General features: G+C 43.7%; 2 protein-coding genes across 2 annotated transcripts in view; both read right to left on the bottom strand.

The window, feature by feature from the left end:
• The window catches only part of LOC125760242 (collagen alpha-1(II) chain-like), a 12,726-nt gene extending 8,927 nt beyond the window's left edge, over positions 1–3,799 (bottom strand). Inside the window, exon 1 of the mRNA XM_049420072.1 lies at positions 3,120–3,799. Coding sequence (XP_049276029.1) covers positions 3,120–3,799 — 680 coding nt within the window. The remainder of the gene's footprint in view (positions 1–3,119) is intronic.
• A 9,971-nt stretch (positions 3,800–13,770) lies between these two features.
• LOC119371857 (calcium/calmodulin-dependent protein kinase type 1-like) lies at positions 13,771–68,912 on the bottom strand. Its single transcript, XM_037642322.2, is given in 11 exon segments — positions 13,771–26,581; positions 29,360–29,447; positions 36,315–36,369; positions 36,372–36,392; positions 39,060–39,172; positions 43,821–43,896; positions 45,479–45,602; positions 47,853–47,991; positions 48,874–48,948; positions 52,459–52,593; positions 68,664–68,912. Coding segments are annotated over 11 exon segments (1,083 nt in total). The 5' UTR covers positions 68,759–68,912; the 3' UTR covers positions 13,771–26,419.
• Positions 68,913–72,089: the final 3,177 nt, after the last annotated feature.

Below are 72,089 nucleotides of genomic sequence, written 5' to 3'. Positions count from 1 at the left end.
GATAACATAAGCAATAATCCTGCAGGACTGGTGTTCATAATTTGTGGCCACGCGTCAATAAAGTGTTTTAACATATTACAACATGGCATGAATAAACATAAGTGCCACTTGTCATTTTGAAGCTATCTTAACTTTCAAAAACATGCACAATAGAAAGAAAACATGTGAAACAATGAAGGTGAGGGGTGAAGGCTGAATTCGGGCCACCATTGCCTCTCTAGAGGAAAAAAAAAAGAAAAGGGTACACACTGAATAGATAGAACAAAGCAAATGCTTCATTAAAACAATTGAAGCACTTATCAATATTCAAAGAACGTCTTGCTAATTCGTCTATAAATCTATGACACCAATTTGACTCAACCTCTAAATTGTGTTAAAGGCCTGACGAAAACAAAAAACAAAATGAATACATCCTGCAACTCGTGTTCCCCACTTCCTATTGGTGGTTCTCAATAAAGCACCATAGCACCATTTAGTTTAATTCATTGATCAGAGATGAATGCATTGCCATGCATGAGCACCAGCAGAATTTATCAACATGTTCAATGTACAAAGCTAAGAGTCAAACTGGCGACCTCTGCATTATGTACCTGATGTGGCTACAAAATTACTAAACATTAGGCAAAGTGGAAGCGCCTGATCCAAAGCCCGACGAAGAAAAGCCACGTATACATCACTTTCGCCTGAGGCCGATGAGCAAGCTAAACTGACCGCGCCGTGCGACTGAGGGAACCGAGCACATGGGTCGCAAAGCGGAACTTTATCCCCTCGCTCTGCCTACTCGTTCGCCCAGTTATAGTACATAGAATAAGTATATTCTAGGCACTATAGCCGAGTGATCGTCACTACGACAGTCGCCACTTGAATCGAAACAGCTAGCGAGCTCAGAACGGACGGCTTCAACTATTCTTCGACGCATTTGTCTGCCGCCTACTTCATTCAGTGCGCACGTAACCCACTGCATTTTTCGCCGTGGCATAGAGCAAAGCAAACAACGGAATATTCTGCGAGTGACCACTAACCGGACAAATAAATGATGTTATTTGTATACATAAACCAAAAACTTACCGTTCTTTTTATATGCCAGTATGCGAAGTCATCAGCTGAGTGCCACGAAGAGCGAAAACAGCGCGCTCAACCTGTCCGCGGAAAAACAACAAAAAAAATCCTCTCTGCACGCGGCCGTTGATGTCAGTTGCCGTAGGACTGCCGCTGATCAGCAAAGGCTGCACTTTTTGTTTCGGTCTCGCTTTCATACGCCGCTTGCCCCTGAGGCACCACAGCGCGAGAATCAATGCGTAAGTAGGATAATCTATGCAAGCAGATATTTAAAACGAGGTATTAGCGAAATTTAATTGGAAGATGCGCTGTGCACGTGTACGCGCGTGCTCTCAGTACGGCGAGCAGTGCAGCCATGGCATGGTAATTCTAGCCAAGCATCTGAGAAATATTTTGAATTCGTGCACGCCACGAAAATAAGAATGGTCTTGCGGGAAATATCCGCAGTTCCAGCGGCTAAAGTTCAGCCGATATGGGCCAAGGTTGCTAAACATTTGACAACATTGCTGCAGCATAAAAATGCAACATTACCTCAACATCGCTTGCGCAACATTGCTGAACGTTGTTGAATGTTGAGCAACATCTGTCAAAATTGTCACAATGTTGCGAAATGTCGCGCAACATTCAACAACATTCGCAAGGTTGCGGCAACATTGCGTCAACAATTCGTGCTACTAGGGGAATTTACACTGCCATACGAAACTCCTGTATACACAGACAGCTCTGAGCAAGTGAAGCTCAACAAATGCTGATGAGTGGTGCGATCTTGTACGCATTCCAAATAAGTACGGAGGCGTCGCGTTACATCCAGCCGCACGCGAATGGCCAATGTGAACCGCGACAGACTTCACGGCCCTGCATTGACCAATCGCGTGTGGCTGGATGTAACGCCACGCCTCCGTGCTTATTTGGAATGCGTACAAGATCGCACCAGAGATATCTTATTTTGACGTTTAAGTCAATTTTTTCATGGCGCACCTACCGACATCAACACTAGCTTGACGTCAGGCTACAGTACTAGTTCTGGCTGGTGACTTCACGCAGCAATCTGTCTACTTATGATGACGTCAGGTACCGTAAATTTCAAAATGGCAGCTGGTGCGTCACCAAAACATTCATAATGGCCGCTTGTGCGTCACCAACGGAGCAACGGTGAGGAGCGGCCGCGGAAACGTCACAATATCTTGCGCGCGCACGTGACGAGAAGCTCATACCTCGTTGTGAGGTCAGGGTACAGTAGCAACCGAAACTAGCTTTTAAAAACATACTGTAATTACTTTTCCGGGGTTCCTTCCCGCTTAGCAGTACATATTCTAGGCCCCTTGAGGGCTGGGCCTAGGGGCGTAGCCAAAAATAATTTTCGGGGGAAGGGGGGGTTCAACCATACTTCATGTATGTTCATGCGTGCGTTTGTATGTGTGCGTGTATATATTCGCAAGCAAAATTGAAAAATTTCGAAGGGGGGTTTGAAACCCCCCAACCCCCCCCCCCCCCCCCCTTGGCTACGCCCCTGGCTGGGCCTTTCATTTGACGCAAGAAAACGACCATAAAAATTTTCGTGTCCGTATCCCTTTAAAATACTTTCTGAAAGTTTGGAAAACCGGAACTATGATTTCTCGACCGGAAGTTCTTGGAAGAGATACAAGAGTGTCACTCATTGATCATGCCACTAATAAACAATGTTAAAATCTGAATCGCCTGGCTCACGCCACATATGTCTGTATAAATGAGCGATAAAAAATCGAAATAGAAAAAGAAACGACTATGATGCATTAAGCTGGGCTAGTTGGTATTGATTGTATGCTTCCATATTGCTAGAGAACACGCACAAAGGACGACATAGAAAGAGGCGGTTGTCCCGTTTCTTTCTACGTCGTCCTTTGCGCGTGTTCGCTAGCAATGTGGAAGCATACAAACGATTATGAGTAGAGGAGAAAACACGCTTCTCATGCCCCCGTCAGCGCTTGGCGGGGCAGTTCAACCATTAAGATCTTCGTTAAAGAAACCCATTTACGTGTTTTCCCACGACCACCACCGCTCGATCATTGTCGCAGACTCACCAGTTCCAGATGTATATGGTAGTCGGTCGCCGCACCGTCGTCAGCTGTCGGTCGGCGGGTAAGACCAATGGCGAGAACGGCCTCCGAATCCGGGGCTTGAAAAGGCCCTCCGAGGACGCGGCGCTTGCCCGACCGAGGACCGAACCGGTAGCGCTGTCCGGTGTGCTCGACTTTTCCGACTTCTTAACGAAAGGTGATCCGTCCCCGCTTCCTTTCTTCGCTTTGCCACCGGACTTGTGCTTCTTTCCTTTGCCTCCGGACTTGCCCTTTTTTCCTTTGCTTCCGTGTTTGCCCTTCTTCCCTTTACTACCAGGCTTGTGCTTCTTCCCTTTACTTCCATGCTTGTGCTTCTTTCCTTTGCTTCCGTGCTTGTGCTTCTTTCCTTTGCTTCCGTGCTTGCCCTTACTACCCTTGCTTCCGGACTTGCCCTTCTTTCCTTTGCTTCCGTGCTTTTTCTTCTTACCTTTGCCGCCGGCCTTGTGCTTGCTTCCTTTGCTTTCGGTCTTGTCTTCCTTGTCCTCAAGCTCGTCCTTTTCTTCGCGTCCAGACCTGTCCTTTTTGCCTTTGCCTGCAGACTTTGACTTCTTACCTCTGCTTCCGGACTTGCCCTTCTTTCCTCTGCTTCCATGCTTGTGCTTTTTCGACTTTCCACCGGACCTGGATTTCTTAGCCTTCGCCATGATGCACACGGGGTGGAAGCTAGTGCCGTCAGCGCTTTTCTCGCAGCTTCTCAGTAAGTGGCGCTTACCCACTGCGGCGATTTGACCCCGAAGCTGCCGCTTAAAGTGAGGTTATATAAATGTAGAAATGATAGCGTATAAGGCAAAGAAAGTGTGCTCTGTAGGCTGTAAGAAAACTCAGTTATTTATGGAAACGCGTCGCTCTTAGGAAAATGGTCTGTATGATAGTGACAACTGTTATAGCGCAAAAGCAGGACAAAGAGAAAAGGTACACGAAGACTAGCGCTCGTTGATGATGATGATGATGATGTGCCTCTACTCATGGCTCATACCCACACTGGGGGATTGGCCAAGAATTGTAGATATGTCTTCGTGTACCTTTCGTCTTTGTCCTGCTTTCGCGCTACAACAATTGTCATGACCTACCAACTAGCCCAAGCCGCCATCCTTCACGGAATGATAGTATTACGACAATCTTAACTGCAGTCAAAAATCCAGTGAGGGATCCGCTACAGTCCTCGAAATTAGCTTGTTATTCCTTGTAACGAAGGAGGATATGCAAACCTTCTGTTAGCGGGCGCCCCATGGAGGAGCCCTCAAGGCAGTTTCAAATGAATATTCATATGCCGAAACAATTGCTGCAACTTCTTCGCAGACACACAGATTTCAAAGAAAGGAACTATTTAATTGACAAAATAAGAGAAAAATAAAGAGTTCGCGACGTGCATGACCACCTCCATCGCGGGCACCATCCCCCACTCTTGTTGCCAGATTGGCGTTCCGATTTCCGCTAACACAATATACCTTAGTACTTATAAACTTCGAAGTGTTTAGGTGTTTAGATGTCAAACCATTCAACTTCAAAGCAAGATATAGGAACTGGGCCAGACGAAAGCTGCGTTAAAGGACCGTGGGTCAATCGGTACCTTTTGGAACGTACGCTGACCGGAACTGTCGTGAAATGTTTCGGTTAAATGCCGTGCAGGCAGACATGGTTCCTGCGGGTCCCTTCGCTACTAAACACGGGCGACAGCTTGGGTTCTCTCATAGCTGTTTTTTTTTCTCGTAGCATAGTGGTAACGCGCGTGTAACTGTTGGCGTTCTGCAAAGTTCTTCACTGGTGGGCACAGCTACCCTGAAGGAGGGGAGAGAAGAACGACGCGAATGAACATCCGCCTACTAGTCCAGTTCATCTCTGTAACATTGCCCTCCGACAAAAGCATTTGTTTTATTGGCTTTCAGTATGCCTCAGCGCAGTGAAAAAGAGTTAACTATGATTACGTGCTATTTTTCTTGATGACAAGGAAAACTTAGTCTATAATTAACATGAACATGAGGCAGCACGTGCTGTTTGTCAGCAGAAGAAGAAGACCAGCAGCTGCCTCGTGCGCTGGCGGTCGTTGTTTGGACCGATTCATGACCGACCGCCCAGAGCAGGTTGCGCCAGTTCACCGAGGAACCCACTAACCAAACCTCGAGTCAGCCATGGGCAAGGCGAAGAAACACAAGCATGGAAGCAAGGCGAAGAAGCACAAGCATGGCAGCAAAGTGAAGAAACACAGGCACGGCAGCAAGGGAAAGAAGGGAAGGAAGGGATCCTCTTCGGAAAAGAGATCATCCTCGGCCTCGTCTACCAAGAGTCACTCGTCGAGCCAGGAACATACCAAGAGCTCCGAGCCGTCGACCACCTCGGGCAGCGCCCGTGGTTCGACCTCCAGCACGACAGAGGGAAGCGCGGCGTCCACGGAGAACTTCAAGCTTGTGAACCGCCCACCGTTTCCGGAGCTCGTCTTGCCCACCGACCTCGAGTCGACACCGCGGCGGCCGTCGATTGTCTACATCTGGGACTGGTGAGCGCCTGCTTCTGTTGTAGGGGCGTTGGTTCTTACGTGAGAGCGCGTGGTGCGCGATATGCGTGTTCCGTTTCACGTATTGGCCTCCAATACGGTCGATAGCCGGTTTACTCGCTTAGATCTTTTACCCCATTTCGGGTGTGTTGCTGCCCATGGGTGACATCCTTACTTTTACGGGTATGAAACTTTTGTTAGACACGACAGTCAGCTGTAACTGCTTATACGATGAGAAAAGTATTCGGTAAAAGCTCTGAAAAAAATACCATTGCCTGGGGTGCACAAAAATATGAAATTTAATTCACAGCAATAGCGGTGAAAATTTATTGGAATGACAGGAAGCTGCAGGCTAGTGGTAGGCATTCATGATAAAAAATGGTAGGCGTGCGAGCACATCCACAAGAGTGAGTGAGTGAGTGAGTGAGTGAGTGAGTGAGTGAGTGAGTGAGTGAGTGAGTGAGTGAGTGAGTGAGTGAGTGAGTGAGTGAGTGAGTGAGTGAGTGAGTGAGTGAGTGAGTGAGTGAATGAGTGAGTGAGTGAGTGAGTGAGTGAGTGAGTGAGTGAGTGAGTGAGTGAGTGAGTGAGTGAGTGAGTGAGTGAGTGAGTGAGTGAGTGAGTGAGTGAGTGAGTGAGTGAGTGAGTGAGTGAGTGAGTGAGTGAGTGAGTGAGTGAGTGAGTGAGTGAGTGAGTGAGTGAGTGAGTGAATAAACATTTATTGGGTCCTGCAAAATGCGATAAAACGCGCACTCGGCTAATCTCACGACGGGACCGATAGGGCTACCCTGCCCGCCTGATCACGGGCGCGCTAGAGCGATGGGATATTGTGTTGTCCAGCTCGGACCGGGCCGCACAAAAGCAGCTGGTGGGTTGGGCTCTAAGAGTCGCTGAAAGCCACGAGCTCCGGCCACCCTATGCGACACCCAGCCGGCCCATCAATAGGCTGTCATTATAGGCTAAAATAAAATGTTTTCACCACCACACCGGACGGCCAGGGTGTGGTCTTCAAAGACGGGACTTCGCAGGAGTGCGTCCCACTCTTCCTTGGTGAACTTCGGGCCCGACGACCGCACTCCCAGAGCATGCGAGACAACGCAGCGGCCTCACCACAGGCCGCGCACAAACAATTCGGGTTATTGTCGGGATATATGACAACACAAACGGTGTTTGTGTTGTCCTGACTTCTCTCTTGTGTCCGTGTTAGCACGCCCACCTTCCTTTATTATTAATTTCACCTTAGTGGAGTGGTTAGCACACAATTCGTTTCGCGCTCTGCAGATATCATGTTCAATTTCAATGACAAGTCGGCAAACAATAAAAAATTATTTGTTACCGCCTACAGTTTGACCTTACCCTCCAAGCTCAAAGGCGTCAGCCATGTGGCAGTCAAGCATCCCTTCTACAATCATAAGGGTGTTGAAATTTTCGGTGCGTATGAAGACACATTATTGCGAGCGGCGCGGAAACGGGCCAGACACAGTGCCTGTGTCGTTTGTACCGCTAGTTTCTCAACCGTTTACGAACTGTTTGTAGTGGTATATGTCCACATACTGACGCCACGTGTAACGTGACGTTTGACAACACTCAATGGTGAAGGGCGATGAAGAGCGCAGGAGCGTAAGCGGAGAACGCGAAAGAAAGAAGGCTATTTTAAAAACATTTGTTCGATAAGACAGTGGCTACTAACACGGTTAGAGGTATCGTCGCAACATAAATTATGGAGATGGAGATTGACTTCATTAAAAACTTATTTCTGCTGCCACGTGATACCTCTTGCATGTCTACAGTGGCGTAGCCAGGGGATGGCGCACCGGGCCCGTGCCTCACATCAGGAACACATCATCTAATACTTACCTAATGATGTTGCGCCTCAGATATGCGTGATATTTACTTTTTGATCGACAACGTTCACAAGTATGAACAGCCGTACCAGTTCAAGATGCCTGGCCCTTGGGCAAGTGGTTCAACTTTGGCCGAGTGGCTGAATCGAGGGACGTGCCGACAAACAGAAAGACAGAAAGACAGACCAAAATTTCTCCGTTTAAGTATCCCAAGAAAGACTATCGTCTTAAAAAAAAAAAAGAAAAATGCAGCCAGCTCCACTCCGTGAAAGCCGTCAAAACAGCAGCAAAGCTATTGCCTCCCTTCGTCAGGCAATTGCATTTGTTCCTTTTTCAGTCTTTCTAAGTATTTCTATGTTTGGGAATGTTTTCTAAGTACTTCTGAGTTGTATCTTTGCTCTTTGTGCACTCTATATGTTATAAGCTATGGGGCGACGATATTAAGCTATATTAAGCTATGGGGCGACGATTCACGACCGCGATGGAACGCTGCCGTAGCGTTCCAGTGCGCCCGTGACACATTCCAGCCGCCCATTCGCACAAAACGCGTATTACTATAACGGCTGCAGTGGAACGCAAGCAGCGTTGCAAGCGCTGCTGCCGTGAATGACGAGCGCGCGTTACGCCAACCAACGGCGAATGGTCAAGGACAGATTCGCTGTTAAAATTTGCAGGGGCAACGTCTGGTTCTTTCCCGCTGGTATCTTCGCCCTGGGATTCATCGTGTTATTCATGGTGTACGCGGATCTGCGCATTAGAAGCGACGAACTCCACGCCCACAACGAGACAGGTGACGCCGCACTCAACGCGACCAGCGTCGCCGCCGATGCCGAAACTACCGCCGGAAGAGACCCAGCTGAAATCACACGACGGAAGACGAACGCCACCAAGCGCAGACGGAGGGCTCACTTGCGCGAGCCGTACGATCCGGCATCCCTTTCGGACGATGAATGGACTACGAGTGCGCGTACCAGTGGAAAGTCGGCGCCTCGCGAGCAGCGGAAGACTTCGGCGGCAGAGGCCACGGAAATCGGGGGCGAAGAGGAAGATACTGCAGACGTTGCTGCCGGTTCCGAAGCCAACACACCGGCTTCGTCTTGGCTAGATGGCCCCACCGTATTGTGGCGAAACGCGAGCCGCGTGAGCTCCCTGCTCGTGGCAACGAAGGTAGTCGATGAAGATCTGCCGAGGAACGGGTCCACTGTCCGGTAACGCTGGCTAGCTCGGAGTCTGCAGGTTTGGGCGGGTTTTAGCTCAATAACTGACAGGACGCAGGTTTGAGGCCATTTCGCAATGCTAATAAAGTGAACGAGAACAATGCTGTTTTTAGAGGCTCTACTACCTTGTCTCCCAAGGTCATTCATCGCGTCGCAATGTCCTTGAGTCCCCGGAACACAGGCGTAGGTGACCGGGGCCGGCACTTCCGCGATTAAAAGCAAGCAAAGAGGTCTTGACTCTAAGCGGCTTCATTCGCTAGGCGGATCGCTTGTTGCTGCGAAGCAGGGTCCTCACTCCGCAGCAGGGCTTCCCAGGCCTCTGTACTGATTTATAGTTGATTTAGCCCCTGGGGAGTTTTCGCACTTCCAGATTATGTGGTCGAGGCTCCCGCTCGCCCCACAGTGCATGCACTTTTCGTTTTGCCTATCTCTCTGAACATGATATGCCCACGCCGGGTTTACAAATTTTCAGCTTGCAGGCGCCGCCATGCGCCTGCCTCCGTATTGTTTAGATTTTCATCCGGTGGTGGCATCAGTCTCCTAAGTAACCGATAATTTTCGACAATCACCGTATAATTTTGCACATTCTCGTCCATATTCTTTCTGGCAGTCGGGCGGCTCCATAGTCACCTGGAAGTAGAAAGCTCGGGCTAACTCGTGGCCGCCTTGTTGCCAGTAACGGACGTGTGTACTGGGGTCCAAATTAGGCTAATTTTTTCTGCTTAGCCGAGTGTGGCAGGCGTGACGTCAAGCCATGTGGTCCGCTGCGTAGAGGCGTCGCATCTGCGCTCGCTCAGAGCCTCGCCGATCAGAGTATCACAGTTTTTTTGTCCGTGTAAAATCTTGCGCTGCAGAACCTACAAACGCTGCTATAATTCTGTGCCCGCACGCTTCGAGTTGTCAATTCACCCTCGCACTGACAAGAGACCCTTTTCCTAATTGTAAAGATGGCTTTTCTGCGATGCAGTTAGCCCAACTAGTCGCGGTTAGTCACTTACACAGCGTGTTTAAGTGTAGTTTGCTTTCGCTATGACGCGGAAAATGTAGTCGGCTCTCTTGATACAAACACTCATAATAGACAAGACCCAGCGCGTGCGACTAGGACTACCTCTCCACTTGAAACATAATAGGTGCCGCCATTAGTTGGGCGAATGTGCAGCGCAGGAAGGCGCACTTGCGGATTAGAAGAGGGTCTATTGCCAGCTTCTTCCCTGGATAGGCGTTGGTCTCGGCTTCGAACCCCATCCCACGATGATTATTTGGACAATTAGGAATCTTTTCCTTCCGATAAATCCGTATGAATTTTCTTGTAGCTTTTGCTACAAACGGGGGTGGATGCCAGTTATCTCTTTCTAAACCTCTACCTCAATCCTGCGGGATTCCCCAGAACTTCTTTGCCATGTTCAGCATATGAAGCTTCATAACAGTATGAACTCGCTAACAGCGACAGCCATAGGCGTGCGTGGGGTTCTCTGTTAGGGGACTGGGGCAAGTTCGACCGCAGCGCCATGTTGGGTAAAATATTGGGTAAAATTAACCGAGCCAAGTTACGGAAAGAACCCGCCTACAGCAGTTATCAACAATACAGAAGAAATTTTAGATGTAGGCTTCCCCTACAATAGCCTGTTATAATGGAGAAGCTTGCTTTAAGGATACACAAGTGAAACGCCAAATCGGTTTAGGCCGATATGTGTTATTGAGATCTCTACTGTAAATATGGCGATCACTGGTTTATAAATATAAAAAAAGAAAGTCAATCAAGCTTAACTTTGAAATTTCGCGTCGAAACATCTGGCACTTGAATGTCACCTTGACGTCCTAGATTTCAGTCTTTTTCGTGTATTTTGGCCACACATTGCACTCAAGAATATTTCCACAAAGTTGTCCTCGTTAGTGTCTGACTTTCTTCAAACACAGTAATTCTTTTTACGGCGGCGGTGCTATACGGCACTTTTCCAGCGGATCGCTGCGTGCGTACAGCAAGCGCGTAGACTAAAAATGTCAGGCGAAGCTTGCACTAATCCGCGCAAGGCTTTCAAAACAGCGATATACTGGACGATTCTGAAGACTAATATGGTTATTTCTAGGTTGTTTCTAAGCACAGCTCTGGGCTGTCCATCGGGCCCGCGACGCGGCGGAGGGGCAAGGCCTCTCTGTCCCGACGTGGGAGCGGCCCGCTGCACGCTAATCGCGCGCACCGAAGGACTAAAATAAAGTTGTTCATCCATCCATCCATCTAGGCCTCAGCTACACGTGATGCGGGTTGTTTTTAGGTTGCTTCTAGATCGTAGCTATGATTTAGCTAGGCGATGCTAGGTTGTTTCTACGTTGATTCTCAGCGCAGAGAGGTTCGAGTTAAACCACAGGCAGTCGCAGACGCGACACTGATGCTCAAATTCCAGAGAGGGAACCTCGCGCTGAAACCAAGCGTTCGCACCTCTCATAGATCTACGGGCACGTCGTTGTTAGCGTAGGCCTTCCAACGCTTCGGAGTCTTCTCGCAGCCGCCGTTGCCTTCCCGTTCCCTAGTATTCTCTCCTTTGTACGTGCTCGGGGTCTTCGGCTCGCCGCCATCGCTTCGCAGCCATTTGTTGTTGGGCTAACTGTTGCCTTCTTTCTTTTCATTGGACCAGTGGTGAGTAGTGGGATTTACCCGAATTCTGTGGCACATACCCGTTTATGATGATGATAGTATTCTGAAAGGCCGCACAGTGGCACATACCCGTTTGATGACGATAGTTTTTTTTTCTTCATTTTTATTCGACCAGTTGTGAGTGGCAGCGTCCTGGGGACGGCCGAAGCTTACAGTAAAACTCTAGTCTACGCATTTACGCATCCCAAAGATAACTCCCAATGGAGACTTCGCGCGTCACTTCCACAGGTCACTTATCTTCGACGAGTAGAATGGTCTCAAGCTTTTTACTGATAAAAAATTATGTAGGCGTCAGCAAACGCCGTCAAAATCTAAGACGTTACGGCGGGTTGGTACAGGACATTCAGTGTAGCGTCACCCTCCACATTTTCTTTCTACGCGTTTTCCCGACCAGTGGCGTAAATCCAGAAAAACCTCAAGGAGGGACACAGTTCTTGCATGGCGGCCATTTTGATTACTTGTTTCTCTTAATTTTACTCTTTCTTCCTCTCTATTTTTTCTATCTTTTTATTGTATGTTTCTTTCACTGTCTATTTCTTTCTGTATATTTCTCGCTCTTCCTATCTTTTTTCACTTTCTTCCCTTTATTTCTCTCTCTCTCTCTCTCTCTGTTTCTCGCTTCCTCATCTCTCTCTCCCTCATAGGTCTGCAAAAAAAAATTAGAGCTCACTTACACTCACTCATGAAATATATTTTGCTCTGAGGGCTCACTCGGACTCAGACTCGCCAACATATTACTAAGCCGGACTCACTCAGACTCAGGTCAAGCCGCGAGTCTGACTCTGAGTGAGTCCACTCATGAGCCCATTACCGTAGAACTAGCTTTTTCAATCATGGTGTCAATGCTCTTAACGCCAATATCTCACATAACTGTGCTCAAGATACGCCTTTTGATCTTGTACCTTCAAATACGAGTTATCAGTAATTTCAATCCAGTAAGGTCATTCTTATGAAATATGCGACTCATATAAGTTACTTTTATCAAGAACTTCCCGTGAAAGAGTATGCGGGAGGGAGGGGGAGGGGTCAGGGCACCCCCTCCCCCCGCACCCCGACACACACGTCTGATCAATAAATATTGAGGTGGCGCATGAACGCTAGTGCGTTATGTGTGAATAGACTTGAGTATAAACGTAAGTCGATATAAGGCTGATATTGATGCCGAAGATGAGTAGATAGGACCATAGGTCGGCAATAAATGGTGGAGTTCACTCAGACTGACTCAAGAAATATATTTTGCACTTAACGTCTCACCCGGACTCAGATTCACCAATATTTTCCTCAACCGGACTCACTCTGACTCAACTCATGAGTTGACTCATGAGCGAGTTTGGCGACCTATGCTTTCTCTACATTTCTTTTTGTCTTTCTTTTTTCTCTTGCTGTCTTGCTCTGTTTTTTCCATCTTCTTTTTTTTCTTTCTATCTTTTTCCCTATTTCTACCTTTTTGTTTCTCTCTCTCTGTACTCATTCTCTCGTCCATCCTAGTTATTGCATCCCACGCCGGACATATCGGCGCAGCGGGAGAGCGCCCGCCGGGCGCACATGTTGAGCGCACGTCAAGGAACCCCGTTCTCGAAATTTGCGAAGCCATCCACTACAGCGTACCTCATAATCATATCGCGGTTTTGGGACGTTAAACCCCAACAATTATTATTATTGCTCTATGGGCATCGGCACTGAATATAATAAATGCACACAAATTTGTGGGTCTTTTTAGCGCGATGCCCTTGCGAGAAGTGGAGCCAAAATATATTGCACGTTGTATATACCAGGAATGCCTTACTTACGAGAACAATAATAGTAAATTAACTTGATCACTTAACGCAAAACTACACAAATCATGCAAATGCAAAACTGAATTAAACTGTAGTACAGGTTTCACAGAGTATAACAAAGCCCACAAATTACTACTACTTCTACAACTTTTGAATTGCCTCAAGGCAGAAAAACAGATCTGTGAAGAGTACGGGGATATATAAAAAATAGGAATGAAAAATGAAACATTCAACATAAAATTACCATTTCAATCGAAAATTTGGAATTAGCAAGCATAATATTCTCTATTTCAATAGTAAAAAGATGACATTTGATCTATATAAGCAATACTTAATGTTTTCACTGTAATAACTTTCTTGCATAAGAACTTGTTTAGAGAAAAGCTTCTGTTTTACTGCAGAGTAACAGTGAACGTTCAAAGATGACAATTACTTAATATGGCGTCACACATCCTGTCTATGGCGTTGTTTCTGTTTCTTGAGGTGCGTGCTGTAATAAGCCCATACAGCATACACCATATCCTTGTTCTAACAAAGACATAACTCTTCATCACATACACATGAGTAGTAGGCCCTCCCTTTCCCCCCAAAAGAAAGAGTGCAAAACGACCAGTCATTAACCAACGACAGCGTGTAAAAATGCCAAAATTTAAATTTATTCGCTTAAAGACGCTACAGCAGAGTAAAGAAAGAAGGGAGGGGAGGAGGATGAAGAGAGAGGACAGCAGGTATCTGTGTTGAGAAACAGAGATGTTATAGCTACAGTTTGGAACAGGCAATGACTAGTTGACGTTCACTAAGGTGAACCAGAAACCATTGCTGACAGGGCACGTACAGCTACATGTCACGTTTGCATGTAGGCTTGGGGAGTATACACAATATATTTATATTTATATATTTATATATATAGATACACATATTTGTATATATATACTATTGGTAGTATGTGACAAGCCTCCGCGCCATGTCACTAATACCGGGATTTCACTCTGGGACGCAGACACACATTTCAGAATGTGGGAGGCGGGGGAGAGTAGAGAATTTATTTTTTTATGTTTTTTTTTTTACCTTGCACTACTACGTCTTCTGTTCAAGACTGCATCTGAAGCAAGAGGAACTTGGCAATTATGCTCAGCATTGCAGATTTTTCAATGAATGTGTCGTAATCGTCCAGTCATTAGCACCCTCAAAACATGGAACACTGAATGCTCCTAATTTCAAGCAACACTTCGTGGCACACATTGAGACATAATACTAGTTGAACAGCCGAACAGTGGCTGAACATGACATCTTTACATTAGCACCAGACGAGAGTATCTTTTATGGTGTGTGCGTTTGATGCTAATGTTTAAGAAAGCTTGCCCTCACTGTAGCAAACAGCTTCAGGAAATAGAACATTGCATTCTCCACTGATTTATTTCTATGACGCAAGTCTGAAGAATACAAAATAGACTTGCACATGAAACTAAGTACAAGAACCTTGAATTAAATAGAAAATGCAATCTGCAAGGCAACAAAATATTTTGCGAACCATCTTTATAATAATGAGAATATGAACTGCATTAAGAGTACAAAAATTATGTGAAAAGAGAGGACTTAATTTAAGAAAACATTCAACTTCACTTGGTTTAGCGTAACCAAACAAACACAGTCACGAGCAATTGGTAGACATCATGCGATCAGCTTCCATTAGGCTGATATGACAACAAACCAGAATCAACATTTTTAAATGTGACAACAGCATTAAATGAGTGTAGACAACCAAAATCTTCGATGAAGACTTCATAAACTCCCACCAAGAAGTGGAAAACCTCCATGTGACGACGTGAATTAGTATGACGTGACAGCCACATCACGTGGAGTACCAAAGTGGTAACATTAGCAAATCGATGTGCCGTCTGCTAAATTTCACACGTCCACCACCACATCGTGGCACCAGTTCTAATGGATTGTGCAGCTGCAATACACCTCTCCAATGTTCCAACTTTTTCAGCTCTTCCCTGATGTTTTCGCTAAAGGTTATTGGAAAACGTGCCATGCTTCATTTCTAGATTTCAAAGCTCAAACAAACTGGTTTACATCGCCTGTTCTCTATCAAAATTCGTCACAGCATTCCTTGCAAGCACGCAAAGTTCATGCTCTAGTCAGTTTCATGTCACGCTAGCATCAGATCTTGGTGCCTACACTCTTTAGAAGTTCGAAACGAAATAAGTTATAATATTTTATTGACATTTCTCCCACACTTAATCTACGAAAGCTCATCCAGTATTTCGACCTATTTTGTGCACTGTTGCACAATGAGCTTAGTACCTCATTTGTTGTCATTGTTTCGAAAGATCTCCAGCGTCAAGCGTTCATGCACTTTTCAGTGCCATAAATCTGGGAGTTTTGGAACGTCAGCACGTAAGCATTTATTACTCAAATCCGAAAACAGTCTCCTCTGCTCTACCCCGCCCAGAAAGTTTTTTCATGCATTGTTTCAAAGGCTGTGCTTACTTTTTTTTTACTTTGTTTTAAGCCCGCTTGAACCAACATGAAGATCTCGAGGTATGAAATACTAACACGCTTAATGACATTGTATTTTGATATGCTGGCAAGTTTAGCACTGTGGTAAAACTCTGCGGAATACCCTGCCTTGCAGAAAGCTCACACTCGCTGGCACAGTCTGTACAGAAAAAGCATATATACCATTCAAAAACAATTTGCAGTCTTAAAGCACAAAACTAGGGCAGAACATTACACCAAAGCATTCAGTGTGCTCACAATCCAAGCTTTCTCTTTAAAATCCATAAAATGTTATGCACTTTTACAATGCAGAAAAGGTGCACAGAAAGCACAAGCAACAAATTTTCGATAAATTTCAACGAGTGTAAAAATTCTGTGGTCTTTCAATACCAACAAAGGTTTCTAAAAGCTTTCAAGGTGTTTTTCCTTTCTTTCTCAGTCAGCAGCCGTGTTGTCTATTTTCGTTATACGTGTCATTTACTGCAGTGCCTATGCCACAAACAATTAACAAACATGTCTTCACAAGTTTTAGCAGCGGATGGCATGCACTCACACACCACGACAAAGTTATGTACAATCTTTAGTGCACGCATGCTATTTGCGACATTCTCGTGTGTTGGTACATAAAAGCAAAACCAGTATGCAATGCTTCAACCTACTCGTTATTACTCGTAAAGAGCTTTAAAAGCTTAAGATACAAAGCATCAAGACCGGAGAGAGAGCAACGGCAACAATTAATGTGGTGCACTTAATGAGCCCCAGCCATCGCAATAACACTAGATTACCTCATACACCAGCTCGTGAATTCCTCCGGAGAAGAAATGTTGGAGAATGATTCGTTGAAAACAGCAACAACAAAATAATTTCCTGCATCCACCAAAGCACGCTGAAATCTTTCTCTTGCTCTCTGCAACAGATTTCGGTCACAGAACATGCCCAAAACAAGTGTTTTCAGCACCGTGTAGGAACGAATGGCAAGATAACTGCCCTTAACGCTGCATCACAAAAGTATGTCTCAATAGAAACATTTCCTAAAGTGGCGCACACTTGAGGCAAACCCTCTGATGCCATCAACAAAGGGGCCCTGCAACTTTATTATAACAGACAAATTCTACAAGACATAATACGGTAATATGAAAGAAAAGTATCCACATGGCTTAAACAGTGATCAGTAGTGGCCAAAAAAGGGACAGCCTCAAGCTGGGGAGTCTGAGGCACACCACCTGTTCAACAATTGCTGACCATTTCGAATCTCCATCTCCCTACAAACATTATTTCACCGACTGTCTATAACAGTGCGTAAACAAGGGATGAACAAATAAGACACACATGTACTTGTATGTCTCTGCTTATTTATTTGTCCCTTGTTTGTGCACTCTTCTACATGATCATGAATGATGAACAGTCCTGAATTACTACCCTTGTTTCAACGATTCAGTGGAACATTAGCCGAACAAACTAGGACTTCTAGCCTGTACTGTAGCAGAAATGACTAACGATGAATGCACAAGACTGTAGTAGAAGAATGTACGTCGGGAACACTGAACACAAATAGAACATCGGAAGAACAACAAAAAAAAATTGCTTTACGCCTCCAGAGAAACGCTTTCCAGTGGTGATGAACGCAAGCTTTAAGTTTTTCATAATGTTCTCCCTGCGAAGTGCCTCCACAATCTGTACTCCCATGCGAGAGATATATTGCAATTTCATTAACCAGTTGCAGGGCCCCTTTACAGTATGGCAGCATCTCAAAGAAAGCATGCAGTTAGGCTCACTGCCAGAGGGAACACGCAACTGCAGAGCAAACACCCTTTCGTGGCAAGTACAAACAAACCGGCATGTGTACTGAACAACCCCGGCAGATGGCACCAGTTCATCCATAACTACGGCCGAAGATTGTTTGTGCACTGCCAGCAACTGGAGTTGGGTACTGCTAAAGACTGTAGCAGTGTGAATTCGCTTCGACAGTGAACCAGACTGAAGATGTATAACACACAGGTGACTCCACGGCACGTCGAATCATTCTAGAAACAAGCGTTGGCAAATAACAAGTCATGACCCTACATGAGCTCCGGTTTTCCGACAACTGTTGACAATTGCTTTGAGGGATAAGGGTACAGCCAAACTAGCAGCAAAAACGGACACATCATGCTGTGGTGCCGCATGCGTCAAAGGCGACATAAATTCAGAGTTTCGTGGTGTTCTGCATAAAATGGGTCGAGACCCAATTCTGCGGCAAATGACGCGTGCCAGGAGGCGAACAACCAATCAGGAGTGACGAGGGTGACGTCACGAAGCATGGCAACCGGGATGCAACTGCTCCACTCAGAGTTTTCAATAGAGACATCTCGTGGCGCAACAAAAGCTTGACTGACGAATGGGAAAATAACGCTCACTCTCGGTGTTGTTTGCACATTCTGAGAGCGCGTGAGATCCTGTCACGCTGCAGCACTGCGAGACCTTTGCCAAAGTGGCCTTTGCAGGAATGCACTAACACACGTTTCTTGCCACTAGTGTGGCCGTACCTTAACAATAACAGGTCTCAAGGAACAGTGGGTTAAAGGTTCTTTGAATTTCTCAACACCGACTTTCACACCTCTCATGTACACTCTTGACGAGGAATAAAATGAAGATTACATTCAAAATTGAAGATTTCTTAAGGGCAGTGCTACTTGCACTTCGTTTCCTCAAGCGCAAACCACGAACCCGTGACTAGTGAATGAAAGCACGAGCGTCCCGCAAACAAAGCGAGTCATTCGCGCAACAAGAAAACTCGAGTTTTGACTAAAATAAAGCGTGAACACTTCAGCAAAACTTATACCATCAATGTACTCTTTGTGACCAAATCTGTATGTTAAATATAGTATGCACATCATACATATACATCGCAAATGCTGAACAAGGCATTCAGTTATTTCATGAAGCGAAATGTTGCCAGTGACGCGTGGGCTTTTCTGACGAGCGCACTGCAAATATCTTCTCAGTGCACAGCATAAACTAACATCAAAAAACAAAAGCGATTGATTTTGCTTCGCAGACCATTAAACAGTCCTCCCTGAAATCAAGAAAGTAATAACAAGATTCTCCAGCAAGACAGCTATTCGACGCAACTGTGGCATCAATCGTTGCTTCAGTACGGCTTAAGCGTTCCCTTCCACATTCAAGAAACTTATATACTCACATAGAAAATTGACGTCTACAGGATGAACTGCTCGAAAATTGCGCATCAGGGAAATTTATTCGAAGAAAAAAAAAAGATAGGACTATGAAAGTCTCGGCCAGAAAATGTCGAAGCGAAAATTGCGCATGTCATGTTTGAGCAGGAAAAGCATTACTATTGTCTTATATACAGCATGTTTTCCGTTGTGCGCTGCGTCGGGACCAGTACCGTATATATCGCATCTTCTTTTCTCTCACTTTGGGAGGATTCGGCTACAACATCAAAAGTAACGCGCAAAGCCTACGAAAATCACACGGTGCACACTTATTGCTTCGCTATGGGGTTTCTTTAGCAACGGGAAACACTAAGCAAGGGCCAGCTATGAATGTTGTGCGTACAGTAGCGCACAAATTAACAGATACGCAACAACTTGTCTCTGCCATCTAGTCAATTATTACGCAGTGCTGTGGAAAAAAAAACGAAAAAAAGTAGATGATGAAAGGGTTTTATGCAACAAGCGTACGGGTTCTTATCAACTCTAACTTCAAAGCGCTTATCAAAGCGTAGTATTGAACATGTACAAAACTAGGAGAAACGGAAACAAAGTTATTTACATCATCGTAAAGACGTATGGTACAATGTTACAGTGTGGGAAATGGGCAGAGGGGGACTGGTTTGTCGTACGCCTCACCTGCCGGGTATTTGCTGTACAATTTCTCTGCAAAGCAGTACCTGCCACTTTTCATTTCTTTATTATTTATTATTCTTATTATTATTCTGAAAGCAAGCGCTCACAAACACGCAAACACACGCAAGAATAGAAGGAAACGTGACACTAGCCGTGTTTTTTTTTCTCTGATCTGAAACAACCCGGGTAAGACGCAAGAATTAAGCAACCGAGACACACCTGCAGCACACAGGCACGAAAAAATAATCATAACAAGGTCTACATTGAGAAGCAATTTGATTTTCGTTTACATTCGAATTTGGCTCAAACACGTTTATGAACGTAACGATGATCGTGCATAGTGGCAGCGGTTTGTACGCTCAGTAGAATGCACTCTACTTCGAGGGAAGTGAAGCAACGCTTTGAAGGTGCTGACACGATTTTATTTCACCCCACCCAAGAAATATCTACATTTATTACTTGCGAGGCATTACGAAAGAATATAATACTACACGGCAATGATCGGGCACCTTCTTCCGGCCGGCAGAAACCTTCTGCCTGCCCAAAGTACGGGAAACCTGTTTAGTTACAAAAAATAACTAAGCTATTAGTTACGTAAGGTAACTAAGCAATTGGTCGTTATTTTGGCCACTGCTGATTCACCTTTGGTAAGCAAGATTTCAGTGTGCAAGCAAGCTATTAACCTTCTACGAGGCTCTGCAGTCTTTCGGCACAGGAAAAATTCTCATTCGTTGCATACCAAAGCAGCGTTCTTGGGATCCTCAGTAAACTAAAGGTCAGCAGAACAATTTTCTTTGCTAATGCCAAGAATTTTTCACTAGACACCTTCACTAAGTATTTGTTTCTCGCCGTTACCATATTAAGCTCATACGACCAATAATAATGTTTAATCAACCATCTCGCTGACCAACTGAGAAATTACTTCATGCCAAAAATCTAATAACTTCAATTCCCATACACATTTTCAGCCTTTTCTTTTTATTTGTAGAATTCTCAGGCTCACCTGCACACAGTTTTTCTCAACTCATACCAAAACCTTTTTCGATATTCTTTTTACATGCCCTTTTTGAAGCCCTAATTCCTAGAACACTAAACTCATTCCCGCAGCAGTCAAGCCTCACACACACTGTCAAAAAATTACTGTTTATAAGGCCCACACGAAATGTAAAAGCCGCGTTGAAACACGCCACAAAGGCCACACAGGGGCCGTATATGAGACTTCTGCATTGTTTTAATTTTAAAGCTATACATTTCGAAGCCTGCTAGTCTTGGAATATGGATGCTGTATCTGAATGCTTGAAATCCACAAGCTGTGTACAACAGCAAACAGCTTCCATGGAATTAGGGGACAATGATGGCAATCTGTCTTTTGTTTTTACACTCCTTTTTTTTTCATGAACCGGCAGTGTTGGCACCCTCAAAGTGTTCGCTGGGGTTATTCACGCATTTTTCGCGTGTTGTCGGGTGTTTGACAACATGAAAGGGCTGCATAAAAAGGTCGGCATGCCGCTTGCGTTTCGCCAGGGCTTACGCGAGCGCTCCCCGAGTTTTTGTGATCAACACTGTTTCTTTTCCAGCTCCGCTGCTGCAAAATATTTGCAGCATCGAGGAACGAGAAAGGGCTTGCTTGTGGGCTACCCAATACCCAATGCGTAGCGATGCCGAAGAAAAACAAAAATGCCTGCCACCAGAACAAAACAACTGTCCAGGACTTCTGGACAAGAACACTCTTTTTCACAAGAAGCACCTAAGAAAGCTTAGTCTCAGTGAAGCATATTGAGAAATAACTGCACACTTCAAGCAAATGCAAAAAGAACAGAAAAACGACTCTCAGACTGAACTTGTCTAGCTCCTTTTCGTGTTTTGAAAATGAAATACAGTCACCAGCAACTCCAAGATTTCCAGCTAGGGCTCTAACACGCCAAACACTCCCGAGTCCCACTCAATTCAGTAAAACATCGCGTAAACACAGGCGAGGCAAAACGAGCGAGCCCTCCTCCTGAAGTGTAACCCAGTTTTTGGAGAGTGCTCTCAGCGTTGCTGCGCGCGTAAGAGAAGCGTACGAAGAAGAAACTCGATGCGGTCATCGTCGGCGACGCGCACGAAGGTGAAATCATCGGAACATGCTTTGCAGAGTGTGCTAGAGATGCAAGTGAAGCGTAATCAGAATATACATAGTGGAAAAGAAAAAGAAGGAAAGAAAGTGGCGCGAATGTGCGTTAAGAAAACCGCGAGCGTGGGACGAAAAAGCTCCTCCTTCTCGGCGTTTCTTAAGAAACCCGAAAAGGCTGGCATCCGAACCTTATGTCTACTCTGTCCGCCTGCCCATCCGAGGAACACGGCTGTGAGAACGAGTGTGCCGCACCGTGCGTGCTTCCCGTTTGGCACATATCACATTGTTGCCAAGCTAGACTCCCTATCTGTCCAAGAGAACAATGGCCACCTCTCCACCCATAGAGAAAACTAAAAACTTGAGACAAGTTATCAATGTGATGAGGCATATGATGATGATGACGGCAAACACGCTCACCTTGGCAAAAAAAGACATTCTCGCACCCACAAGAGAGCCTGTATCAAAGAGAAGCGGATGGCTGATGCATAATTTAAGATTATGACAAAACAGAGGCATGCTTCTCCATCGGAGAAATGCGACTGGGCGTCGACCTGCCTTTGTCAAGGTGGGAAAGGGTGTAGAAGCTCTCACCAAGCAATCAACAAGCAAAGCTAGCAGGTGAAGTACTGAGATGTACAATTATGCACTTACGCAGTCAAAGCAGACAGTTTCACAACAAGAAAGACTTTCCACCTACCCGAAAGTAGCACGAAGCTTCAAAGGAAACCCGTTTATGGGCTTCGCAGAAAGAAACCTTCACGGTCGAAGTAATACTCATTCTGGTCGGGAATCAAACCCAAGACCAACATCTTTCCAGGAAGCCAGTTGCTCTACGAACTGCGCATCAGATCGCAGTGCGAGGCTAGGTTTAGTAGCAACTTAGCAACTGAATGCAGCAACTCATTTCTGCAGAAATCTGCATGAAAAAGACTGTCATCCATACAGCAAGTATCAGAGAGAGCGAGGGGAGAAAGGAAAGGAAAAAGCTAGGGAGTATAATCAGAGATTTCCAGTTCATTACCTTGCACTTTGAAAGGTGAAATGAGGTAATGAGAATGAAAGAGAAGAGCCTATGAAGGTGCCACAAAAGTCGTTACGGCTATGACCATTTGACCAACACACAGAAACAAGGGCAGTCCAATGTGCGACAATGCTCAGGCTTGTGACAACCTCCTCCTTTTACGCTAATACTAAGCTAACTTGCAAATGACGCAACTGTCAATGCAATCCATGCCCAACATATTTCGTGTACCCTTGAATGCGGAAAGTTGTGCTACTAGGAGTCGTAGAGCTAGAAGATGGAGATCGTTAGAGCTAGGGCCAAAGGCTCGGGATACCTAGAACAACACATGCCAATGGGCACTCGTAAGCCGCCGCGTCGTTTACTTTCTCCGTTTTGCGTTTTGCACAAAATGCACGAGTGGAGGGCTACCACTTTAGCGAAGTCGGACGCTCTTTCAACGATCTTTCTCCATGAGGCACTCCTGCCTATCGGAAAGTCATCTACGACAGCTTGCTGTTGCTATCAAACCTACACATCATGGCAGACAGCGAAACCGAAAATGCTTAACCAAGTGTCATGTGAGCCTACGCTCCGAAGAGTAGAAGTCGTGAATAAAGAGAAGTATGGATAGGTTATCACCTTCAACAACAGTGAACAAAAAGACACCATACATCCGCGGCCATGACAAACACAGGTGATTCATTGCGCATCACCAACGTTACAAGCGCAGTGAAATGGTGACGTGCTCCATAGGTAAGGGGACAAGTAAAGAACATGGCATAATGTGGTGAGAGGGGATGTATACAAAAGAATATAAAAGACAAGTAAGAGGGCTCTAACCTTTCAAAATGAAGCAGGCAAACCTCAGTTCAAAACATTATAGCTTCACATTATTGTTTACAAGGTTACTTGGAACATTGCAATTTTGAGCTGTGGCACGTCAATGATCAAACTTTGTTTAGCGCATGCATTCCCACGGGCGCCCCACTCTTGTCTCCACACAGTTGCGAAGAACACGCGGATTTTCTTAGACTTTGTCCTTATGACTTCAAATGGCTTTGCGATTTTGCCGACTCGTATTTCAACACAATATCGTGTTGCGTGAGTGACAATCCTTGAAAATCATGCCTGCCCACGAAAACCTATTGCCTTCATGCGTTTATAAAAAAATTTAGTTCCTTACATATTTAGAAGGATGGTAGATAACTATTAGCTCCACGAATACCTAACACGCGAACCCACCAGAATGGAGGTTAAACAAATGCACACATTACCCATAAGTCCTGTGGTAGCTTAATCGCATCAGGGTGTCCTCTAGCGACATTTTTTTATCAGGAACCTTCGCGCATGCACACGTACTCACTATAAATATCTTTCAAGGTATGAGCCCACAATTCTGAACACTTCTGAAGTGCTTTCATATGCACCTGAAGGTGAAGAGCTTCATTGTAACTTCGATGTATACAATATTCGTTAGGAGAGTGTATTCATTACATCCTGAGATCGGTGAGTAAATTTTAGCATTAATTCATTAGGTCTGATGATTTGTTAAGTTCCTGTTATGGAATTTTTCTTAATTGCTTAACACTGCTTAGTGGGTGGGGTCCTTTAATTGCCATGGCTGACTAGTTTCCATGGAAACATTCAAACCACGCTTAAGCAGAAAACATGCATGGATCAATGAGAGGGTTGCATGCATGTTTTAAAGGCAATCGTGCAGCTGATCCACGGCAGCACTGATGGAGAGAACAGATAAGGAGAAAGCAATAATTGACCCTCCCTAATACATTCGCTTATGTCACTTCGTTATGTGAAAGTTAACTTTTCGTTTTATTTGACCCTGAGAAGATGTACTGCAACTCTACAGCACACTTTAAGCCGCAAAAGGCATTTAGAAGTCGCTTACAATGGCCCCTAAGTAAAAATAACACGGGCACTGGATGGGTGATGTCGTAATTGTGATGCGAATGGCCATGGATGTGAGGTAAATGAGGAAAAAAATCTGATACTTGCACGTTCGAGTATTCTAAAAAAAATAAGAATTTAAAAGTAGTGTACAAACCACACATGCCTAAATTATAGCATTTAGTCACTGATGCTCTTTTGTTCCATTTTTTTTAAATTTACTTCAAAACGAGTGGTTCAATGATAGAAAAATCTCTTGCACGGAAGTAAGACTTCCAAATACCAGAGGGGAAGAGAGCGCCACGTGCATACAAAGCCTTCCCCGCATGGAAACAATTCTTCGTATTTATTCAGACTAACGAAATGTAAAAAAAAGTTATGTGTAATAGTTTACAGCGTTCAGGTTCTGCGTCATGCACATTACGAATCATACAATGAACAACAAAAGCTGCGAAATAAAATAAATATGTCGTCTATCCCTCAAGCCAGTGAACGAAAAAATTTGCAAATCCATACTGCACTGAAGTTCACACACAAGCAGTGGATGAAGATTATGGGTGTGGTCATATTGACAGCATCAGTTTAACTTACTCGCACTCAGCGGAAAAAAAGGAATAATAAATAAAAAATAAAACTAACGTGATCCAGAATGAAAGAGATTCATGCGAAAATCTTCATACGGAAGCCTCGTGAAGATGTTATTGTTAATGAAGTTAAACTACTATTACATACCTAATGCATGGAAAAACAAGAAAAATTTGCATTAAAGTTTAAACATAAGCAATAAATTAACATTATGAACATGGTCTTGTTGACACCTTCTGTCTAGCTTACTTGCACTGCGTGAAGAAAGAGACTGTCAACGATAAGAGCGTTCACACAAAAAATTTTTGTACGAAAGTCTCACGAGAACGCTAATAAAAATAATAAAGGTACATGGAGTATCAGTGACCTAGTACTTGGAAATAGATAACCGAGGTATCGCAATACTGCTGCGGCCATAATTAAGTTCCTTAGCACGAACAATAGGGCGTTGCACGGTTTTTCTGACCATGGTCAGCAACTTCCTAAGAATTCAATATTTTCTGAAACTTTCCGTTGACTAAACGGTATCAGACTGAGGTGAAAGGCAACACACAATTTCTCTGTGTTCCTGACTGCCGCTTTCTCTGGTTCTTAGACCACAAAAACACAAAAAGGGGGCCTTCAGGATAGATTCTTCACCAGGAGACATATTTAGAATGTGTTGACAAGTATCGTCAAACAGTTTTAGCAGATACTGGCGCAGTAATCAACAAATACCACTTAGGAGCTTCCTTTTATACTAGTGCTAGGACACCCTTTACCTGAAGGAGCCCTGCAATGCGTTAGGTTTGCCATTTCCTGTATTTCGACCTTTCGTCACCATGCCACCCATGACGATGCACCGCCGGGGTGAAAGCAACACCATTATGTGTCTCAAACGGCGATCACAGTGTACGTGTGGGTCCTGCCGCGTTGATGACGCAAGAATTGTGCGCGTTGCACGTAATGCACTGCGCTCAGCTTGATGCCTCTTTAGCACAATCAGTGTGGTAGACGGATGCAGATTTTTGAGAGAACGGCTGCTCCCGTGATTTGCAGGGCCCCTTCAAAGGGATACGCGTTGCCAGTCGGCTTCCACTAAAGGTCGAGGCAATGCAAAAACACTCCACGAACAAGCGTGACAAGTGTGAACAGAGAGCGGCATTCACTCAGATGCAGACATGCGCACACACGTGAGATGCGAAGAGAAACAACACAGTCAAATGCGGCAAAGAACACAAACGTGGAGCCATGACGTGGAAACAAAAAAGAGAAAAGGTCCGACGAGAAAGAACGCGTAGGTGATCTGGAATGAGAGAGAGAGTGGTCGGTGGAGAGGAGGAGACTCATTCGGAGTTGGCGGGCACTGCGGCCGTGGACGATGCCGCCGCCAGGGGCCGTCCGCTGGTGGACGCATCCGCGGGGGCGCCGCCATCTTGAGACGTCCCCGTGCTGCTCATGGCGAGCTTCCGCATCTGCCGGATTACCGCTGTTGCGTTGTAAGCTTGCTGCAATGCGCAACGTAGAAAAAAAACATCAGTGAGCTCTCCCAGAAGAGCGCCACAAACCGACACACACATTGCGCATACGTACACTTGTTGGGACTTGTAACGTGAAACTGAGAACTATTTATGAATACCATTCCATTTCTTCATCTCTGTTCTTGTGCTTTGGTGCGTGTCGTTAAAGGGGCCCTGCAGAACTTTTCCAAGTAACCATCGAATGGCTTCATTAAAGGAGTTTATTAATGGACCGCTGCAAAAATTCTTTGAATCCGTCCAGTACGAGCGGAGTTAAAGAGATTTGTCACATGCTGTAATTGCTTCCTCTCTTCTCTCATCCCAACGAGCACGCTGGAAGCTAAGCAAGGAAGGATGGCACGGGGGAAAAAAGTTACGTCACGTGCGCGTCGTGACTTTGAGTACTCTTTTTTTTCTTTCTTCAAGCGTATGCAGCTTACGATGCTCAAGTCAGCCAACGGCCGTGAATTTGGGTATATGGCGCGGTCGTTTGGGTATATGGCATCATTTGTAGAAAGAAGAGGAAACAATCTCTAGCTGACTTTGTGAATTAATTGTAAATTCCAGGCCACTTGCTACACAATACGCAAGTTCCCAGGAGCCTCGACTACCGATCAGCGGCATTTTCTGACCATGCTAAAAAAGTGTTGGAGGGCCCTTAAGGTATTGCATGTCATGGCTACCAGACCAAACATTAAATATTGATGAATCGTTTCATTACGTAGTTTAATTACTGCACAGTTAGCGAGACGTCATGTAACAAGCTCTGGACATTATGAAGCAAATCAATGGGATCTGTGAAAGCCTGCGAAATATAAAAACAAAGCACCATATGAATGTACAGTCGTCAGCAAGCTTAACTCGAACGCTCAGCAGCGTGTCCTGAACTGGTTTGACTGATGCCAGCTGCGGAGCGTTCGAGTTAAGCTTGCTGACGACTGTGCACCCATCTGCACTAGAAAGAAATTAAAAGGCCCACTGGGTTACCCCAGAGGAAAAAAGATATTAAGTAGGAAATTCAACGCTAACAGTGCATCACTTCGGTGTTGGACAGCCTAGGTGCTGAGGGTTCATCGTGTATTGTGAAAGAACTGCCACGTAAACCAAGAACAGCTAAAAAAAATCTAAAGTGCACGGGCATCTCTGCGTTTGGTCCCCATCAAAACGTGGCCACGATGGCCGGAAAGTGAACCCACGCTCTCACGCTTAGCAAGACAATTTCGCAGCAAGTAAGCCACTACGATACATGTATGAAGGTCCACCAAGCTACTTATCAGAAGCAACGTGGCAAAGTGCTTTGCAAAAAAAAAAAAAGAAACACCAGAGGATAACTACAGTTCACTCCTTAAAGGGGCCCTGCAAAACTTTTCAAAGTAATCACTGAACGATTCATTGAAGGAGTTCACTGCCTCACGTATAGACTGCCTCAAAATTTTTAGGATCCTTCATGTACGAGCGAAGTTACAGAGATTTGCTGCGTGCTTTAAATGCTTTCTTTCTCCTTTCGTACCATCGAACGCACGGAAAGTTGCGCAGGGAGGGAGATGACAAGGGCACAAGCAGCTACGTCCTTTCGTCAGCGCATGTCATGACCTAGAGCACTTTCCTTTTTTTTTTTTCCCTTGAACCTGCAGCTTACTTTCGGTGTGATCACGAGTGAACGTGGGGGCATGTCGCAGCATTCTATGTGCCTGCGGTAATTATGCAGCTCACTATGCTCAAATCAGCCAATGGCCGTGGACTTTGGGTTTATGGCATCATATGTCGAAAAAAGGGTGAGCACTCTCTAGCTGACTCAGAATTAACTGTAAATTCCAGGCCACGTGCTGCACTATAAATGATTGGCTCGCGTGTTCTCAGGAGCCTCGACTACCGACTGGCAGGGTTTCCTGACTATGCCAAAAAATTGCTGCAGGGCCCCTTTAAGGAAACACCACCTTAGTGTAACACAATGTGCAATGTGTTGACAGGCTATAGTTGTTTCTTGTCCAAAGTAACTTTCAGCGCAACAAAACAACATAAGAAAGCACTCTGTCGTCTATCTCGTGTTGTTTTGTTCTGCTGAAAGCTACCACTTTAGTATTTATAGTCGCGTAGCTTCATGAAGTCACTGCAATACATAGGAAATCAGCGGCCGATATGATGTATTAGGCCGACGTGAACTGGTACACGATAATTTCAGATGCTTTTTGGTCTAATCTGAGAAGTAATCGAAGCTTTTATTGTTACTGGATGTTCCTGTCAACAGTGGTCCATACTGTACATATACGTGCACAGTGGAACAAGTGCATAGTGCTTACAACAATGAAATCACTGTTGTAAGCACTATGCAATTAATTGAACACTTCAGTTGCTACAGGCATGTCCAGGCGTTCATATCCAGGCAACAATGAAATTTGGCAACGCGCTACGACAAGTCGCCTCGATAACCTCAATAAAAGATCGGATTGCCGTATCAGAAACAGCTGATCGTCGACAAGGCCACAATCTAGAGAGCATCAATTATTGGAAAACGGCGCATACAAATACGCATATGATCGGTGCACCTTCGAAGGCTGCATTTCTTTATGCTCACGGGTGCTGTTCTTGCTTCCTTTTTTTTTTCTTTTTTGCGGTCACGCATAAACACCAATGACATTTGAGAGGCAATATAAACTTCGCTTGAGAAACACGTTAACCTAGGTGCATCAACCATATGACGCCGTCCAATGTTAGAAAATTTCGTGAACTGATGGAATGCAAGCATTCTATGAAATGTCCTCTCACCCTCCATTTGGTCTTGGCGAAGTTCTTCTTCAGCTGCTCACTGACAGAGCCGTGGATGTTCTTGTCACTGGCCGTGTTGCCAGATATCCTGGACAACGTCATGTACGTGCAAATGAACAACTCGCGCTACCACCACGAACGTGAACACTACTACACGGTACATATGCACTAATCACACACAGGCCTTCACATTTCAACCAAAGTGAAATTTCGAAGAAACGGTAAAAATCCTGAACATCAACTAACGACTGTGAAGCATTCTTTCGAGACTTTGTTGTTAGTACTTATTTGGCAGAAAAGCGCTTGAACTTTGAACACAATTGCAGAAAATGAATGCAAAAGCTTCCCCCTTTTTCAATTCAGTGTAGAAATGACACTTCAAATGGACAGACTGATGGATTAGTTGGTACGGCACTATATTTACACAGTAGCACAAAAAGCGCACATACAGCAATAGGAGCAGACACGACACAGAGCTAACAACTGAGTGTTTCATTGCACATGACCAGGTAAATATATATCATCGCACAAAAGAAATATCTGATCACATGCAACAAAACTCTCGGCTGTGGCCCGTCTGGTTCTATTGCCATCTGTGTGCTTTTTACGCTACTGCGTAAACAAATGTGTTCACCGAGATCCCCAAGTACAGTAGAGCCTCGCTGATACATTTTTGTTGTATGATTTCCTGGTGCCAATCATCGCGATATCACTATCAAGCGAAACTGCACAACGCTTTAGCGAATTTGGATTTTACGTTTTCCCGAATAGTACGTGTCTTCCCCCATGTGTTCTTTTGAAAAATGCATGAATGAGGTTCTATTATATCTTTGTGTGTCTAGGTCATTTGTGGGAGAAGAAAGTTCTTCGATCATTAGATAGAGCTCATGCTGCCCAAACCCACCATGTCACGAGCGACTAGTGCTGCAATGTCAAGGTAGCTTTGGCACCGGCCTTGCACTTTTGTGGCTTTTGCAATGCATCTGTGTGTGCGGTGAAACTGATATTTTTGTGTTTCAGAAGTTCACCATGTAAAAACCTGATGTCTATCGGCAACACTCTTCACTATTCCTCTAGAGCTTCAAGCAATAAGAGTCTATTCTGCTGCTTCGTAGAATGTTCTGCAAATCAGAATAATCTGCTAAGCAGGGCTTAGTATAATAATTCTTCAGTTCATATTATATACCTGAATATAATGGTCATCAGTATTTGTCTTCTGCGTCCTTTGTGCTTGAACAGCACAAAGCAAGTTTCAAGCTGCTTGCCATTCTTCGTGTGACATTCTAATTTGTTGCTATCGCATACATTGCTTCTCCCTTGAGGCGAAACTGGCTTTTTTGTAGCTCTAAGGCCACACTGAATGCATAAACATTTTACTTGTTTTAGATGTGAAGCAGCTTTTGCTCGGGGCTGTGTCCGTCCTTCCCTCACGCATCCGCTCCCCACTGCGCATGCGCCAACTCTCCCCCCTCTCCTCGTGTGAGCGCGAGGATGTGGGGTGGAGGAGGTGGCATGAGCGCTGCCTCCGCTTCGTTTCTCCTTTCCCATTTCTCTCTCTCCGCCACAGCTGTGTGCTCGTATATAATGCGGCGCACGCTTGCTCCCGTTGCACTCTCCTTCGCAATGGCACTATGGATGCTCGCGAAACTGATCGTAAACGGCAATGCCGGCAAGCGTCGGGAGCCAACAGCCGTTTACATTCTGCCACAGCAGCCGTGAACTTCATCTTTATCCTCTAGCATTACTAGAGCGTAGCACTATTCAATCTGAATTATTTCAAAGCTCTATTTCGCAATTATTCATCTTCAATGTATAAAGGGTCAGTACAAAAAAAATTCGGCAGTTCCCACGCACTGTGGGAATCGATGTAATGTGAAGCAGCCAGCAAAGAGCTGCATACATCGCCTTGTTTGTCTTTGAGCCAAATGAAATCATTCATGCCATGGCATCTAGTCCACCATATATCGCATGTTTGCCATGCACGCATGCATGCACAATGTAGTATACACCAAGCCAATGAAACGCATATTCTGGTATACAATGCATGACCTGTCGCTTATGTTCATCACGCACTCGTGTCGTGCCATACCAGTTTTGGTATATTATCCAGTTAACAAAACGGCCGGAAGCACACCATGACAGTGGCATGTAAATCATACCGTACATGACATGCATAACATGATTCGCATGTTAAGAATGTTAAGACCTCTCATTCATGGTCGTCATACAGTCGTGTCGCGCAATACCAATTTTGGTATATATCAAGCTAGGAAAACGGCCGCGATTTTATCATGAGTGTGGCTTGCAAATCATGTCGTATATGACCTGCATGTCATGATTTTCATGTTAACACCTTTCATTTACGTTCGTCATAAAGTCGCTTCACGCAATACCAATTTTGGTGTATATCAAGCTAGCGAAACGGCCGCAAATACACCATGAGCGCAGCATGTAAATCATGACATACATGACATCATGTCACGGTTTTCATGTTACCACCTGTTATTCATGGTCGTCACACAGTCGCGCCGCGCAATACCAATTTTGGTATATATCAAGCTAGGAAAATGGCCGCGAATGTATCATGAGTGTGGCTTGCAAATCATGTCGTACATGACCTGCATGTCATGTTTCCATGTTACAGTAAAAGCTCGTTAATTCGGATTTCACGGGACCGGAAAAAATGTCCGAATTAACCGAATGCCGAATTAACGAATAAACAGGAAAAACAACATTAAAATCAAGTTGCAGAGGCATGCCTTTATTTGCTGAAGTATTTTGTAATGGTCGTCTGCGTTTTCGCGCAGATTCCGGCTGACATTACAATTTTCCTTAACTCTTCCAAACGGCCAACAGCACATTACAATTTTTCTTTACTCTTCCAAACGGCCAACAGCACGCAAACTGTTGCAAGTGCTCAGGCAAACGTCCTCTAATATCAAAAGTGCCTTCGAGACTTCCCGTGAGGTGCGACGATGAGGTCACGACATCATTAATAATTTCTTGATCGGGCAGGAGACCAGTCGTGGCGACACAATCATCAATCGCGATGTAGATTTGAAGGGTCATATTTGTGGGAAGGACAGCATCAAAGGTCGGACAGTCATCGTCGGTGGACTCGGCTGATAACTCGTCGATGCCATCGTCAGCTACTGCCGCATGCTCGGGCCTCACATGTAAACACGGTCACAACGGGGGAAAATAAGAGAACTCCGCGAGAAGAGACGGTGCCGACACAACACAAGGGAAAATGGCATCGGAGGCGCAAGAAAGAAGACGCCGACGTTCGGTGACGCTGCGATCGCCCCCACTAATTGATGACGATGGTGATGTCACTCAGGTTTCGGTTTAGCTCCAGTGGTGCCAGCGATGCTTTACCACACTTTCGTGTCGCGGCAGCCGTCAGCATTTGTCCGAATTAAGCGGTGCGGAGCCCAATTCTGACGAATTAACGAAGGTTTGGTCCCATAGATTAACATGCACTTTGGCCGGGACCAATAGAGCCGTCCGAATTATCCGAATTTCCGAATTAATGGGTGTCGAATTAACGAGCTTTTACTGAACCACCTCTCATTTACGTTCGTCATGCAGTCGCGTTGCGCAATACCAATTTTGGTGTATATCATGCAAGCAAAACGGCCACGAATGCGCCATGACCATGACATGTAAATCATGTCGTACATGTCATGCATGTCATGATTTTCATGTTACCATGTCTCATTTACGTTCGTCATACAGTCGCTGCGCGCAATACCAATTTTGGTGTACATCAAGCTAGCGAAGCGGCCGCGAATGCATCATGAGCATGGCATGTAAATCATGACATACATGACATGCATGTCATGGTTTTCATCTTACCAACTGTTATTCATGTTCTTCATACAGTCACTTCGCGCAATACCAATTTTGGTGTATATCATGCAAGCGAAAGGGCCGCAAATGCACCATGAGCGTGGCATGTAAATCATGACATACATGTCATGGATGTCATGGTTTTCATGCTACGACCTGTTATTCATGTTCTTCATACAGTCACATAGCACAATACCAATTTTGGTGTATATCAATCTAGCAAAACGACCGCGAGTGCGCCATGAGCGTGGAATGTAAATCGTGTCGTACATGTCATGCATGTCATGATTTTCATGTTACCACGTGTCAGTTATGTTCGTCACACAGAAATCTCTCGTCATACCAGTTTTCGTATATATCCCTTCATTTAAACGGCCGCGAGTGCCCAGAGACCATGTCATATAAATCATACCGCACATGACATGCGCGTCATGATTTGCATGTTAGGACCAGTCATTATGTTCGTCATGAATTCTTGTCACGCCGTACCAATTTTGGTGTATATGAAATTAACGGAACGGCCGCAAGAGCCTAAGGTTGTGGAATGTAAATCATGCTGTTCATGACATGCGTGTCATGATTTTCATGATATGACCTGTCATTTATGTTCGTAATAAGACCATGTTATGACACACCAATTTTGGTATACATCCGATTAACGAAACGGCCAGGAGAGCACAAAGTCGTAGGCGGCTAGATAGATAGATAGATAGATAGATAGATAGATAGATAGATAGATAGATAGATATAGATAGATAGATAGATAGATAGATAGATAGATAGATAGATAGATAGATAGATAGATAGATAGATAGATAGATAGATAGATAGATAGATAGATAGATAGATAGATAGATAGATAGATAGATAGATAGATAGATAGATAGATAGATAGATAGATAGATAGATAGATAGATAGATAGATAGATAGATAGATAGATAGATAGATAGATAGATAGATAGATAGATAGATAGATAGATAGATAGATAGATAGATAGATAGATAGATAGATAGATAGATAGATAGATAGATAGATAGATAGATAGATAGATAGATAGATAGATAGATAGATAGATAGATAGATAGATAGATAGATAGATAGATAGATAGATAGATAGATAGATAGATAGATAGATAGATAGATAGATAGATAGATAGATAGATAGATAGATAGATAGATAGATAGATAGATAGATAGATAGATAGATAGATAGATAGATAGATAGATAGATAGATAGATAGATAGATAGATAGATAGATAGATAGATAGATAGATAGATAGATAGATAGATAGATAGATAGATAGATAGATAGATAGATAGATAGATAGATAGATAGATAGATAGATAGATAGATAGATAGATAGATAGATAGATAGATAGATAGATAGATAGATAGATAGATAGATAGATAGATAGATAGATAGATAGATAGATAGATAGATAGATAGATAGATAGATAGATAGATAGATAGATAGATAGATAGATAGATAGATAGATAGATAGATAGATAGATAGATAGATAGATAGATAGATAGATAGATAGATAGATAGATAGATAGATAGATAGATAGATAGATAGATAGATAGATAGATAGATAGATAGATAGATAGATAGATAGATAGATAGATAGATAGATAGATAGATAGATAGATAGATAGATAGATAGATAGATAGATAGATAGATAGATAGATAGATAGATAGATAGATAGATAGATAGATAGATAGATAGATAGATAGATAGATAGATAGATAGATAGATAGATAGATAGATAGATAGATAGATAGATAGATAGATAGATAGATAGATAGATAGATAGATAGATAGATAGATAGATAGATAGATAGATAGATAGATAGATAGATAGATAGATAGATAGATAGATAGATAGATAGATAGATAGATAGATAGATAGATAGATAGATAGATAGATAGATAGATAGATAGATAGATAGATAGATAGATAGATAGATAGATAGATAGATAGATAGATAGATAGATAGATAGATAGATAGATAGATAGATAGATAGATAGATAGATAGATAGATAGATAGATAGATAGATAGATAGATAGATAGATAGATAGATAGATAGATAGATAGATAGATAGATAGATAGATAGATAGATAGATAGATAGATAGATAGATAGATAGATAGATAGATAGATAGATAGATAGATAGATAGATAGATAGATAGATAGACAGACAGACAGACAGACAGACAGACAGACAGACAGACAGACAGACAGACAGACAGACAGACAGACAGACAGACAGATACGCTCAAGGTCGCAGAAGTTCGCTAAAAAATGCTTCGCATTTAAAAGTATCGGGAACAATCTGTAAGTCGCAGTGCGCTTGCACCGCGCATGCGCTGTGGTGGAGGATGTGACCTTCAAGATGCGGCAAGCGCCAGTCATCACGAGAATTCGTGCAGGATTGATCGTGCGTGTTTTTAGTGGACCCCCGTCGAGTGACTTGGTGCAAGCGCAAAATGCAGCGAACGATTGAACAGCGGTACGACATCAAATTTTGCATTGGCCTGACGATACCCGACTAGCTGACAATAAACGACACCACGATGATTTGTCAACCCCCTTACAGCCTCGACATGGCACCAGCAGACGATTTCCTATTCCCAAAACTGACATACTCCATCAAGGGTCACCTCTATAGTAACCTAAATGCTGTCAAAGAAGCTTGCGCGTGTGCCTTTAAGGACCACCCGAAATCTGCCTACTGAGAAGCCTTCAAGTCATGGAAAAGCCATTGGCAAAATCGTGTCGGCACCCAAGGGACCTGCTTTGACGTCTTTTGAGACACTGAAGCAAAATCTTTATTAAAACTGTTTTTCCTAAACATTTCCCGATACTTTTTATACAAGCCCTGTATGCCTACTTGAATGCCCCTCACGTGCAACTACCCAAATAATTATTTCTGTCCTCGAGTCCAATGTTGGTGATAGGTTTAGAATCTGTATCTCATGCAAACTTCCATTAATCATTCATACTTCCTACACCTTTTTGTTTTCTTCCTTTCCCCGTGACAGTGCTCAAATTCTCTCCTTAACCCATACACTTTAAAGACAGTGACTCACCAAGGGTGCGCAAGTGCCTGTCTGCAGGTGTATCTCCGCTCCACATCCACGCAATTAGATGCCTGATGAAGTCCTTCGCTGCAGAACAGACAACAGTAACATATCCATTACAACATTCATGGACACACTGAAATTTGCACAGGCTGTCAACTCCATCATTTCTTTTTTTGTCTTTGTTGCACATGACAACTTCAGCACGCACTGGGCTGCAGAGTCAGGGGCGTAGCCAGAAATTTTTTTCGGGGGCGTTCAACCATACTTTATGTATGTTCGTGCGTGTGTATGTATGTGTGCGTGCCTATATACGCAAGCAAAATTGAAAAATTTCGGGGGGGGGGGGGGGTTTGAACCCCCCCAACCCCCCCCCCTTGGCTACGCCCCTGTGCAGAGTCATCGGTCATTTTGGTACAAAATCTCATGACGACCACACATACTCGTCAATGGGAGGGAAAGGGTTAAAGAACACCAGATGGTTGAAATTCGCAGAGCCCTCCACTACGGCACGCCTCATTATTGTATCGCAGTTTTGGCAGGTAAAACCCAGATATGTATTATTATAATTTATGAGCTGTACATTTGCTTTGCGACACTGTAATTACATGTGTGAAAAGCTTAGTATCTTATTTATGATAGTGATAGGAGACTTAAGTGCTGCCATGTGAGGGCGTTCAAGCACATTCAAGCTGCGTGTCCAGATTTCGCCTGGAGGACCCCCCAACAAATGTGTTGGAAAACAAATACACTCTGATTTTGATCTACTTCATCGTTTTGCCAAAAGCTGTTGTGCACAAGTCAAAGTGCAATCATCAACTAACCCTGCAATACAATCCATTAAGAAATTACTGTGCATGATATTCAAAGCGTTGTCATTTATCAGCACGCATGAATGATGAGTTTGACCGGAGCGGTCAGGAGAAAACAACATGGCGGATATGATGCATTTCTGGCACCCACGATTACTTTCGGCTTTCTGCTTTCCTTTCTAAACAGAAGTGGTGGCACCCCCACAAGCATGCTGTGACGATATTTTATACAGTGTGCACAGTGAATACAAATGATCACTATTTAGTAGAGCTGTGCGAATAGCAAAATTTTGGGTGCGAAGCGAATTCGAATAATAAAGGTTGAGTGCGAATCGAATCGAATAATTTCGAATAATTTTCGAATATTTCTCAAACATTTTTCGAATAATTCGAAGTGAAATTACAGAAAAAGTTGCAGAGAATACCCTAAGTATGTTCTTGTGAGATAGCAACATGAAAGTGTTTCTTTTCGCTAGGTTGATGAAGCGCTGGTGGGGTCATATTTCATAGTTGTCTTTCTTATCAAGAATGAGGCAATGTAGAGGCCGAATTGTATTTATGTACATGATTTGGTGCAACCAAAGCGTTGCTGACAACACTTTACACGTGATAGGCAGAGATGCCATTTCCTCGGCCTCTCCTCCTCTTTCAACTTCTGTGGAAGCCCAACTGATGTGGCGGACAAGGGTGTGCTACCTTCAAGTCCGGAGTTCCAAATCTGCCTCATAGACGTCGATATATAAGAACATCTGAAATTTTGGATGCTAAAAAGCTTCGGCGTCCGATTTTTCGGACTTCCTGCCCAAATTTCAGGTCCAAAAGAGCATTAATTGAGCCCCCAACTCTGCCACATCTTTCATCTCCATATTGGAACCAGCGTTTTCTTGAGTTAATACATTTGCGACCATAGCGGAGCTTGAAAGGCAGCTTTGCCGCAATACGAGGGTGTGATGAGGAGAAGCATATTGAAAATCTAGGGACCACTTCCAAACGGACGTTGACTGTCTCTTGGCTAAGTTCGACCGTAACGGACCTTGAAAGGCAGCTTTGCCGCAATACGGGGGTGTGAGGAGGTGAAGCATATTGAAAATCTAGGGACCACTTCCAATCAGACGTTGACTGTCTCTTGCCTAAGTTCGACCGTAACGGAGCTTGAAAGGCAGCTTTGCCGCAATACGGGGGTGTGATGAGGTGAAGCATGTTGAAAATCTAGGGACCACTTCCAACCGGACTTTGTCTCTTGGCCAAGTTCGACCGTAACGAAGCCTGAAAGGCAGCTTTGCCGCAATACGAGAGTGTAATGAGGTGAAGCATATTGAAAATCTGAAGGGGTCACTTTCAATCGGACGTTGACTGCATTTGTCTTTGGGAAGTTTCGAATAGTTCGAATAGTGAAATTTCAGTGCGAATCGAATCGAATAGGAAACACTATTCGAAAAATATTCGAAATTTCGAATATTCGCACACCCCTACTATTTAGGCTTTTAGCTGTACATAGGTAGATAACATGCAACTAATATTCCGTCCGCTACGTATGAAATTTGTCGTCTGGCAATGTTTCATTGTCAGTGGATGCGAGAGGCCCTGAATGTTGTCAACATTCACCAGGGATACGATAATATTTCGTTGGGAGCGAGAATTTTATTCTCTTTGGCTTTCGTTACAGTGGAGAGTCTATGTCAATACATAGAAAGTGGAGGCAATATAAAAGCGAAGCCTCAATGTTTTCTTTCCAGCTTGTGTTGGCTCCGTTTGTATTTATTGCGACTACACAACAAGCTCCTTCAGCCACTAGCCACCAAATCTGTCTGCATTAACCACGCTGATATTCTTGTTAGCATTTGCGTCAAACAGACCGTGTTCAACGTGCACTCTGCTCTCTTTTAACTCACAGCTTTCGTTCGTTATGCAAGCCCTCTTAATTATGAAAGTAGCTGCTTACCTGAGTCCGAGATTTCATCCCAGTAAGGTGAATCAAACTCAAACTCTCCTTTCAATATCTGAGCAAACAAGTTGGCGTCACTTTCGTCATAGAACGGCGGGTAGCCACAAAGCCTGCAGTGCAAAGAAACAGGAAATTGGAAAGAAAGAACTGGGAGGATGCTTCAGCTTCGCCTTCAAGAGTAGAACGCGATAGCGTAATCGGGGCATTGCCTTCTCAATAGCTAGCCTGGCTCCGGTTCTCGGTGCATGCCTCAACCGTGCCGTAAGGAAACGAATGACTGTGCATGTGACATTGGTCGTTTCAAACTATACTAGAATGCCTACTGCAAGTACAGTTGTTAAGTGCCCACTACGCCATAATTCTTTCTTTTGCGAATCTGCGAAGGGCCCACTACGCGTCCGTAAGGCAACACATGAACCTACGCACCTGCTTACTTGATTGATGCTTTTGCAGCTGATGATTACATATGTCTGAGCGCTTTGTAATGGACGGGCCTATAAAACACCCACTTGTTGCGCAATTCACATGTTTTGACGCCTGGCGCGATTCTATGCTTCTGCCACGCAATATTACATGTGTTAAGGCGCCTCCTTTCACTACATGACATTCATATAGTGTTTATTTTCGAAGCAGTTTCAAGCAATGGTGTGGCCCTGTGGTAGAACACCTGCTTGCCACGCAGACGGCCTGGGTTCAATCCTCAGTCGAACCAAAGTTTTCTATTATTTATTTTATTTGCATCTTTCTCGATTTTTCCCTCACAACCAACGACACCAACATCGAACAGACACTGACGCCAATGGCGACACCAGAATTTCCGTGTAACAAGCTCTTTAACGCTATCGTGTTAAAATAAAAACGGATAACAAGCACTCTCATTGCAACTGTTTCTCATTGGGAGGGTGCACAGCATAAGAAAATATAGGTTAAAAAGGGGCAAGCATACAGGGTGAGTGAGTTTCCTGTCTATTCATCAAGGCCTTATATGCCTCATATGTCTCGTGAGCCAAAAAACACAGCATTGTTCGCGTCAACATGAATGTGTCTGAAGAGCCACAAAAAGCTAAATGGCACGTGACATCATCTATGATGTCATGTTGTGAAGTCATTGTGGTGTCGCAAATCGCTGAAATTTGTGCCATCATCACGACACCATCAATGACGTCATGTAGTGGCATCACCTAACGACGTCATCATGACATCATGGCCTGGCCAAAGGTGGGCAGATTCTGGAGGTAGTGCAATGCCATTGGAGGTCCAGAAAGCTTCACAGGAGAGGGGGGCATAATGCAATCAACTGAGGATGTCACAGTAATTTAATGAGCCTCTCTCGAGAGCATACACTATTGCCTGTGCTTTCCTTAGTGTTGCCTAAAGAGACTGCGAGTTTTTCCTTTATGGTTTCTCATGCTGCCCTCCCAAACTCAAAAGAATGAACCAACCAGCCCAAACTTACGCTTTATCGTAATTTATTCTTGTTTGCTGTTTATTGATTGAAGATAAAAGATTGTGTACATCATGGACTGTCACATTTGCACAAACACCTGAAGTGTTCCAGAGTCAGAGAAGGGAAGAGATGGAAGGTTTAGAGACATCTTCACGATAAACGGCTGTGCACACCGGGTTAAAACACATACACGAAACACGAAAAAGGACGACACTAGCGCTGAACTTCAACTGATCTTTACTGACGACCACATTTGCTTAAATAGCATCTTTTTGGGCAAGTTGGTAATTCATAACTTCAGAAAGACTGTGCGACAAAAAAACACGGACGTCAAAGAAGGTGTGTCTTCTTTGTCGTCCGTGTTTTTTTCGTTGCGCAGTCGTTCTGAAGAAAAGAGATGAGAGGTGCTGAAAGGACACTGTCTCATAGGGCTCCCTCTCAACTTAAGTATGCAGCTAAAACAAAGCACAGCCTCAACGCTAATGTGCTGCATACAAGCCGGTGATAAGAAAACATTTCTAATCTGTCCCTATCCCAACGTGTACATGAAATTACAGTTTTCAATGAGCTTTCAGTATCTTTATCTTAAAAACATTGCGTTTGAATGTCATCAAAGCCTGGAAAAGCCTACCAGAACCTATGATCCTTGAGCGTGATGCCAAGAAATTTTGTGATCTGCTAACTGTACACTAGTGTAGATAGACAATTTTATTTTGTGTAATTTTCTTTCTGCTAATTTGTGTATTATTCTTATGCTACTGTTCGTTCGACTACTCTCGTAATGCTGCCACATAGGAACTGACTGCTTAGCTTACGAGGGACATTTCTAATCTTAATTATTTTCGTACGAAAAGAAACGTTGGCTACTGTATTTTCACACGGCTCCCCCTTTAAAGGGGCCCTGCAACACCTTTCTGAGTTATATTGGAATAGTCTCATTATTGACGTATGACTCTTCACGAGTCATATGCCGCAAAAATTTTTCAAATCCATCAAGTCTAAGTGGTGTTACCAAATTATAGAAATCACGTTCCGCAGCTTTCTCCCTCTGCTCAACGCCGCGAGCGCACGGAAAGCTGCGCGGGGCGTGGAGGGAAGGAGAGTGGAGGTGCGAGGAGGTGCCCAAGAGTTACGTCAGCGCCGGCGGAATTTTTTTTCTTCATTTTTTACTCTCTGGCGTCTGGACGCAACCACGTGGTCTGTGGCGCCACTTCCGGTCGGCTCGTGTGGTCCTCGTCGAGCGGAGCTCATCGCGCCGTGTATCGCGCTTGCTTGAAAACTGCGGGTCGGTTTGGTAATGTTGGGTGTGCACCTCGAAATGCCGTGGTGCTTTCATCGCTCTGTCAACCATGGACGCAAACCTGCGTGCGCGTTTGGAACGAATGACAGCTGAGATGGGTTTGGACCCACACTCCGATACGCCGCCTCGTCGCACTGCTCGCGCTTGAATCATATTCAACACGGCAAAGCTGCATGCACCCTTCTCCCTGTGGCAGTACTGGATTGACAGCATTTAAGCCGGTGGGTGGGCACTTCGATGCCGTTTGCTCTTCGAATGCGGGCGCACAGCGAGTGCGGGCTGACAACAAAGAACTAAAGACTAGACGAAAGGATCGTGCGGCATCGGGCTGGCGCGGACCCATCCCCCGGCTGTCTGCAGCTACCTTGAAAATGCGAGTCTGCTTGGTTGCTGTGTCGCGGTTTCTCGGGAACGTGAGACTACGGGGAGGATACGCCGAGGTACGGCTCGATGACATACTGAACAGACAGCGAACGGGACTCTCGCCATACAGCGAACACAGGTATCCTAAACTAGCCGGCGCTAGCATTGTTATCGGAGAAATGCTGCACCCCTGCCTCGGTCGGTCGTGAGAACGTGCCGACGATGCAGTTTCCAGCTGACGAGGCAACACTCGAACGGCTGCCACTCTCAACGGCAACCGGCGATGGTCAAAAGCACAGAAATATTCACGATTTCGGCACTGCACATGGTGAAGAAAATGCAACCACGCAACTATGAGCAGACGAGCTGTCGGTGAGACCGGAGGTGCTAATATTAATGTTTGTTTGGTGTTTTAACGGCATAACAAAATATAAACATACATATTATCTACTTATTGAACCCAAAATTAACAACGAAGGTAATAATGAGGGTGTTATCGTGATTATAACATCAGCCAATGGTGGAACTGCCGACAATCGCGTCATATATTGCGGACTAATACATCATTTGTCGAGAGAAGAGGGAGCGATTTTCAGCTGACTTTGAGAATTTATTGTGAATTCCAGGCCGCTCGCTTCGCTATAATATTTGGCTCGCGTGTTCTCGGGAGCCTCGACTACCGATAGGCAGCGCTTTTTGACCCTGCTGAAAAAGTGTTGCAGGGCCCCTTTAAGTAATGCCTTTACTAGCACCCTTTACTGGTGAAATAAGTGATCATGATTGGTTTATTAAATTTTCATGTAGCAGAGTGCCCTATTACCGTTTCGCTGTCTAGACATAAAGTTGTACTATAACAAGGATGTTGAATTTCACAATATTGATGCCATGACGAAGCATACGAGGGTTTGCTGGCCTGCTCTTGGCCTCCTCATGTGAAACATATGATGTACGGCATGAAAATGTGGACTTATGTTTCCCAGGCAATGGCACAGATCTGAACTTAAAGGCCATAGGTTCAATCCCACAAGCTTTAATAATTCGACTGTAATGGCTACACTTCGATGACAGCAAAATGCAAATACACCTGCACACTTAGATCTAGGTCTGCGTTAAAGTACAGGGGATTAAAATTAAACTGCCCCTTACAACAAGCCTTGCAATAAGATAATGGTCCTGGCATGTAAAACCCCAGAGTTTGTTTTTTTAATGAAATGACGAGCATGTTCACTCTAACAGTGCATCCTTGGATGGTATTAAAAGTTCTGTATTACATGCTGCCACAACTTGGTACTAAGGTAAGAAGTTAAGGAGGCAAAGTGTGAAGTCAACGGTGCGAGAAAGCGCAAATATATTTACACAGCCTCTTCTGTTTGTGCACATCACAAAATGACCATCTAAAGAATGCAGGAAAAACGAAGGAAATTTAAGATTTTTCAGATATTTTCAATAATTTTTGCTCCCTAATATAAAGTAAAAGATATTATTTCTAGAGTAATCAAACTGTTGCACTGGTTCTGAATGCCAAAAGTCTACTACAAACACGTGGTGGTTTGAGCGGCTTTTCATTTCACACCAACTTCAATCAGTAGCTTGACCTTACTGTATGAAAGGTGCGTATCAAGCACATATCTTGGTATTGTTTACTCACAAAATATAGGCGATCACTCCTATAGACCAGACATCGACAGCTTTTCCGTAAGGTTTCTGAGCTAGAACCTCTGGAGCTGTAAGGAACAAAAAGTGATGCAGACAATTAATCACACAAAACGAAGATTATCTAAAATGTATCAGTGTGCCAGGTCATCAAACTGCTATAAGAGAAGACACACAAGTTGAGTAATTTGCAGTCACTGCAAGATAACTTTTCCTCGACAATGTGCAATGTTACATGGAAGAAGGAGAGAAAAAAGAAGTTAGAACGACAGTAAGAAACGAGAAAGGATGAGGACACAGAAAAGCACAGTCATAGACTTCTTCAAGCTGTTTCCATGGTTCCTGCTACCATGAATTACCCAGACCCGCATTATGAATCACAAAAAAAAAAAAAAAAAAAACCGCGGCGGCTGCATTTTCGATGGAGGCGAAAATGTCTGAGGCCCGTGTGCTTAGCTTTAGGTGCACGCTAAAGAACCCCAGGTGGTCGAAATTTCCGGAGCCCTCCACTACGGCGTCTCTCATAATCATGTCTTGGTTTTGGGACGTTAAACCCCAGATATTATTATTAAAAAAAAAAGAGATGGAAGATGTAAAAGAGGTTTGTAGCATTTATAGAGAAACTATGCAGCCATAGTTGATGAAAATTGCGCAATAAATGTGTATGCCACGTCCCATACTTCGTGGCAATGTTTGCTGCAGCATGAATTTTCTTGAGTTCATAATTCTACGTCTTCCATCGTGTGTTGTGATGCTCAGCGAGAACTTTGGAACTATACGAAAGCATACACACCATTAAGACCTGTAAACATAAGCAATTGGGGGGGACCACGCCCCTCCCTCTTCCAATGAGAAGGTGAGGGGGCGGGGGAGCACAAATTCAGTCTTGTACTTTTTATCATTTTGCGAGCAGCACACGAAAGCTCATATATCCAAATTGAAGTGACAACGAAAAAGCCTCAAAACGTTCCAAATAAAATGCACAAGCACAAAATGCACCAGGAAGAAACATACAGCACCGTAGGAAATCACTTGGATGAAGTTCTTGTGTATAGCATAGAAACTGCAGTAATAATAATAATATAAGTTGAAATCCAAGTTTCACAGGAAACAAATCCCAGACTTCGTACAAGTGAGCTGTTTTTTTCTGTGGCAGGCACAAAAGGCGAAAGTGGGCGACGGATGTACTGCAATTTCCAGAGCATATTTTACAACATCGGCGCTATTCTGTCCGATTTCAATGTTGCCGATGTGTGTATGTGCATAAAAGGGCATTATCAAGTTGAAAACATAATATACCGGCCCCAACTGCATTCCTACATTAGCTCCGTGATCACTGTTGACAAATCTACTAATTGCAAGCTTATATACACTTCATAAAGTCTGCTTCAATGAGAGGAAGTGCACAGGAAGGCATCTTGGCACAATCCACTCTTAGTGCAAATGTTTAAGATTAAATTATGTTTATTTTCCGAGCACTGAAGTTGATTATTTTTCTAGGGTTTTCCCGATAAACTGCCCTGTTGAACAACATAAGACATCCATTACCGAAAGACCTGTTTGTGATCTGAATTATGGCTGCCAGCAATAAACGGACAGCAAGCAAATAAGTGAGCGAAAAAAAAAAAAGAAACAGTAAGAGAGGTGGCGCACCGACGTATCCGGGGGTGCCGCATGCCGTCGCCATGATTCCAGAGTCTTCCATCTTGGAAAGCCCGAAATCGCTGATCATTATCTTGGACTCTTCATCCGGACTATAGTACAGCAGGTTTTCGGGCTGCACAAAACCAAAGGTAGTGCATGTCAGCACTGTTACCCAGAGCAACACAAATATTCACATGCCCAACGGTAGTGTTTAAAAAAAGTAAGGACACTCTCACCGTTCATTGAGCTATTCCGTGACAAAAAATTTGATGAGATGAGTGTAGGTATACCTTCTGTTACACTTTCACTAAAGGAAGCGACTCTACTCTATATGCTTTAATGCTCATTTTGCATGTATTTGCTGGTACTTTGTTCATTTTGCACCGGGGTTTATGAAGCAGTTATGCATGCACATGCTTGTGTGTGTGAGAACAAAGGCCGGTCAATAGTTCGCACATGTTGTGCCACTATCCTTCATTCCTTTCAGTGTACTTTCACGTTTCATAGCACAATGCTGGCCTCTATCATGTGAACAAGCTACTGAGTACTAAAGCAATAGCATAGCTGATTAAAACAGGCTAAAACTGCTACATCAATTTGCATTAAAAAAGCATCATTTCGACTAGGACACTCATTCATAAACATGTTCCGGCATTCTTACTGCAATTGCAAGACCTTTCACAGAGGAGCCACCAAACTTGAATGCACAAACGCGAAATGTCTAAAAGGCATGTTGTCACCGCACATAACTTGTTGACTGTGCAAATCAAGTTAACCTCGAAGGTTATGATGTGGTGTCTCAAACTTGGAAGCCACAGTACTAAGCAATAAAGAAAGGCAGTTCTAATTTAAGGGCGAAGTATTAAAAGTAATTGTCAGGTTCAGAGTCGTGCTGAAGCACCCCTGCTTTTGGACAAAACATGAGGGCATCATTGCACAATACCACATCTAAAACAATTGCTGCAGACCACAAGAACGGGTTATACGGACCTGCTGAAGCTTGGCATTCCTCTTGCCCCACAGTACAGTGGAGACAGTACAGAATTAATCCATCCAACTATATGCGCACTGATCCATATGGCACCAATACCATGTTACATGCAGCCGGACTTTCATAGTGCGCAATGACAAGCTCGTGCACGAAAGCTTCACAACCATGGCCCTGATCACGACATGTACTATACGGATGCCTGCTCCTTCGGCACCAATCTAAGTGGGTTCCGCGCACACACGGCAGTGTCAAGTAATAAGGGACAACTGGTGGCAGCAGCAACGATATGTGCATTTTTCGCGCCAACAGCGAACAGTAGAATTGAAGGAAGCACAGAGGAAGGGAAAGACACACAGGGACTGCCCCAGTCACGAGAAACACCGTAATGGTATTCTGCAGCTCATTGCAGCTGATGTTTAACAGGAACTTCAGAAAAGTACTGCTTTGTTTATAGACATCATTATTAGATGTCATATAACACACATTACCCTCGTCAACTAGAAGAAATGTTGTTATAACACCTCGAATAGATGTTAAGTACTTCCTAAGTGCAGTCGACCTTGCGCAATACAGTACAGTAGACTCCCCCTCAGATGAACCCAAAGGGACTGCGAAAACTTGTTAGTCTTATAAAAAGTACCCCTAATAAAGAAGCGACAACATGCCAAGTGTGCCAACACGTTACTGAAAAACAGTGAATGAAGCAGGTTTCCAATGGGAAGGTAGTTACAAAAAGAGCATTTACTCAGTCCCGCATGACTGAGAATAGGTAATAGCTTCAGGCACTCCTGCTCGGTTTCTCCCAATCTATGATGGCTGTTAAGCACTACTGTGCAAGTCGGTGTGCTATCGCATATGAAGACATTTTCATTTGCGACGCAAGGAAACTTTTGGTCCCTGATTTCTCTGAAATTGATCATGGTCCCGAAACATGTGCAAGTGAACTTGTTTCCCATCATAAGCACTAGCTGGCCATGGTCTGACGGCCAACTAGCTGCGAGAACTCCAAAACGGGAAAAGGCCCAGTGCTAGAAGTCACTACGAAGGTTTATCTGAACCATAAAGTAGTTCACAATATGAAGCGATTCAATATGAAGCAGATTTCTGTACTTTGAATCTGTGTAAACAAACATTCCAACTGCCATTTTCACCGTTCGGTATAGGTGAGAATTTGGCATAACGGAGTTTTCATCTTAAGGGTAGTTTAATGTGCATTTTTAAAGAGAACGCCCAGTACAGTCTTAAGTCATAGACTGCAGCTGAGATATCACATTAAGGCGCTTCCAGACACACTCATGTGCAGACGCCTGTTCTGCACTTCACACAACAAAAGACGCAAGTTTACTTACCACATACGTACACATAGTCAAACTAAGCACTATAGGAAAGTACCTTCAGGTCTCTATGGACAACCCCTTGTGAATGCATGTAGTCTACAGCTTCCAGAATCTGCCGTATCAAGTCACTGGCGTCCTTCTCTGTGTAGCTCCCCTTCTCCACAATGCGGTCAAAAAGCTCGCCCCCTGTAACACTGCAAGGAGATTCACGAAGTTAGCACTGCTTTTTTAAACATGCCACAGAGCAGTTCTAATACAAGCTCTGAAGTTGAAATGGTGCAGTAAGAGCAATGTGAGCGAGGAAGATACAAAGGTCTATATTTTCAGATTCACAAATTAATAAAAGCCCGTAAAGTGAATGCCATTTCTTAAGACTAGTAGCCTGCATTGTTGCCATAACGTTGAAGCAACGTCTGCAATGCTAACGTAACACTAACAACATTGTGGCATCGTTGCGCCAACAACTGGTGTGGCTAGGGTAGCGTACATAAGGACCTCCCAAATACACTTCAACAAATGTTGAAGTGTTGAACAAATGTTGAAGCAAACACTTTCAAAAAGTATACACTGCATAAGAGGATCTAGATAAAGACAAGACATGGCACTACACCTGAGGTAGTTATTTACCATAAGCAGTGCAATAAAGTTATTGACAACAACAGTGCAGGATTGTACTAGAAACTGCAAAATCCCATTATTAGCTATGATAAGTGCAATCACAGAATCTCGATAAAGATGACAGACACAGCACTGTTCCTGGCGTTTTTACCTACATCCCACTGTCATGCTATTGAACTGTTCTCCTTTGTAGGCCACCAACCAGCCCAGTTCTGTACCCTCTCACAGAAAAACACATCGCACTGCATGAAATAAGACATACAATTCAAACACAACTGCATTTTCATTCGTCATTAGCTAAAGTAGCTTGGAAGTTATACGAATGAGAAATCTGTTGACAAGCACTACTATTCATTAAGTGAAAAGGGTCGCAGCAAATCAATCATTAGTAGGTCAGTATGTTTCATATAGTGTGTCAGTTCTCGCATTGGACACCAATGTGTATAATTAAGACTTACAGTTCCATAACGAGGTAGACTTTGTTTTTGTCCTCATATGTTTCCAGAAGCTGGACTATATTTGGATGCTTCAACCTGGAAGAGCAAGTGCACACAGTAGATATAACAACCTGTCTTGAACATATTGATGGGGCAGCGCAAATCACAATGACACAAGGAAATAACGCAGAACATTGCTCAACAAATCAGTACCAACTGGCCCCAGTAACAACTCGCCCAAACTTTGATTCTTCTGCAACCTATCTTTTTGTAACAAGAGCTGCATATTAAAGCAGTAGTGCTCCTTTTCAAAGCCCTGTGATACAACATGCATGAACTACAGGTTCCCAGTGAACGAAGGAAGGGCAATTTCAAGGGCTCGTTTTTCTTTGCTTGACACAACAGTGATTAAAACTAACAGGCAAGAAACGCATGGAAAGTATAGGGGATGTTATTTTGTAGTAATTATGATGTAAATGTGAAGAAAGTAGCTGTGGTTCACCGCTGTAGCTCAGTTGGTAGAACATCAGACGCGTTATTCTTCATCAGACGCGCAGAAAGTGCTTCCAAGTGATGTTATTCACTAGTCACACTCTGTGACACTAGCCTGGCTCACTCTTGCTGACACAGCATGGCCAAAGTGTGGCCCCAACAATACTTTACCTTAATTCTCTGAAGAATCGAGCAACTTTGGGTTATTGGTTTCGCAGATGTACTGCATTTCCGTTAACCTGAACTTCAATTTTTTTTCTAGCATAAACATATTTCATAGATACCATCATTTTTAACCGTAAAGGGCTTCTGCAATTGTGAGGACAAATCACTGTGGTGTTTTTCCTGATAAATCAAATAAATGCTTTCGTCATCATCACGTAGAGTTGTGTAGCAGCACATTCATTAATTCATCTTTAAGAAAATGTCTGCAAAATTTTGCCTAATTTTCCAATTTCTGGAAATGAACACTGAGAAAGCACAAGCCTAATTCTAGTCTGCATCATGTGACGAACACTCCTGCGCAATCTGACCATCCACACAAAGTCTGTGGCTATAACAAATGTGTTTTCACGTATTTTCTGCTGACCTTTATTTAGACTGATTTATTTATTCATTTAAATAAATAAATTTAGATTTTGTGCTGACCTTAGCGGTAATCTATGGAGTCATCTGTTAAACAGGAACAGTGTGTTGTGCAAATCCACGTCAATGCTAATTTATGACAGATCAGTTCTCGCCAACCACACTAACAATAAGGCAATGTGCAAGTGTCCGACGAAAACCCACCTATATAGTGAGATCGCAACGTAATTGAAATAAAATGTGCACTTGCCACGTGAAACAAGATATTGATAGTGACATTTTAAAAGCCCACCTGGGTCTCCTGTTCAAAATGTCGAGGGTAAGCTATAACTTTGATGATGCATGGCTAGTAGCTACAAGTCCGGCCCCAGAAATGTCATAGTAAGTATGTTATTTTATTTGGCAAGTGGTTACCATATGTCAGTTTATGCGTAGGACTGTATATGCTGAAAGCATTTGGCTGAACATTTTGGATAATTCTGTGCATCTTCTTCTACTTCTTGTCACGAGAATAAAAGCGTGAGATTGTGTGTTACGTGCAACTCAGTTAGTATGCCTGTTTTCTGCTCACTAATCTTCAATGCGTGGTATTACTTGCAGTGCGTTTTATGTCTGCAAGAAATCGCCCCTTTCCATGACTGATGCAACATTGAGCACCTGCCCATTCCGAATGTTCTAGAACAAAATAGGTTACTCGGCAATCAAAAGTTTAGTGTAACAAAACTAAGCACTGGGACAACTTAAGGATTCTCGCAACGTAGATGCCAATGGTCATCTACGCAGTGCCACAGTTACTGGTGCTGGAAGATAGCTAGAGATATTAAACTAGGAAGTGAACGCGTTTCAATGAATGGCATTCATACAGGCACAGAATCCTTGAAAAATCATGCAGCTGCTAGCTACTTTTTGTGTTGCAGACAATAACGAAGGCAGTCATAAAGTGCCCTATTAAGATGTTTACAACAGTGCAGGTGATGCCATTAAAAGCCTCATAAAGGCCTTGCAAAAAGGAAGCGGTAGAATGAAGCAATGCTGTTGTGAAGAAAAAAGAAAGTTTGTCAGCTAATAAGAAGAAATGCTGGCATTTACTGCTCAGCCTAGTTTCATGGAACATCCAGCGACCATATTATTGTCGCTTTTGAACAGTAGCGATATCCAGAAATATTAATGCACACCCATTCTCAGTGCTACCCTGGCAAGTTGCAACATTTTACATGCACATTTCCAAGTCAGAACTACTACCTGCTTTCTGTGTTCAGGCCTATCGCCACAAAAAAAGACTAAGAGACAACTGTTCTATACTGTGACACAAGTGCAACAGCTGGTTCACATAGGGGTGAACTTGCACAGCATGAGTGGCATCTATGTGCACAATACATCCTGTACGGTAAGAGAAGAAGCGGGTCTTCATTGAGTACCATAGGTTGAATGCCTAGCGTGCCACTGCAGATGGGTGTGTTGAAGAATAAAGTGTACTAGTAAGGGCAGCTAGTGTTCATGCTCAAGTAGTGGGCATGTTGTTGCTAAGACAAGCAGTCAGTTCGACAGGCACACAACAAAACCACCCCTACATGCACTGCTCACAACTCCGAACACTGTTGTACCTTCAATCACATGCCTGCTAGCTTCATGAGATTACTTCTCAGTGAAAAGTTAAACAGTTGACTACCTGCGTCTGGAACCCTTTAAGCTAATGGAAGACTATAAATAATATCCTAGATCAGTTTCTAAAGCAAGGCTGCCTTTTCAAAACTCGGTGGATTTCATTAGTGAAAGAGGAGTATGCTGATTACCTGAGATTCTGTCACCCATTCCAGTTAGGAATGATTAAGAATTTACAGGCCAGACTACATGCACAGCAGCTTTGAAACTTTGATGTAGGGTGTATAAATGCTTGCAATGCTCTTGATCCTTTATTCTGCATCGGCTTAAGTACGGAATCGCTAAAAGGTGGTTATCGAATTAACCCTTTGCAACAAGCACTATGATTGAATAAATGCATGAAATTTACATAACTTATCTAATATTTATCTAATTGTGAATATTTATCTGATTTATAATATATTACAATATATCTAATTTATTTATATAGGTGAATATTTTATCTAGTTATTCTATAGTCAGTCACGCTATATTTTTTCATAAACCAAATTCAACGATCCACTCAAATTACATGTGACAGCTATCTGCTGGACAGCGAGCATTGCTATAAAGGCAAAAAAGAAATCTTTTGAAGTTCCTGCTGAACCGCCATACATCCCAACTTCTCAATAAACACGGATACTGCCTTCACCAAAACAATCATGTGTAGCAGAATATTTTAATCAGAGGTGATATAAACGTCCTTTCTGCAATAAGAATGCTTAATTAACCATTAGCTCAGTGTTTGGGGTCTCTTCCTTGCCAATAGTGCACCGAAATGGCAAAAGTAAGTCGCATCTCCAAATAGGACTCAGTGTCACAAAGGGTTAAGGCCCATGCCACACTCATGTCCAGCATTGAGTCTGCAGCAAAAAGGCTCGCACTGACCTTCTGAGGACTTTAATTTCGTTCTCCAGGGAGTCCTCTTTCCCCTTGAGGGCCTTTTTGTCGATACACTTGATGGCGTGCATGACTCCTGGGGTGTCCTTACTCTCCGCAAGCACAACCTGGGAGAATGCCCCCCTGAAAGAACAAAAAGACGGAAGGAACTCGAGCAGGATGTGTGTTTGAAGAATTCGGTGCAGTGAAAGTAAGCTTTTTTGGAGCAAAATGGCTCCGGACGCATAACAAAGATGCAAGTATAGACACATGTCCCATTCTGACATCATAAGTTTTCACTGCATCAAAAAAATTTCAGCGCAGTAAGCTCACACTGGCACACCCTCATCAAATGACAGGCAAATGTAGATACGTCAGAGTAGCCAAGGAACCAAAAGATGAGACAAGATGCAAAGGATGGATATACAGCGAATGAAGATGCTCTATCATGTATACCTAGCCGCCATGGATGCAAGCTAGGGTACTTTGATGCAAGTGATTTCCCAAACAAATATTGTCCCATGACTGCTCGTACTTCCACACTCATACGATGACCTAATGACCTTAGACTGGAGCTAAGAATAAGTGTTAAAACATCTGTGACGGAACACAGTGTTGTGTCCAGTGCAGCGTGAAAAATCGATTGCCACGAGCAATTTCTGAGCCATCAGCTCATACAGCTATGTTGAAAAGAAATGGAAGATTCATTGCAATCCGGCATTTTGACTGAGATATCAATCATGAGAACAGTATGGGCATGTAGTCCTAAAAACAAAGAAAGTATTCTACGACAGACGCAACATGTCAAGAGTTCTAAGACGGGCGTTATAAGCACACGACCAGCATGTATTCGCACCAACAAAGAACTTGGGTCTGTGACATTTCTGCGTGTCAGACAATGTAACAATTGATATGTAATCAATTGCTTCAATCAATTGCATCTTGTAGTAGACTCGTCATTGAGTTACGATTTTTTTTACCCGGTAAAATTCACTGTAATCTGAGTACTTTCTTCCTAAAACAAGGGTGTCAATGCAGGCTAACAGGTATTTCGTCGCAAGGTTTAGTTGTAGCACCAAGTAACAAAGTTAGGAAAGTTAAACAAAAAAAAGAGGGGCCCTGGCAGGTAGGCTTTATTTCACCCCAGTTTCACATCATGACTACTTATACACAGCCGGTAATTATGTCTAATTGATAAGAAAAGCGTCAACAGGTGACTCAACTTTGATTACTCAAATTTGGCAGGAACTACTGTAGCCCACCTGCGATTGACGTGCATCAACTTTTCAGATATGCATGTTCATACAAGTTCAGGCTCGAGCAATGCAAAGGCCAGTCAGCTGCACGTCAACAGAAAATGGCTATGAATCTACAGAGTTTAAAACAGTTACCTTATTTGCTACTGCTCCTCAGAATTGGACTAATGTCCCACCAATAAACTCACAGCTCCTTTTTCCTAAAGGAACCTCCGCCTGTTTACTTACACAGCTTGTAAATCAAGGACCAAGTCCTGATAGATTATGGACAGACCAAATGCTCATAGATCATTTGCTTAACTACTCAATTCGTAAGTAGTCTAAAGGAGCTTAATAGAATGACAATGCCACATGCGGGAATTAAACTCTCATGTCAGTATACAGAAATGAACCTGGATGGCTTCCACTGGTAATCAGAAGAATTAGGCAAACCTAATCACCAAACTTAAGAGGGGCAGAAGATGTGTGCATTGCATGAGGCTTGTTTACAAGTGCTCATCAGGCAATTTCAGCATGCAGCTCTTTAGTGGCTACCACTGATCATAACATGCAAATGACAGCACCTCGGGTAGGGGTCTCGAGTACCACAGTGTATGAGGCTACCAGATTTTTTTTACCTTGTCTATATACATACACACCTTCCATAGAAAGTGATGTTACAGGAAATACGGAGGGCAGTAACAACACTGGCACAGACATCATGCAACTTTGCCCAGCAACTATGCAATGAAAATGTTTCTACGTTATGTGGCTCTTCTCATCAAGGAAAAATGAGAAAGAACTGCGGGCTGATATAGTCACTGTCCGCGCCTCACGTCGATGACTAAATAAAATACTGCCGGTGCCGTGCGACAACAGCTCTATGTCTTCTTCAATTAAACTCCACGCCACAAGGTGGCTGCACCAACCGAGCTGCTTTCATTTACATCTCCAGTAACCCCATATTCAGTAAAACCCATACATGGGCAGGCTATACAGCTCGCTATTGTACACAAACCATGTCAGCCACCTAAGCGTTCATGTTTGCCCTCCCGAACAACCTTAGCTTCAGAAAACAATGCCCCTCCTCTGTCACACACGTCATAGAGAGGCCTACGGGAAGCATATGCGCCATGCAAGCAACTGTAATAGCGAGATCACAATCACCAATGAACGCAGAAGGGCAGGCGGGAAGGACACTTACTGTATGGAATTGCTGTCACAATTAGTTATTTGTTAAAGCTGCCATTTGAGAGCAGCAACTGTTCGCACAACAATAGGCTATATGAAGGACAGAATGACTTTCTACCATATGAAAAACACAGGCCAGGTGTCCTAGCTAAGTCATGTTGTACTCTTTTTCATATTTTATATGCTTTCACCAAAGCTTGGAACATTTGAAACCTAACGGCTGCCTTTATCGAAGGAAACCATTCCGCTATTTTTGCGTATGCTCCACAGCTTCTGCAAGAAATTCAGGTATTGGTCGCTTTACTTTTGCTGACTGATGACAAGCTAGCAGTAAAATGTGCTTCTTTTCCTTAAGAGGACATGAAACAATATCGATGTGAGTGCGTTCACATAATTACACAAACCTGTATATCTTATAAGATTTGGCTTAAGTCGGCTGAAACACCCGGTACACTACAACCAAAGGGGTGACACAAAAAAAGTATTATTGTATGCAGATTTCAGATGAATAAATAGACATCTTTAACAGGAAAGTACGTCAAGTAAAAGTACGTCCCTGCCATATACAACAGAAAATTGGTGCTTCCCTTGCAGGTTCCTACGTACACAGGAACACAAGCAGGTAAATCAGTCACTGAGAGAAATAAATGCGCTGTGAAATGTTGACATGTCAATGTGCCCTCTACAGGGACAATGAAAGATTTTTTTTTGAAGATTGAGAACGTTTGCAACTTGTAGATAATATGCCCGTGAACATGAAATCAAGACAATATTTTGCTGCATACAACAAGGAGCGTACGGTCGAGCAGAAGATTGCCTACACCTACAGCTTTCACGGCAACCTTTATGATGACCTGCCGATGACGTCACAGACCAACACAACAGTCCTTAGACTAGCGTTGGAATGCAGGCTAGCTGGTACACTGTCCTGTTGTTATGGAATCACGATTGCTGGCAGTTACCGAAACAATAATTAATGGTGTACAATGTATATTGCCACAAGTTATTCGACACCCTTTGACGAAGCACGCCACTTCCTGCTTTTATAAACTCCGCCACACAACTGGCACGCAAAGCACGCAATACAACGCCGGACTGCGCGTGCCACAACATCACTGGCTGAAGAAGACTAGCGGCTCATGGAATGAGCGGCTCGCATCTACATGTGTGAAGAAGAGGTAGATGAGGTTCGGACTAGCTAGCGTGGAACATCCTTGCAAAAAGTTGTGTGTCTTGAGTTGACAGGCACAGGTTCACCCTAAATAAATAGTTATTTTAGCAGCAGGCGCTGTATTTTTTGGTTACAATATGCAGGATGGGATTAACGTATCACTGTGATATAGCACGTTCTAAGCAAACCCAAAAGTCTGAACCCGGCTATCAACGAGGCAGCTGCATCTAGGACTATGTTCTGCAGAGCAAGCATGTGGCTTGCTTACACCTAGTAGCTTAAGTAGTGCTGCCAATTGCTTGTAACATGGAGTATTGGCCTCGAGATCAAACAGAGTCGGCACGCGGACGAAACCCTGTAGTGTGGATAGCTCTTTGCGTTGTCTGCTAGCCACAACGTGCTCGCATAACACACGAATGTCGCCAAAGACCAGCACCCCATTCATTGGCAAAGTGCGCTTCTCTTACACGTGATAGGTACATTAGATAGATTCGCCAACGATCAGCTTAAACTGCTCACAGCGAAGCGCCGCCGTGTACATTAGGATGCGTGCCACCGACCGCCCATCCACACTAACATGGCGGCGACGCTGCCACCTGCAGCCCGATCTTGCGGCGAATAGTGTAATGCAGAAAAAAAAAGCACATATGCAGACATAGCACTAATCCAGTGTCTGCATTCCACTGTCCACATCTCGCTTGCATTACACTAACGCTTCAAGCCCACAGAAGCAAGTACTAATTGCCATTCATTATTGCGACTTACTCCCAAACATAAGCCAGCGCACACGCTTGCACTAATCTCCGATCTTGTTGCAAATTGGAAATGGAAGCCATTAGTACACTTTGCCCGTCCAATTACTCCTTCCTTGTTGGTTACCATATGTGCACCATAAAAAGAAAGTGAGAAGGAACCATGTAAGGAATTTCTGTGGGTGCGATCCCACATGAGAGAAAACATTTTGCTTAGTGATGAATTCTTTTTACAAATTTCTGTGGGGGATGTATTCAATAAGAAACGCTGCATTCCCTCAGATGTGTTCTCATCCTGAACACAGTTCTGCAAAATGGTGCAATCAACCTTGCATTGGTACTACATTTGAGGAATAACTTGGAACAGAGAGGCTGACCTAAATTTGAGTACTGAGGTACTGCGAGGGTGTTCAATCGGCAACAACAAATTAGCATGAGTTGAAGCACCATCCATAACAAGACAGATTCGATTTCCATAGGAATGGGGCATGGCTATGTGCCGCCCTTGTAGAAAAGCAAGCCGCAGGGTTGGCTTGTATGCGTGTGTCTGTAATGGAAGTCAGACCAAGCAAATACAATGTTGCTATGATCGCAACTATGTTATACCAGCGTTCAACAAACAGTAGGCTTTTAATGTCTTCTTTTCCAACACAAAGTATTTCGTATGTTTGTCACACCAACTATGTCTCATTCAGCACTTAATTTTTTTCACTACTTCAGGCCATCATAAAAGTTTCATTACTTTGGTGCTATTATGTGCAAAGACATCAGTTCTTAGTTATTCGAGTGAAACTTCCTTCTTGTATATAAACAGTTCGCTTTAAAATGTTATAAATGCATACTGGGTGAATAGAACATCCAAGGTATATGTGAACAGAGTAAAATTACAGGTCATCAGTTTGGTCAATCAATAGTTGAGCGCAACAGCCACACTCTTCCCGAAAACTGCTGCTGATGCGAAGGATTGCTCTCTAGCAAATGTACCAGCCGCATTAAGCAAGTTCTCCAGCTGATTTGACCTTTTGCAAGTATGATTCACTAGTGTTTGTTGACAGCTATAAAGCACAAAACAGCATTTGCAAAGAATTTCGCACAACAGCAATATGTGACTTTTACATCAATCACTTTGGGCCTATTAAAGCGAGGGCATGGGATAGCATTTGCAGTCATGCTCAGCACCTGATGGCTGTTACGAGCAAAATTTTTAACGAAATAACGAGGCACCAGTCATCAGTCAAATAATTTTTGATACCTTTGTTTCTATACATGACGCAGAGTTCACGTAACGCCGTTAAATTCTATATGCAGGTCGACCACAGTTTTACAGTACTAATGGGCATTTGCGAATGCCATGTTACTGTTTCACAACCTGTCGAGATTCTCCACAGCAGTGCTGTACAAAACTAATGATGGTAGAATGTCTGAAATAATGAGCTTTTTATAGAGACCACATTTTGTGGTTTGTTTTTAACATCCTGCTTTCTTTCCGTGAGTCAGCTGTTGGTTTTATCACTGCACTCACAGAAACAGCCATTCCTTGCACAAAAAATCAACATGCATAATGAAATCATTAATAAACGTTCAATAATTTAAGTTCAGTAGCTAATCACGTTATGACACATATTGTAATTTACTGAATTACAGCCCTAAGTTCATAAGGTGTGTCTACACAGAATGAGTTTTCAGAATGGTGTTATTTATTGACATTTTAATTTCAGAAATGTGCAACAATAGACATTGCTTATCCAGTATATTTTTAGTAGCTTAAGTGCACAATATTGCCTTTTCCTTGAAAAGTAATCAGAACAACAGCGGAGTTTTATTGCAAGTTTGACTGGTGTATATGTATTTGAAACCTGTGTCATCCTTGCATTATCTTCTGACTGGACATGCCTACCAGACTGACTGGCTACGATTTGTAAACTGCAATATGTGCCGTTAAGTTAATAGCAAACTTAATTAGTTAGTCTTTGTTATTTAGTCAAGTTATGCATTTAGGTCTTATTGTGCAAGTAACATACAGTTCTTCGAGCAATCAAGTTCTAAGAAGAGAATTGAGGTACATCTTCCATAGGCAACATCGAAAAATTCTAGTGAGTCTTAAAGGAAACGCCTAGGCATACAGTGTTGCTAGCTATCCACGAGCTGTACATAAGAAAATAGATCACATTTCATGTTATTAGTCCTCTACGACCAACTTTGTCGAACATGAGCTATCCAGTAAGTTGAGAAGTTGAGCACTTTCAAGTACGAAAGATTGCCTCAACAAGGAAACCAAGTACTATTACTACAAAAAAATATATATAATAGCGAATACCGCTGAATAGAAACAGTGAACTTAAACCAAGATTTGTGATTTATCAACAGAACTACCTTGTTGAAATGGCTCCCTGAAATACCATGTTTCCTCAAAAGAGCAGCGCTGTTGAAACCTCATGCTGGCCTTTGATTGTCAATGTTTTCGTCAAAAGTCTACGAAACCATCCTGACAATTAGGCTCACGAGATGACTCAAAGTGCACAGAAGTTATTGATGGCGTTTTTCAATGTAAGTGAATAGCCGAATGTTCCGTGAACACTCATTCTTCATTAAAGGAGTGACTTTAAAGGAAGGAAGAGATTTTAAGGGCGTGCGTTTGTAGTAGCAAGCCTCTTTTGTTTCATTGAATAATTACGGGAGAAAAACAGTTGTTCACTGACCCATCCATAACAACAGTAAAGCTGGACAACACGCACATTTCAAAGAGCTGTAATAGTTGGCGCTCGGCAAATGAATGTGCCCCCACAATATCAATGGTTGGTTGTGCCAGTACACATGCTCCGTGAATCAACTCCATTTTTGTATCAACAGTTAATGTCTACCCGCTAACAACAATAAGAAGGAGCCAAACAACATTTATTGACTTGAAAGGGGACAGAAGCATAGGCAGGGCACTGTCATTGCCACTACCTAAGAGAAAAAGAGTTGACGAGTTCAGATGGAACGGCTAAACTCTGTGTCCTTTTCCTAACTCCATTATCTCCACATATCTCCATAGAGTTTCTCCACATTAGGACCTTCTTACGGGGACTTATTCCGGAATACGTTTCTTTCAAACATCTCGCACGTGGTGAAACACGTCGCTCTGGTTTCAGTAATAAAGAAAGAAAAGGCTCGCTGAACTACCGACACTGCTAGCAGCAAAAGACAATAAAAAATTAAAGGCAAAGACAAAGCATTTCACATGCCACCTGCGTCTTATAATCTTGCACCTCGGATGCTTCATAAAGCAAGATCTAATGCTTGAACTCAACAGCTGCCACTTAACGAGCCCTCCAAGCTGCAATGACGCATGACCTGTTGTCGAGATAAATATAAACACCATCACAAGACACCTCTGCTAAGCACCATGCATGAAGCCCTAATTGCAAGAAGTGCAGCCGGCTGGCATCTATCAAGGAACGCAAGACAGATGATATTACACAGAGCATTCCTAGCGATATTGCTTGCATTGTTGATCATGTCTGTTCTAAGAGCAGCTACAGGGGCTAGTTGGTTGTACATCTTGGGGGGGGGGGGGTTAATCGTGCTTTTTTAATGTACAGGAGCTGACTGAATACACCACAAACGCAGAGCGCAGACTAACAACTGTTTTCTTTCAAGACATTTCCGTCACATATATACACAAAAGATGGCATCGCGAAAACCCGAGGCAAGATACAAAAACTCATTGGGCATGCGCATGATAAAAGTTAGGTTGTTTTTATAAAATGAATTTCTTTTGAGGAAAGATTAACGGATGGTGCGCTGATACAATTGTCGGCATGTGCCTGCGTCCTCATATAAGACACCGTTATTACTTGTTCCCTTTTATCATGAACCTGTGACAAAATTGTATCTTGCCTCAGGTTTTTGCCATGCCATGCTTTGTGTATATATGTAACGGAAATGTCTGGAAATAAAACAGTTTTTATTCTGCGCTCTGTGTTTGTGGTGTATTCAGTCAGTTCCTGCATGTTAAAAAAGTGCGATTACCCCCAACATGTCTCTTCTCTTTTAGTGTTAAGTTATTCATTGCTATCACTGCATATGCTGTTCTTGTACGATGTATTACTCCCCCATTACTTCATTTTTTACATATACACCACATCATTAAATGATGTGCAGTTGGACGCTTTTCTATAATGTTTCATTTCTTTCTATATGTGCCTAGTGACACATCCTCACAATTAAAAAGCTCACCTGACAAGTGTTAGTCAATAAATAAACAAGAACATTGTGCTCATGTGGTGGTAAACCAAACATGGGAGCTCAGCATGAGCGTTTTTAATTAGAAGGTTTGCACGCACTTGTAAAACGCCGTGTGTGTGTGTATGCATGTGTGCACTCTCCAAAATGAAAAAAAATGCATTCCAGGGCCATTTCCTGCTTGCAATGTCAAATAAAATATGTAAGTTGGGCCCCTCTTAGCTGGCCACCGAGGCGCAGCTATTTAAAGATCAGATAAAGAAAAATTATAAAAATTACTGGCCAAAATGAAAGTATAAATAATTCTCGTTTGTTCAGTTAAGCTAGGTACATGCTGCAGGTTAACTTTTATTGTAAGACTCTGGATAAAAATTTGGTGTTCTTAATATTGGCTGCATTTTCGGCTCTTTGATTTTAAGACACTGGGTACGTGCCCGTGCAAAAATGACAGTGGAAGTGCCCAAAACATCTTCACGGTAAGAACTTCATGGTCACAAAAGGGCCTTTCAAGAACACAAAAGGGCATATTCACATCCACTACAGGGTTTTTGATGTAAAAATATTTTGAGAATGTAGTACTTATTCAGACAGTAGTACAAAATATTCATGTGAAGAGAACAGCCTACCTACCCGCCACAGTGGTCTAGTGGTTATGGTGCTCGACTGCTGACCAGAAGAAGGTCGTGGGATCGAATCCCGGCCACGACGGCCGCGTTTTCGATGGAGGCGAAAATACTTGAAGCCCGTGTACTTAGACTTAGGTGCACGTTAAAGAACCCCAGGTGGTCAAAGTTTCCGGAGCCCTCCATTACGGCATCCCTCATAATCATATCGTGGTTTTGGGACGCTAAATCCCAACGGTTATATTAGAACAGACTACCAGACAAAACTAATGGGCAATAGTACTAACTTCAACACAGTTCCTTAGCATTTGCCTCCTGCTCAGAAGCTCTGCGGTGTTGCTTTTCACTATTTTTCCAAATCCTCTAGGCTTCACAGCCTTTGTAATGTCACTGAGTGCTTGTGCTTTCTCAGCAGACAAATTTAGCTAAAGCAGATGAACCGGCAATGACTGTTTTTTTTTACAGCAAAAACTCGGGGATGCACACTTCAATGTTTACAACATTTCAATGTTGGCTAGGCATACCGGGCACTTTTACATGACCTACTCGTTAACATTTTGCGGGGAAACGGTCGTGGATGTCGCAGAACTAGAACGTGAACTTTGAGGGTCCAAAAGCGCAACGAGCATCGCAATCACTGTGTCCTCATTGGCCACAACGAAAACAGTAGCAGTTCCTCATTAATGCAGGAAATGGTCACAATTAGGCGCCTGTTTGTGGAAAAAAAAAAGTCCATTCAAGGGGTCATAGCATAAATATCGCATTTATGGCAAAGGAGCTCTGTGAAAACATGTAAGGTGCTGGGATTTGCCCCGTAAGTGTAACAGTCATCTATACATGACCAGCACAAAGCCATAAAATATGACGAGATTTTTCCCTCTGAAAAAACCTTCAAGCATGTGCTTTCCTTTTCAGCCATGTGCTGCTTTCATGTTCACGGCGATATTCAATTTCAGCAATACATTATTTTTAAGCTACGAAAACGAAAAAGATAAACAACTAGAAGACCGCAGTACAGCAAGAAAACGAAACACGCGATTAAAACAATGGCAGAGAATGCCACTTCGACAGCTCTTCTCGAGAAACGTAATAAAAAACAAGAAGGCAAAGGGAAAACAGCGCGCAGTAGGTTTCCACAGTTCTACAATCTATCACTGTCGCTACTTTACACAATAACAAACACCTTGTTTTTTTTTCTTTTCTTTTCCCGGTGTACAGCTTGTTTCTCAACGCGGCATATGTCTGACTCATTTCGTCCTGACTCGCTTCTTGTTGCATATTTCCTTGCCGAGCTTCTGTACGTACAATGGATAACATGCCCGGCAGACAATGCAACAGTATCGAGCTCATGATCTGTTTGTTTCGTCTTTTGGCCTATTCTGTTTGCACCAGCTATCTCATAAGCTATGGGTACCGAGCTCCTACGTCAAGAATGCCGCTTCCTTGTCTGACATGCCAGGTCATCAATTTAAGATGGCCCCCCAACTCCCACCCTCCAGGAAAGACCTTGATTTACGAGACTGTACTTATCTGAGGCCTGCAAACCATCCACTGGAATTCTCACGTGCGATCGTGCCAATTTGTGAACTTTTAAGATCTTTACAAATCACCAGAGAGTTGAACAACTGCTCATCATTTAAGTATGCCCCGAGCACATGTCCTTTGTGGGAGACACAGATACTTTATTGCTGGAGATTAAACTCAAGATCTGGCACACAAGCAGCAGAAGACTTGAAGCAGATGAGCAACACCGTTTTTAGGTAATGGTAGCTAGTTTTGATGATGTTAGTGTTGCCGATTTGGCCTGCTTCAGGAGGGTGTCTGTGCAAGTTCGCTAGACGCAATTAGTACCCCTGTATATGGTACCTTGGAACAGGTGGAATAGGTGTCTCACCTGTGTTCTATGTGTGAACAGCTGTTCCACATGCCAAAAGAACTCTTTTCTTACGTTTTTACCTTTACACTCGCTCAACTGCGATGCCACATCTTTATAAGCCTTTAAAGCTTTGTAGTGAAGGGAATTTCTTTTCATAAAATCTGATTCAACATTCATAATGTTGTTAAAAAATTCTAAACTCATAAGATATGGGAACATGTGGGAGAGTTGACGAGGGATATGTGCACCAACAACCAAAAGAACAACATAAAAGAGCTAAAATGTAAAACCTCCAAATAACAGTGTTCCTATCATCTGTGGTACTTATTTAGTGCATGATTAGTAAAAGCTTGTTCAGCTGACACAGAACATTAAACGATTCTGGGTTTAAACATTAAACGATGCTTGGGTTTCCCATGACAGGTGGAAGAAATCAAGAAAACCAAAAGGCCGACCGCTGAGAGGCTAAATGACAGTGCCTGCTTTATATATAAAAAAGGTGACTGCTTTCAATAGGACCTCCAGCTAAAGGGCTTTCCTTTGTCTTAGTCACTTACAATGAAGCATTGACAAACTTGACACTGCACTTCATGACACATCACTTCTAAAATTCGCTTGGAACATCATAATCATCATCGTCAGCCTGTCTTAGGTCCACTTCAGGACGAAGGCTGCTCTCGATGGTCTCCAATGCACCCTGTCCTACGTGAGCTGATTCCATTTCATGCCTCCAAATTTATTAATTTCTTTGCTCCACTTAATTCTTTGCCTGGCATCCAATCTCCTGGTATCCATTCTGACACTCTAACTGACCATCATTTATCTGTGCTCATTACGTGACCTGCCCATGTCCATATTTTTCCTCTTAATATCCGTTACGATATCGGCCACCCCTGTTTGTTATCTAATCCATCTCTTAGAGTTAGGCCTATCATTTTTCGTTCCATTGCACGCTGTGTGGTTCTTAACTTCTTGGTTTCTTTGTTACCCTCCAGGCTCCTGTCCAATTCCTGTCCAATGTCTGATTCTGTATGTGGCATATGTCCATTGCAGTAAATACTAAAGCAACACGCAATTCAAACAGAGCGTGCCCCCCAGTATACCTGTCAGTCAAGATATATGAATGAGTATGCCGCTATTCCATCGATTTATGTAGGAAAAAAAAAGTCGGTAATGCCACAACAAAGTTTTGCATTCGTCCATCCATCGGTAATGACACCTTTCACAAAATCCACTAGCTGTGGTGCGAGAGTGATCAGATCAATTACTGTATATGTGTGGATAGCACCTCAAGCAGACTTAGATAAGTACCTTGACCTATTTGAAAACAGCCTGGGGTAATTCAAAAATTTAATCCAAAGACTACATCGAAAATCCTGGCTTCTTCACAACGGGAAAAATGTGCACTTTATATCTCAACAACTCGACATCTTTGGAATGACAAGTGAATTTCTCAAGATGTGACAACAATAAATTCTGATAGATAGACTGCACTTATCAATTTAAACACTTCCTTAAGCTAAGTAATAAAAGATATGTTAACATACAGAGTGCTTTTTTAGTGTCTGAAAATTTTAGTGCCTTTTAATTATTGCCCCCCAACCCAGGAGGCACCTATAAATTTTGACCACACTAAAGCTGGGGCTTTAAAATACATTTTATGGCTTTAAAACAATGCAAATTCCAAGAAGCCTGAACATGACACACTAGCATGAGAGAAATGGGATAACAGCAAAACACAAATGCACTTATCTATTCTAACTTATGTATCTATGTTGTGTCTCTTGCAGCCCCCCCCCCCCCCCGAAATTTTGATGACACATGGTGTTTGATCTAAAATAAATCATGAAAATAGGCCTTTTTCTCAAATAGGCAGCAAGTGGGCCTCCCCCCTAAAAAAATTCCTGGCTACGGGCCTGGTCTCTTGCATATCATATTCATTCAATACCAACCAATACTATGTTCCATTCTGCTAAGCCGAAATTCCCAAAATACTTCGATTAGAGAAAAGAGGAACTTTTCAAGAGATTCAGAGGATAGAACAAACCCAATGTCATTTACGATAAGCAAACCTGACAAGCATGTCTCGGACGCAAGTGAGTACGAAGTGCCTTTTTAGAATCTTTCAGGGAGCAAATTCAAGCTCCACAAAGCACTAACATCAGAACGTAGGGTTTATTCCAATGCGTGTGCACTGCTATGTAGAACTGCTCTCAGTGCACACAATTTAAAGACTGCCGTCACCCACCAGAACTTCCAGCAGGAAGTTCTGGGACCAAACGTGAGGTAATGCCTTTTTCATATAGCGCAGCACATAGCTCTCAACAAATGCACTTTGCAAACTTCTCACTTTCTGTATTGGCTACAAGTATTCTAAGATCCGATGTGCGATGATGTAATAATGAAGGAGCACGTTAAGAACGTTATTCTAGCTGCCTTTGACTTGCTGCAAATACATTTCAACTTTACCGTTTAGTACATTTTTTTGTTTCGAACCCCTCACAAACCACACCACAAATGGAAAATTAAATGTTCTTTGCTTCCATGAATATGCAAGTTATGCACCCTATATTGTTTAGGTGTCCAACTTTTCATCTAGGCCCCTATGATTTCTTTTTTTTTTTTGTGTAGCAATAAAAGGACAAACCACTGTAATTAAAAAAAACTGGATGAGGTGATTGTGATTCATGGCTATTGGTAATGCGAATGAACTGTACAAGGAAAGTAACCACACAGCAGGAGCGCTAAGCAGTTTAAAATCCCGTATTCCTATTAATCTATTGTGATTGTCACTGCAACCGATTAACAACGCAAAGATATGAGGGGGATTACTAGTGCTGCCGTGCAGTGCCTACTCTCTGCTTGCCTGAACACCGAACCACCCCAACGTTGCGCCATATGACGAAGTTTTAGATAAAAACTGCAGCATGCAAAAGAATTCTCAGCACTGGAAAATTGATGCTGTGGTCATATGCAACTGCAAGATGCATCCAACACGATACAACCAACCGAAATCATTCCAACACATAGCCTTGACCTCGCCATGGGCTGAGGAATGCCACCTTTTAAATCGGACAGAAAAGGACAGGTGTAATTATGCTTCACAAAATGTTTCTGTGGACACGCATTCAATAAGTAGACATTCACAGTCGTGCATTTTCACATGGTGCCTATATTTCTCCTGTTGCCATGGGAGATTCCAACCTTCATTGAAGTGGAATTACATTACACTCTAATAGATGTGACCAAATTCACGTGGCATCACCATAGTCGAGCGTAATGAAACACATACGTCTAGCAATACATATCAGGTGCAAACCGAGCCTCACCGAGACAGGTGAAAGCGTCAAGGTATACCGGCATAATATTCAGAATTGGAATTTATTAATTAATGCTCAGTAATATAGAGGTAGATAGAAGGAGGTCCCATGGTCGAATACTGTATCGGACTTTCTGCAAATGCACATATTGTTCAGTTTTCCAAAGAATATATTGCTTTTTACTCAGATCAATGCATAAATAGGCTGGCTCACAGGTGAGATCGTCAACACCCGGTACCTTGATCGCATATCCTATAGCCGCGGCCAAATTCTCGCGAGCTCAGTCACAAAGCGTCGGAGGGGTTGTTTTGGGTGCATGCCGCGGCACAACACGTACGGGTTGCCAAGATTTCACATGTCTTTTCGGTGGTGTCAAGACCTCGCCTTCTCGCCAGCCTCCTTGCTATTTTCTGCCACCGCGCTCTCAATGCGTCGCTCTCAACACGGCAAGCGCATCCGCAAATACAGCGACGCAAGTGACAACAACGCACGGTGACATTTCAGTCGTGTTGTGCGCGTACCTGCCAAGGGAAACAAAACAGCCGCTTGCCGCGCGCGGCATGCCACCGAAACGATACGACGATACAAGATCAAGGCCGCATCTTGTTCCTGTGGAAGTTTCTTTCTGACGACATATACCATAAGCGCCCAAAAGATCCCACGGGAAAGCACCGTTTTCTTGGAACCTATACCAAGGCCGGAAATTAAGCAAGAATAGTGAGAATAAACTGTGTATCGATGTGGACAACTGAAAACAAAAACGTCATGACTTTTTGATGGCACATTTGTGATACGTGAGCGCTCCAGCATAAATTTCTCGGACATTCAGCTGAAAAGCGCCCTAGGCGCCGGCTCGCAGCCGGTGAGCGCCTTTCATTTCGTGGCAGGGGTTATCAGCGGTTCCACGCTAAGGACGTGATCGCTGCGACTCTGACGGGATGCGAGTAGCATAACGATGGATTCAGGGATATGAACGCGCGGTGAATATCACACAAACCGGACAGTGTGCTTTCCCGCGCGGATGACGCATTAAAACACGTACTCGCATTTCTTTCTTTCAATTGTTTTATATTTTTCTCTCACCCTCCTTTCTCGGGACAAACCCGATTAGCGGAGTCGCTCCTTTCGTCAGACACGGTGCGTCTTTTCAAACTACTCATCCATCCTACGCGCCGCCGCGAATTTCGTCGATCGGGTTGCAAAATCAGGTGCGCGTGTCTCGAAGAAACCAACGCCCGCTTTTAATTTACGAACTCCGGGATTGAGGTGACTGCGGAAAACGAGTGGAAAACAGGCCGTACACGTTAACTGGAGCGGCGTATCTACAGGGCGCGCATAGATCTACGGCTGCAGCATTGCCGTACCCGCACAGCGCGCGCCGATGCGTTTCGGGTGGGATTCGAAAGGAGAGGGTCTCTCGCATCAGGGCGAAATCGACTCGTACGGAGCCGTCACGGTTCGCACTGAGCTAGCAGGTCGGTATGGACGCGGTCTTTTAGCTAAAAGAGGCCTCGGCTTCGCGTCTTTTCGGAAGGCGCCGCAAATGCGGCTTTCGCAGCGCGCGCCGGGCCCGAGGAGACGCATCAGATCCGGCGAAAACGAAAGCTTTCCTGGGCGCGCGCGCGATAGATTTCGTATCCTTTTCCGCTGCCCACACGGGATGCAGCGGTAGCGACAAAACAAGTTCGCTCAGGACTTGAAGGTGAGACAGCTGCGAAAATTAAGATCGAGACGAGCAGGCAGCGAGAGAGCTCCAAGCGCCGACCGGAGAGACGGGAAAAAGAGAACCCCTCCGAGAGAGGCTCGAGACACTACTCACGTTCCGAGTAGATCCTTGAACTCATATTTATCCTCGACACTGACACCGTCTTTGTCCTTCTTTCGTTGCGAATCCTTTTTGCCGAACAGCGGCATGTCGGTAGCACGGGGCAGCCGCGTCGAATTACACCGAAAAACGAATCCGTACTCCTAAATAAAAGCCGCCGCTAAACACGCTACACCGGACGCCATGAGTACACTTTCCTAAAAGAGCGAGCGCCATTAGCCGTGACGTTGCGCGGAGCGCCCCCGGCGACGTCACGGTAAAGCGTTGGTGACGTCGCAAGGCGCAGCGAGCTGCTGCGGCTCGATACTTTCAGTTTTGTTTTTGTTTTCTCCTATGCCGGGGAGACGGAGCGCCGCGCTGAGCGGCAAGTCGCAGTGCCTGGCGCTCCGCTCTCCTTGGGGGTCTTCGTTGGCCGCCTCGCCGGTCTTTGTTCGGTGCAGAGCAAGACGAACCGTGAAAGGCGCACGAGCGAGAAAACATAAGCAAAGCCCAATTTCGGTGCCGGCTGCAGGGAGGCGAGAGCGCTGACGGATTTCTCTGTCGACGCGCATACAAAAAGAAGGACTTATCGCGAGGAAATAGCAAATCGCCAGTCGACATGCGGTGTGCACTGTATTTCCGGCTGAATGGGCGGGGTTTTTTGAGGCGCGTGTCATTCTCTATTTTTTTCTTTCCTCTCGGGCGTGGCGTTAGAGAAGAGAAAATAATTTGAATATAATGGACCGTGAAAAGCGTGCACCAACGCCACGGCTGCGCCCAGCTAGGAGACGGTTGAATAAACAGTGCGTCACTGGCGGCATACACTACGCGACGATGAGCTGCGGCTCGCACATTCCCTTCGCCTCACCTCTGGGATTTGTTCCATACGGGTCCGAAATGAAATGCGAATGGACGGCGTGATGAAAAGGGGCCGACACACATTGTGTACCACGGCAGTGTATGTATCCTATGCATAAACCTTCGTGTGGAGAGGCTCTTGGAATTCCTTAGGGAGGCCAGAAAGACTTTTGTAAGGAAAAATAAAAATATATTGCAAGTACTGTCGCGTTCTGAGGGGTACAAAGTGGTGTAGCATCAGTTTGGTGTGTATTTCTCTACTGGAAATTTTTTTTTTTTCTTCAACTACACACCAGAATATTCAGAGGGGACGAACCGAGAAAGAATACACGCTGGCGCTGTTTCTTTTGTTTTGTCACCATTTGTATGTTCGTCCGCTGTGAATGCTGCACCGTGGTTCACTTGCGCACAACCACCTGTTCCGAATTTATGTTTGTGTGAATTTACGACTACTTAGAATTACGAGTTGCTGCAAACGCGATATGTCGTTGCCATATGATAATGACGCGTCGACGATTAAAGAATCCCTTTCGAGGCAGGCTGGTGGCGCATACGTCACGCATTCTGGTGCACTTAAGCAATGCCTGTACTGCACTAAACCATAAGCTATACGTTTACTGCCGGTCAGTGTTGCCTAGAAACGAAGTGAAACAACAGCGCTGTATGAGCTGTTTGTAAACATTGTTGTGTGTATCTTGTACAGCACCTAGCTGCAACAAATTTCGTACGGCTTACACAGATATACAGCCGCAAGCGAGCACGCAGCAAAACATAACGCGAACCCAATTTGTTATTGTAGTTTCATAACACTGTATCGCAAACGAGGCAAGGGACAGTTGCTGATTGCACAGCTACGTACCTGCGTTAATTGACTTTATGAATTTCCTCCTGACCCCGCAGACTGTTGTGCAATGACAGTAGGGTTGTATGAAGGTTGGAAACTTTAGCATGTTGGTAACGCACACACACCGCGCTGACTTTCAAGAACATGTTGAAAGTCAGCGCGGTGTGTGTGCTTTTCATTGCTAGATGTTAAAAGTCAAGAGCAGTGTGTGTGCGTTGTTCTTCGCTTGTTTGCTGCGCTGTTCTTATTTCTTATTTATTTATTTTCAAATACTGCAGCCCAATGCAGGGTTATTGCAGGAGTGGGGTACACAAATACAAAATGAAAGAATTTAAACAGCAATATCACAACAGGTGCTTCAACAAGAACGGATATATCGTCACCTCCTGAGCACAACCGGGTATACAATACGAGACAAACTGAACATTATTGTCATACAAGTGCCCCCAAAAAATCAGATGCATTCATTTCACGAACCGAACCAGGTAGATCATTCAAGTAATCAATAACTCTCGGGGAAAAAAATTGTATTTAAACATGTTAGTGCGCGCAAAAAATGGGTTTATAAGTTAAGAGTGTGGCCACGTCTAGTTGGCAAAGCTGTAGCACGATGTAATCGTGTATGCGATTTATTATGACGATATGGTATTCTGTGGGAACGCAGACGATAATCATCATGTGTTAATGACGATATTTGAAGTTGTGGAGGCCTACGGGTGAGAAAAGAATTTTTTGTAGAGCAAATCTTGAATTTCTTGGGCTACTTGGTGGCCGTTCATAGTTTCCTTTTTCGCTATGTGCTTGAATGTAAGAAGGGGGAGAGATACGACGACTACGAGAACGGATTGTCTTGTCTTTAGCGGGATATGAAACAACGAATGTGCGAGAGAAACACTTGCAAATAAACAACTGCAAACTTGCAACAGCCTATTCTGGGGGAGATCGATGAGCTGTCCCTGCACGAACACTGGAAAGTAACGATTCACAGTAATATGGAAACTTGAATGCTGCTGCACCGGTAAAAAATTTTGAGCGCGCACTGCGTGTGCTACGTGCTCAACTATGGAAGAGCGGTTTGCTGTCCCCTACGCTTAAATCAAACGTACACGAAGATGATGCTTAAGGTCAAAACGAATAGGCCGCAAAGGTGTGCTTAATCACCAGTTACCTTCTTTCAAAACCGCGCCAGTTGCACAGGCTTAAAAAAAAGAATTTCAGTGTAGCGTTCAATATTCATTACAAGGCATTACAGTTTGACCTCAATCACAAATATATTTTTATGAAACATAAGCCCTATAATCAAAAGTTGCCTGTGCTTTTGAATAACAGAAGAAAAAAAAATTCGGCAGATCCCACGCAACGAATGTGCGAGAGAAACACTTGCAAATAAACAACTGCAAACTTGCAACAGCCTATTCTTTGGGAGATCGATGAGCTGTCCCTGCACGAACACTGGAAAGTAACGATTCACAGTAATATGGAAACTTGAATGCTGCTGCACCGGTAAAAAATTTTGAGCGCGCACTGCGTGTGCTACGTGCTCAACTATGGAAGAGCGCTTTGCTGTCCCCAACGCTTAAATCAAACGTACACGAAGATGATGCTTAAGGTCAAAACGAATAGGCCGCAAAGGTGTGCTTAATCACCAGTTACCTTCTTTCAAAACCGCGCCAGTTGCACAGGCTTAAAAAAAAAGAATTTCAGTGTAGCGTTCAATATTCATTACAAGGCATTACAGT

Source organism: Rhipicephalus sanguineus, chromosome 10 (genome assembly GCF_013339695.2).
Source record: "Rhipicephalus sanguineus isolate Rsan-2018 chromosome 10, BIME_Rsan_1.4, whole genome shotgun sequence".
Taxonomy (NCBI): domain Eukaryota; kingdom Metazoa; phylum Arthropoda; class Arachnida; order Ixodida; family Ixodidae; genus Rhipicephalus; species Rhipicephalus sanguineus.
Note: the sequence above shows the minus strand (reverse complement) of the source record. Positions and strands in the feature narration are given on the sequence as shown.